The sequence below is a fragment of the Silene latifolia genome, chromosome X, assembly GCF_048544455.1.
Source record: "Silene latifolia isolate original U9 population chromosome X, ASM4854445v1, whole genome shotgun sequence".
Classification (NCBI taxonomy): Eukaryota; Viridiplantae; Streptophyta; class Magnoliopsida; order Caryophyllales; family Caryophyllaceae; genus Silene; species Silene latifolia.
This window is the reverse complement of record NC_133537.1, coordinates 263,646,850-263,718,938: the sequence shown is the minus strand read 5'-3', so window position 1 is coordinate 263,718,938 and position 72,089 is coordinate 263,646,850. Positions and strand designations below refer to the sequence as shown.

Sequence of the window (72,089 nt, the reverse complement as noted above, 5' to 3'; positions counted from 1 at the left end):
TGAAGAGACACGGTGATTGTGGCTTGAACTTCTTCGTGGCCTTGCTGATTGACAGAACTTCCTGGATTCCTACTCGACAGAAATGACGCGCATTACAACTCGATTCGACATGGGATCACGCATACTAAGGCAACCAACAAAGAAATGGATAAGATGACCAATCTAGACTTGACTTGTGAATTCATGAAATGTCGTGAGCGACTTCTCGTGTTTGGATTCACGGTGTTTGACCTTGACCTTTAGACTCGAGTGTTGACTTTGACGAAGTGACCCTTATGTGGTTGACTTTATTGACGGGATTGATGACACGTGTTGATTCTGGACTCGAGGTTTGCTTATAGGTGTTAAGAAGACTGTTGTAGTTTAGACTCAAATATGAGGCCCATTGAGACTCGTGTGTTGAGCCTCGGAACGTGTGACTCGAGTGTTTTAGATCCTAACTGAATTGGGGTAGGGAGTCCAAAATGACGGCGCGACGCCTTAGGACTCGACTTGAATATTGAAAAGACCCAAAATGTAAAGGAAGACGAGTTTATGACCCGACAGAGTTCCGACTAGGACATAGTCCGTTTGAACTTTGACTCTAACTTAGCCCAATTGAATTTACATATTTACATTTACATGTTGGAAAATATTTTGAATAAAACGTTTTTTTTCTTTTTTTTCTTTCTTTTTTTTTTTTAAAAAAACGTTTTTGTTTTTTTTGGTTTTTTATTTTACACGGATTTTGAAATGGGTTTGAGGCCCGAAGTTTGACTCGAGAGTTCCGACTCGGTTTTGCGCTAATCAAAGGCCTATTTTTTCGAAATTCTTGTTTGAAAATGAGGATTTTGATTTTTTTGAAAATTCGTCATGGTTTTGTTTAGAAATGGTGATCACATAAGGTTTACACATTTATACAAGCATTATAACGGGATGCTGAGTGCATTTAAAAGGGTTTTGGTTTAAAGGGTAGGTTGCCATACCGAACCATCAAACCCGAAGTCTGTGGAGAGGCTCGTGCCAAACAAGAGTAAGGCCGATTCCTAGTCCATTTCCTCAAGTAGTGAAGGCCCTTGATACAAACAAGAGTAAGCATCATGGTATGGATGACGTCAATCGCTATCCATCCTTAGGCCCAAATAAGAATTAGGACCGTTTAGACGGGACGATTGGTCGAATGGGTTGGGTTGGGCCTAGGAAGGCCGATTTAAACGGTCTAGGAAGACCGAGTTATGAAAACCGACGATTGTCTTGTACAAACTTATTCCCTAACCTTGTTCAAGTTTCACCCTTAGCTACACGTAAGTGTATTATCCCCAGCGGAGTCGCCAAACCGTGACAGCGGGCCGCCCACGGGCGCTTGGTGAAGGGGCTCGAAACAAGCGTTTGCATTTGTGGAGTCGCCACCAATTTTTATGGGAAATTGGAACCGTTCAATACCTCGTGTCATGTCAAGACACAAAGTAGTGACATGAACACTAAGCAATCGTTACCCTTAGCATTCTATGTCTAGAATGACTCTCGTGGATGCCAATGAACACGGGTGCTCACGAGATCCGGAGTAAGGGGTGAGGGCACGTATTAGGAAGCTCTTTTGATCGAACACCTAATCCCGCCCACCTCGATAGCGGCCTCTACTAATGATTAGGGAAGTTATTCGTACTCGATATATCGTCGGCTATATGCATGCAATGCAACATCCATTGTTTTAATCCTAACATGTGAGAATTAATACTAAGTCGGTTGACACGTAATTAGCAAACAATTGGGTCGAAGTAGGATTTAATGTTGATTTACATGTGAAAACATACAAACAATAAAAGAAATACAATAACTATGAATTACAAGAATGAAAATTACATTAATTACAATGGAAAAGGCGATTTATGTCGAAAATACCTTTAAAACGGATAATTTGAGAAAAAGAAATAAAAGGATGAAAACAAATAAATTAACGAACACAACAGAAAGTGATATTACGGATAATAGTTAATTAATACGTAGACTAATTATGCTATGTCAAGGCAGAAGCGGAGTTCGTGACGAAATCATCCGAACAGCGCAGAGATCGCCCTTCGGAAGAGGCGCAGCGATTCTGCTGCGTCTGTTCCAAGGGTGAGTTCTGGTTGTGAAGCCGGAACTGCAAATCGTTAATGTTAATTGTTAATTTTAGGGATTGATTTGATAATTGACTCGGATGAAAGTGATTTAATGTATTAATTACATATGAATGATGGTCATAAAAACAGTAAAACATGAATGAGGCGGAATTAAACGGATTAATTATGTGAAGGGACGATGTTAATGAATGATTAATTAGTGACATCGGTGAATGGAACAAACTAAACATGATGAATTGACGATGAATTAATGACTAAACAGATGAAAATATATCAACAATGAATCCCAGAAACTCAATATGAACGAATTGAATTCCTAAAACTCGAATTGAATTTAATGACAAAAACCCGCAAATATTGATTATTAGGGATTTGAGTCGGATTTATGACGATTTAAACATGTTAATGACGATGGTTAATACACATATGAATTATTAAACTATCATGTGAACGAATTAACAGACTAACAAAACAAAAGAAATTAATTCGACACAAATTACAGAGGACGGAGGAAGAAGAAAAGAAGCAGGAACTGCGGCAGCCTCACGAAGAGGCGCAGCAAAAGTCGCGCTCCTTCAAGAGGCGCAGATTGCTTGCGTCTTTTCTCGACGTCTGTCTACTGGAAATCCACAAAAAAGGTTTTAAAGACGGTTTTAGAAATCGGTTTTAATGAGGTACTTTCGACATAAACCTTACAAGTGTGATACAATAATTAAAATACAATAAATAAACAAGGATTATACACCCTCAGACTTACATGTTGACGGAACGAGAAGAACTAAGAAGATCGATTAGTGATGCTCGACGCGAATGCAAGGAAAGAGTGCCCTCGTAAGAGGAAAACGATTAAAACAGATTGATTAATTAGATTGATTGAGTGTAGTGGTCAAATTGGTCGGTCATGCAACGGAGAGGCTGGTACCCGGAAGGATCCGAGCTTACGTGGTCGGAAGTCCAAGCACGTAGGCGCCAATTAGTAAGAACGAAGTCTAGAATGCAAAGGGAGAAGAGAAGGGCGGACACTCGCGTGAGAAATATGAGGAGCGAAGGCTCCTATTTATACTAATCACACGACGGAATTATGGTAAGACTAGGATACGGAAGGAAAGATCCGGAAACAACCGACTTAGGTTAAACACGGAAACTTGGACAAAAAGAAAACCCCTGGAAAAGGCGCAAAGGTGCTGCGTCCCTTGGAAGAGGCGCAAAGACTTGCGCGTCCTTTCCCGGTAGGTTCCTCTCGCGTAGAAAACGCGTTTGACAACATGTCGTATTTTAGGCATAACTTTCTCTACAAGACTCGGATTAAGGTGATTTCGGTGGCGTTGGAAAGCTAAGAAAGAGATCTAGAACTTTATGTGAAATAGGCCTGACCCATAAAACTCGTTATGACCTCGTAAAACGGGCCTAAAGATCGGGTTGTCATTTAACTAAATGAAATGCACATTTTGTAATGTAAACTTTTAGTTTAGCCCAAAGAAGTAACATGGGACTCAAAATGAGACATAATCTCAACATTTTATGACATCCTAACCTTAGGTAGACAAGCACATTGCTTTGACTCGGGATTTGACGGTTTTAGGAAATGAAGACGGTTTTTGACCCGGACTCCAAATGTACTCTAATTACTGCCAAAACGACCGTATCGGGACGTAGATGACAACTAAGAGGTAGAAATTAATATTTGAGCAATCACTTGACGATAAACTTACGAACTGTCACAAATCGTTCCGCGTACCAAACATGCGGCCCAATCATCACCGGGTGGTTTGCGGGAGGTGCAGAAACGAGGTGTCTACAAACGTGGCAAGGTGCTGCAACTTAGACTCGATAAAATATGCAACTTCAAATTAGAACGCGTTGAGGAACTTGACTTGAAAGGGATATTGTGGTTACTAGTTGTAAAACTAGGGCAAGGTTTGTTGGCTATCAGGGTTCAAGGGTAGTATTTCTTTAGTTGGTCTAGGTTGGTCGGGTTTGTGAAATCCTCCCCGTCTAGGTCACTCAGTCTCACTACTCCCCCCGAAAGTATATTCTAGACCAGGTATGGCCTGACCCAATTAGGTTTGAATTTCCCCCTCGGATCGACTGGTAATGGTGCTCGAACCGACTTGAGGACCAAGTCGCTTTCTTTGATGTTCCTGGGTTTAACCTTTTTGTTGAATGCCCATTTTATACGTCGTTGGTATAGCTGGATGTTGTGCAAGGCGTTGAGTCACCGTTCGTCTAGAAGCGTGAGTTGCTCGAACCTTCGACGGGTCCATTCCGCTTCGAGAGCTTGACTTTCCAGTAGGATGCGTAGAGATGGGACCTCCAACTCTACTGGTTGAACCGCCTGTATACCATATTCTAGGTAGAAGGGTGTGGCTCCTGTTGGTGTTCGAATGGAGGTTCGGTATCCCCAGAGTGCGAATGGGAGTTTGCTCGGCCAATTGCGGTAATTGTCTTGCATCTTCTTGATAACGATGACAAGAGTTTTGTTTGCTGCCTCTACCGCTCCGTTGGTTTGGGGACGATAGGGGGATGATCGATGTCACTTGATTTTGTATTTGTCTAGCAAGGCTTGTGTTTCCGCCCGGAAATGAGAGCCTTGGTCGCTGATGATTTCATGGGGTACCCCATATCTGCAGATGATGTTGTCCTGGATGAACTTGGCCACTTGTTTGGCGGTCAAGACTGCATAGGACTGCGCTTCCACCTATTTGGTGAAGTAGTCGATGGCGACGAGGACGAAGCAATGCCCTTTGGTGCCCACTGGGTTGACTTTCCCAATGATGTCGATGCCCCAGGTCGAGAAAGGCCGGGGTGATGTCATGGTGTATAAAAGGGATGGTGGTATGTGTTGTATGTTGGCGAATATTTGGCAATTGTGGCAACGTTTGACGTAGTTTCTGCAATCGGCTTCCACGGCGATCCACTAGTAGCCTAACCGCATGATTTTTCGGATCAGCATCATTGCGCTCATGTGAGGGCCGCATTCTCTGTCGTGAACCTCTCCCGTGATTTTTTTGGCTTTGTGGTGGTCAATGCAAAGGAGAAGAATCCCTTGGGGAGTTCTTTTGTATAGTTGTTCTTGGTTTATCACGAATTGTGATACAAGTAAATGGATGGCTCTTTGTCCTCTTGTATCAGAGTTGGGAGGGAATTCGTTTTGGGATTTTTAGTTAAGGATGGCTTGGTACCAAGGTTCGACATGGTTTTCCTCGTCGTTGTCGATGGCGCAGATGTGAGCTGGCTCGCTCCTTCTCTCAACACATAGGGGCATTGATGTCATGTCATCAGGTATGTTGACGAGTGCGGCAAGCTTTGCCAAGGCATCAGCAAATTGATTTTCTTCTCGTGGTAAGTGGAAGTAGTCGACTTGGTCGAAGAACTCGGCCTCTTAATTGATTTTTGCTCGGTAGGGTGCTAAGTTGTCGCTTCGGATTTTCCATGATCCGGACACCTGATTGATGATGAGTGAGGAATCGTCGTGGACCCTCAGTCTCTTGATGCCAAGCATTATGGCTGCTTGTAGGCCAATGAGGCATGCTTCATATTCGGTGGCTTTGTTGGTGATGGCAAAGTCTAGTTTGACTGAGATCGGAACGTGTTCTCCCTCCAGTGATATCAGAAGGATTCCTACCCCGAAGCCTCTCAGATTTGATGCACCGTCGAAGTATAGGTCCCATGTGTCGGAGTCGGCACAAAGGATGTCTTCGTCAAGAAGTGACCATGTGTGGGTCGTTGGGTCCTCGTTGACGGGGTTTTCTGCTAGGAAATCGGCGACTGCCCTTCCCTTTATAACCTTGAGGGGTACGAATTTGAGATCAAATTCAGATAGCATGAGTGTCCATCTAGACAGCCTTCCGTTTAGTACGGTTTTTTCGAAGATGTATTTGATCGGGTCCATCTTGGAGTAGATGTGAACCGTATAGCTGAGCATGTAGTGCCACAGCTTCTTTGTTGACCATACTAGGGCAAGGCATGTTTTTTCCCGTTAGGTGTACCTTGTCTCATACTCGATGAAGTTTTTGCTGATGTAGCAGATGGCTCGTTCTTCGTCGTCGACTGTTTGTGCTAGCATGGCTCCTATGGCTGTGTCGGTGACAGTCAGGCATAGGGATAAGGGAATTCCTTGTTGAGGTGGCATGAGGACAGGAGGTTTGGATAGGATTTCCTTTATCCTGTCGAAGGACTTTTGACAGCCGTCGTCCCAATCGGTGTGATCGGAGGCGCGAAGCTTCTCGAAGATTGGTTCACAAATCATAGTGAGCTTGGCTATGAAGCGGCTGATGTATTGGACTTGACCGAGAAATCCCTGAATCTCCTTATCGTTCTTAGGCCGAGGCATTTGTTGAAGAGCCTTGATTTTGGTAGGATCAATCTCGATGCCTCTTTTGCTGACGACGTGTCCCAAGAGTTTTCCGGAGGTGACCCCGAATGCACACTTCTGAGGATTCAGTCTCATGTTATATTTTCGCAGACGAGTGAAGAATTTCCAGAGGGCATTGATGTGGCCGTCCCGCTCTTTTGATTTGACGATCATGTCTTCGACATATACCTCCACCTCCTTGTGCATCATGTCATGTAGGAGTGTGGTAGTGGTTCTTTGGTAGGTTGCTCCGGCGTTAATTAGACTGAAGGGCATGACAGTGTAGCAGTATGTACCCCACTGTGTAGTGAATGCAGTCTTGTGCATGTCTTCCTCAGCCATTTTGATCTGGTTGTACCCAGCATACCCATACATGAATGATAATAGGGCGTGCTCGGCGGTGTTGTCCACCAAGATGTCAAAATGTGGTAGAGGGAAGTCGTCTTTTGGACTTGCTTTGTTCAGATCTCTGAAGTCAACGCAAACCCGAATTATACCATCTTTCTTGGGTACAGGAACTATGTTGGCCACCCAGTCAGAGTATTCGGACACTTTGATGAACCCGGCTTTGAACTGCTTGTCTACCTCTTCCTTGATTATCAAGGCCCATTCAGGGCGCATTCGCGCAACTTTTGTTTCACGGGTTTAGCTCCGAATTTAATGGGTATCATGTGCTCTGCAATCTCCCTGTCGATCCCAGGCATATCTTTGTAGGACCAAACGAATACGTCCTTGGATTCGTGTAGGAGGTCGATGAACTGCTGTCTTTCCGAGGGGTCAAGGGTGGTCCCTATCCTAAGTTCTTGAGGTGTATTATCGGTCCCTACGTTAATAGGTTAAGTCTCCTCAATGATGGGGGTCATATCCTCTCGTTTGTCAAGTTCTTTGGCTAGGTGAGGTGGGTAGTCGCTCAAGTCAAATTCCTCATGTTCGTTCAGAATTGCATTGAAGTTAAAATGAGACGAGTCATAAGCAAACTCAGCGTTCCTGAAGTCGACTTTAGCGAAAAACTCGGATAGGACAGACATCGCATGAGCAGTTAGAGGCGACACAGCAGAGGAGGTTACCCCTGGAACAAGCTTCAGGTTGCTACCTTTCATGGGAGTGGGGATAACCTTAGTTGACACGGCCTCTAACGCAGCCACAAGTTTGTGATAAAACAGTGGAAAAGGGACTTTGACTAGGACCTCAGGAGTACTAAGAGCTAGGACAGACTCTGACTCTGACTCCGACTCAGACTCTTCTTCACTTTCCTCTTTGAATATAGGGCCTTCTCCAGTTGTGACCTTTAGGATACGGCCTTGGCGATCGGTCCACTTGACAGTTTTCCTCCAGCCTTGTGTAGCTTTCTCCGGGTCAGTATCAGAGATTAAGGTGGTGCGGTCAAACTGGTTACCCTTTAGAGCAATGTTGATGATGTCCTCATAGACGAGGTGCTTAATGTTGTCCTCTCCGAAGAGGAGACTGACGGCTTGTTCGTCGAGGCATGGGGTCGACTCAGATTTGGTCGACGCAGCTTTGGTGTTGTCGGGGATGAAGTAGCAGTCTTGAAAGACTTATACTCCCGGGTGTTTGACCTTGGTTATGAGGTCATAGATCGGCTCAGGAATGCCATTGTAGAGCTCGGAGTCTCCCTCGGGAACGAAGTATCCATTGAGAGTCAAATGCTTGGGACGGAGGATGACGCCGTGCTTTTTGCGCTTCCGTATTAGGAGGTTCATTTCCCGAATGTCTTCATCGGTAGGCTCATAACCTAGACCGAAGGGCATGTTGGAGACCTTGGCCTGTTTTATAGGAGGCAAGGTGTTCTTCAGTGGATTGAGGGGTAAGCCTGGGTCACAATCAAAGGATGCTGAGTCATCGGTTATGGCATTCACAGCTTGGAATCCCCACATTTCGCTGTCGTCCTCCTCAATGACTTGAGAGGCTACTCCCTTCTTCAAGATAGCCTTGATCGGGGAAGCGGGAATTGTGATTGTCTTCCCGTTAAACGGGACTCTGATATTATGATGGAGGGTTGAGGTGACGGCCTTGACAGCGTGAATCCAGGGGCATCCCAAAAGCATGTTGAAAGAGGCGTCGATGTCGACCACCTGAAAACTGGCTTGTCTTTCCAAGGGTCCAGTTGCAATAGTCAAGGTGATAAGCCCCGCAACCTTGCAACGAGTACCGTCATAGGCGCGTACTCCTTGGTTAGTTGGGACCAAATCAGCTTCTTTGATACCCGGTTTGTGAGCCGTCTTGAGTGGAATGACATTAACTGCAGATCCGTCATCCACTAGAACCATAGGCACATTCTTTTTAAGGCATTGTACGGTGATGTATAGGGCCAGGTTATGGTTGGCTCCAAATGGAGGGATATCTTCGTCAGAGAAGATGACCAGGTTGCTCAGGTCGGGGACATCCCTTGTCATATGTGTCACTGATCGGTCCGTTTCGTGTTCACAATTAAATAGATGTGGTCGTTGGGTCACGTCCGAATCAAAACACAATTTATAGCTTCACAAACAACTCTACAATTAGTAAAGAGGCAAGTAAAGGTCGGATCCCAAGGGACGGGAATTGAGATGAGATTTCTATTGAAACTAGTGGTGTCTTAGGGGTGTCACAATTTGGGTTGATGTAGAAGGTCACTAAACTAAAATAGCAATGGAAATAAACAAGCAAGATGAATTAAAAGGGTTGTAAACAATTGATAAAAAGCACTAGGGTGTCATGGGGTCATAGGGGATTCATGGGAATTGATCATACAAACATGTTCTCAAATTATAAGCAAGCAATTATTGTTGTGATGGATTGAGTTGGGTTATATCTTACAATCCTAGGAAAGTTTGGGTCCCGGAGCCGAATTGATTAGATTGTACAACACCTACAAGTCGACTTAATCTTCCCTACTCAACAACATGCATGGTCTAATGAGACTCGAGTTGGTTTATGTCTTACAAGTCTCATTGAAAAGATAGGTGATGGGTAAAAAATGCAAGGATTCATAGGCTCGCATTTCATCAAACATAACATGTGCATGAGTTGAGATCAAAACAAGCAAGCAAATAAACCATGAAAGCATATTAATTTAAGCATGAATCATTCCCCATATTGGTTTCCCCTAATTACCAATTAACCCTAGCTAGGAGACTACTCACTCATTATCATGTTGATCATGCTAGCAAGGTTGTCAATCATACCAACAAAATGAAACATGATGAACAAATGAAAGTAATTAACAATAATTAAAAAGGGATTAAGAGGATTATACCTACTAATGATTCCAATAATAAAGCAAAGATAAAAGAAGTACTTGATGCTTGATTGAGAGGTTGTCAATCTCCCAATAATAACCCAAATAATCTTCAATTACCCAAAATAAAGGATGAACAAAAGAGAGATTAAGGAAATAAAACTCGTATTAAAAATTGATTAATTGTTGATTACAAAACTAAAGAGAGATTTGATTGATATTAACTACTCTAAGAATTGATAAGAAGAACATTGCTCTTCTAATTAGACTAATGGGGTATTTATAGTGGAAATTAGGTGGATGCATTAGGGTTAACTAAGGGCTAAACTAGTAATTACACTTTTTAGATTTAGCAAGGAGGAGCCGGTATTTTTCGAAGGAAGGGCTTCTTTCTTTGTAGCTTGGAGAAGACGAAATTGTGCTGTACGGGAATCCGTGCGTTTTGGAGTCGGGACGGGCGGATTCTGGCGGTGGAACACGGGCGTCTTTAGGTGAATCCGGGCGGATTCTGGTGGCTGCAAACCCGGGCGTCTTAAGGAGAAAACGCACGGATTGTGCTTGAGGAGGACGGACGGATTGTGGACAATCCGCTCGGATTGTGCCTCAGCAACATTTCTTCTTCTTTTCTTCCCTTTTCTTCATAAATTCCTTGGGGATTTCCTTAGGGACTCAAGGATCCTTTCTCAACATTGCTCATCTACTATAATATGTATAAAGGCCTTCTAATCTTGTCTCTCCTTGATGCTTGGTCATTGGATTCGATCAATTTAGTCTCGTTTTGCCATGAAAATGCAAGATTCTTACTCCTTTCCTACCAAGGGATCAAAATCTCAAAGAATATGCAAAAAAAAGAACTAAAGATAATAAACGACCCAAATATGCACTAAAAAGCATGGGAACGAGGCTAATTCGGGGGCTAAATATGCGCTAATTATGGTCACATCAAATATCCCCAAACCGAACCTTTGCTCGTCCCGAGTAAAGAGGTGACAAAGACTAGGACCATTATTTAAACTAACCTAATAACATAGCCGATATGAGACAATTAGCGGGTCTCACTCCGCCCCTTCAACTCACAACAAGACAACCATGAGGTAGGATGCCTTCTTGCAAGGCAAGGTGGGTCTTGCCAAAATGGCGACACATCCAAACATTAAGCACACAAAATCACATAATGGATGCATCTACAAAAGGAATAGCCACTTCCTCATCAAGTGGCGGAGGCACTAAAGAGGAACAAATTTAAGAGCATGTAATCCTTCACAAATACTAGTTCAACAAATTACTAAGGCTAAGAGGATGGCACTAAATCACCTCTAAATGGTGTTAAACTAGACTACTTTCGTCCTCAATTTCCAAATGCTTTCGTCAAGAGCGATCGGATGGTGGTGGAATGATGATCCATATGATGCTAGTAGCATATGACATGATAAGTCTCGAATTCTTTACAAAAGTAAAGGTCATGGATCGTCCCAAGCTCGACAAAGTGGCTTGACAAAAAGGCTTTTTGGGAATGAAATGCTCAAATCTTTATAAACAAGGGTGGATATGACTAGTATTCAAAATTTGACCTCATTCAACTTTCACATTTCAAAAATTTAAGATGGGGTTTGTCCCTTCCGGGCTAGTGTCCTTTGCTTTCGCCAATCGCTTATTAGGCAACCGGTTAACCTCTAGACAATAGCTTTTCGGGGTGATAGTCACTCTGTCTCTGGGCGGTCGAATTCACAACCGTGTGGGGGCCCAATTCAATGGATCCCGCTCCAAAGCACATCGAAGTGGTACGCCTCCATCAAAACAATTAAATTTCTCATTATTCAACAATTCATAACATTTGAGGGTTCCTTAGCATTAAATTACTTCCACATGACAAAATTCTTGAAATGAGCACTTCAAACTTATTGATAGAAAGTATTTTTGGGTTGCCTTACCACAAGGTCAATCAAGGTCACCTAGACAAGTTAACCAAGTCCACATCGGATCACGGGGTTGGATAGGTGACTCACATGAAAACCCTTGACTAGGCTTTGGGTCATGGGTCAAAAGACACTAGTATGACACTACCTAGGGTGTTTTACAACCATTCTAGTAGGCAAAGTCTTAAGTTGAAAAATTATTTGTAATGGCTTAGTTGCTCTTGTCAAAGTTCCTAATTAGGCATTTTTCAAAAAAAATTTCTAAATGCAACTACATGCTATGATGCAACTATTATAAACATCCTAATGCAAGTGATTCTATCAACTAATATGACATATAAACTAAATGTAAGTCCTAAGTTCACATTGTTATACCGCATCAATCAAAATAAAGCCACATAGTCATTAACATAAAGAGGAAAAAGGAGATTGGAAAGATCATACCATGCGGTCTTCATGATCCTCATGTTTCGGATGTGGCGTAGTCAATCAATGTGAACAAGGATAGAACAAACACAATATATACAATATATACAATATAACTACACTACAAAAGGAATAAACATGTTTTTGGGTTTTTCAATTTTTCAAATTTTTATGTATTTTCGAAATTTTTCAATTTTTTTGGATTTTTGAATAAGAGTTAAGTTAGAATTCCCCATCCCCACACTAATATGGGCATTGTCCTCGATGGCCAAAATGATGGGAAATTATGCAAACATGATGCATGATTTCTACACTAAATGCAAGCTACACTAGTCTACACTACATGATGCATGGTTTATGTTTATGACGGAGAGGATAATTTAGATTACCTCCCGTTGTGTATGCATTAACTTCCCCAAACCGAGTTAGACACTATTGCTAATGTCCTAAGGATGGGTGTAGTTCATGCACACACTATGCAATGCATGAAACTTATTTGTCATTTTGGATTTTGAAAGTGGGAACAATAAAATGAGAACACCTCCATGGTACCGAGGTGTGAGTCCTCAATGGTGCTAGGACTACTCCAACAATGATCAAGAAAATAATTAAAAACAAAGAGAGAAATAGACAAACCTTGAGAGGGTAGGAGCCTCCAAAGCTTGCTAATCTTCCATCATATCATCACTACCATCACTTTCCTCATTAGAAGTGGTCTCGTTGCCACTTCCTTCTTCACTTGCTTCTTCACTTTCTTCTTCACCTTGCTCATCATCTTGCTCATTATCCTCTTCTCCTTCTTCACTAGCTTCTTCATCAATGTTATCATCAACTTCTTTATTACCAACAACCTCATTATCACCTGGAACAACCCTAGATGCACTCGTAAATAGGACTTCCTTATCCGCCCAACTAGGCAAAGGACATGATGGGTCAAGTAGTCCTTGCCTAGCTAAGTGTAAGAGGGGTGGATATTGAGCTAAGTAAGCATTTTTCCGATCCTCAAAGGCTTGCTTGTGCATTGCTTTCATGAGAAGAGTCAAATAATCATTTCTTGCTTCAACACCTTCCGGCTTGAACTCTTGGTACTCAAAAGGGTAAGGCGGTGTGACAATGGAAGAGGAGGGTATTTCAAGTTCACCCTTTTGTTGTTAAATAATATACTCGACCTCTTTTGAAAGGGGAAGTAGATAATTGGTCCGGTGGACACTCAATCGACAAATCTTTTAAGGCAAAGTGAAAGAACTAGCCTCACTAGTGAGCCATCCATACTTGGTGTCAAGAGGGTTATGGGAAACCCACTTGTACTTGTGTATCATAGTATGCAAATCAACGAGATGACCACCTTCTTTCGCCTCATACTTGTTATCTTTGTTGAAGTTAGGATCAAAGTATTTAGCTAGGATAGTGACTAGGCCTCCATTCACAATAACGGTAGTGCCTTTCTTCCCACAATCAATGTTGAGCCATCTATCTACCAAAAGCCTTAGAGAGTTGAAAGGCTTGGTGTGTACTCTTCCAATGTTCAAAGCCGACTCAAGAAGAACAAAATCAAGTTTGGTGAAATGGTTGGTATCTTTCCTTGCAGTGATGGTGTTTCCTATGACCTTGTGCCATACTCTTATGCCCGGATGGTGGACTAAAAGAGCATGACTCGCATGAAAGTCCTCAAATTTCCTTCCGGAAATCGCCTCCCAAAGAGGGTCGGGGTCATATTTGCCAACATTCTTAAAATAACTCGGTTCATCACTAAGACCCAAAGCTTCACCCAATTCCTTAAAGGAGATGCGCCTACTAACATTAGCTAGACGAAACTCGAGGTTCTCCATAGTCTCAACCTTGTTAACTTTCAAAGAACTCAAAAATTCCAAGGTAAGGGAGGGGTATGTCAATTCTTTTGATTCAAACAATTTCTCCAACCCCATGGCTTTGAAAAAGGCTCTAGTTTGCTCAAGGACACCCAACTTATTTAAGGTATCTTCACAAATAAACTTGTTGGATTGAAATGATTTTCTAGCAAACTTAGCAAAAGTGTCCCTATGGGTTTTGGAAATAAAAGTTACCTCCGGATAGTTTGCAAGTTGATCAATTTCCGGAGTAGTAGATGTTGTTGCACCCATGGGAGGTTGTTGTTGTTGTTGCACTTCCAAGTTTGGGTTTGCTACCACCATAGCCAATGCTTTTTTTGCTTGAAGAGCCTTTTGCCTTAATGAAAGTGTCTTTGCCTTTGGTGCCTTTGCCTTTGTTGCCTTTGTTGCTCCCTTAGTCCTTGCCATTGATGAATTAACCAAGAAAGAGTGAAAAATCTTCAATTTGTAGTGTACCCAAATCGATTTAAAGATGAAAGGCTTTGCCTTTATGAATTCAAAAATCGACTCAAAGGTTGAAGATTTTGTGCTTGGTTTTGATTTTTATTGAAAAAGGAGTGATTGATTTGTTATTAAAAGGATGTTTTGATTTGATTTTGGTGAATGTAGTTGAGGAATTTTGTGGATGAGGGTTTTGAGGGTTTTGAGTAGTGTTATGAATGAAGGAATGAAGAAATGAATGTGGGAGGGGTTTTATAAAGCCCAAAAAATTCGAACTGCAGGGGCAATCCGTGCGGTTTCAGCTCGGAACGGGCGGATTCTGCCTTTTCTGGGTTGGGAAAAACTCGCCTAAAGACGGGCGTCTTTCAGTGAAGACGCTCGGATTCGCAGACACGGGACGGGCGGATTATACAGAAGACGGGCGGATTTCAGTCCAGGAATTTTTCTTGTTTTCCTCAGCCAAGAAGACGGGCGTCTTCCTTTCAGGACGGGCGGTTTTTTGAAGACGGGCGGATTTGAATTCAGGACGCCCGGATTCGCCTACAGTCAAAAATATTTCAAAAGTTTAGCTCAGAGGGACGTGCGTCTTCTACCCAACACGGCCGGATTGTCTGAAGACGGGCGGATTCTCCTGAATCCGCTCGGATTCGACCCCTTTGTACCCGGATTCAGTTCCATCCGTGTACAATGCATATCCCTTGTCATTCTTCCATTCTTCATATCTTGTGTTCTTCATTGTGGGGGCACTACTATGGCATGGATAGTGTAACACCCCGGCCCAAACCGGGTCGGGAGCGGTTACTTATGATAGCTCACCAGGCTGTGTACATGGCCCACAGATCAACACGGGTCCTTTACAGCGCATTTTGTCCTCACTCATGCGCATCCCGGAAACCTTCCCAGGAGGTCACCCATCCTAAGACTACTCCCAGTCAAGCACGCTTAACTTTGGAGTTCTTTCACATGGATGACCATAAAAGAAAGTGCACTTTGTTGATATGAGTAGTACTTCCAATCCCTTTAAGCACTAGTCATTTAAGCCTATCACTGGACCTCTTCAATTACCGTGGGGTGTTACAGATAGCCTAGGCAATTGCCATCCCCACACTAAGCTAAAGCACTACACATTAATTGAAATTATTAATCCCTCCCTCACTTCTCTCAAACATGATAATTATCTTGATCAAAGTATAAAAAATCCAAAGATGACAAAAATTGCAATACAAGAATTGAAATGCGAGTTAGGGAGTTAGAAATATTTACAAATGGTGGTTTAGGGAGGACTCCACCAAACTCTCATTCTTGATGAGATGTCAAGGGGGCATGTTCAAGGTGTTGTTGATGTTGCTCAACATCTTGAAGAAATAATCAAAAGCTTGTTCATTATCATGGTAGAGGTCTTCAATAGACCTTGGCCCTTGTTGTCGGTCTTGATCGATGGCATTACCAATGTAGGGATTAAAAATCCCTTCAAATTCGCCGTCCCAAAGACCACAAACTTCATTAAGTTGATCATTGAAAATCTCTTGATTTGATGGAGACAACTCTTCCAATTTCTTCTCTTGGCCAATGAGGCCATCCTCTTCATTGCTTGATTTTGGTGAGCTTTACAAGCTCTCCTTATCACAATTCACTTGCACTTTGAATGGAGCATCTTCAATTTTCTTCTTCCATTGGAGTTCCGACTTCTTCCTTTCATCCTTCCGGCTATAATGATCAATCATGAAACACGGTTCATGCAAACGAGGAGCTCTCATGGTCTTGTCAAGATTAAAAGTAATACTCTCATCTCCCACTTCTAGAGTGAGCTCACCATGTTTCACATCAATCACCGCACCCGCGGTGTGTAGGAAAGATCTTCCTAGAATAATTGGAATGTTGGAATCTTCCTCCATATCAACAATGACAAAGTCCACCGGGATGAAAAACTTCCCAATTCTTACGGGGACATCTTCCCATATCCCTAATGGTGTCTTCGTCGATCTATCGGCCATTTGGAGTGTGATATTGGTGCGTTTAAGCTCTCCCATCCCCAACCTTTTACTTACCGAGTACGGCATAACACTCACACTAGCCCCTAGATCACATAAGGCTTTGTTGATCGTGGTGTCGCCAATGGTACACGGTATTGAGAAGCTTCCCGGATCCTTTAGTTTTGGAGGTGAACTCCCTTGAAGTATTGCACTACTCACCTTAGTGAAGGCGATAGTCTCAAGTTTCCGGATCGACTTCTTCTTTGTGAGGATGTCTTTCATGTATTTCGCATAGGCCGACACGTGATTGATTAATTCCGTGAAAGGAATCGAGACTTCCAAATTCTTCACAATTTCCATAAACTTTCCAAGTTGGTCATCAAATTTGGGCTTGGCTTGACGACTTGGAAAATGAAGTCTAATCACAATGGGCTCCTTCTCCTTGACCTTGTCTTCATTTTTCTTTGAAATTTCTTCTTTTGATGATTCTCCATCTTTGGAGTTTTGCACAATTTCTTCTTTATCACTAGCTTCCACAACTTCATTCTCAACTTGCTTCTTCGGTGCTTCATACCTTGTACCACTTCTCAAGTGAATGGCACTAACCGTTTCATGTCTTGGGGGATTACTTTGAGGTGATAATTTCCCCTTTTGTCTTTGTGCGCTTGAAGATGCTAGTTGAGTCAATTGTGTTTCCAACATCTTGGTGTGAGCTAGGATGTTGTTGATGGTGGTTTCCTTTGCTTGACTATCTTTTTGCATTTGAGTGAAAAATTCTTGTTGATTCTTTTGCATTTGGAGGACCACTTTTTGAACATCAAAACCTTGGTCATTTTGGTGATTGTATGGATTTTGATTTTGGTAACCTTGGTTTTGATTGTAAAAGGGTCTTTGATTTTGGTTTCTCATGGGAGGTGGGGTGTATGTTGTTTGAGGGTTTTGAACATTTTGGCTTTTATATGAGAGATTTGGATGAAACTTGGTGTTTTCATTGTAATAATTGGAATAAGGGGTACCACTCTTGTATACTTGGAAAGCATTTACTTGTTCATTTGTTCCCCTACATTCACTTTGATCATGTCCCAAAGTTCCACAATTCTCACATATCCCACTTGGGATTGATGAGGATGCCGTCATGGCATTAACATGATGCTTTGGTGATTTTGAGACTTCTTCAAGTCTAGCCATAGCTTTTCCAAACTTCAAATTGATTGTGTCAATGTGAGCACTAAGTTGAGCACCCAATTGAGTAACGGAGTCCACTTCATGCTTTCCTCCTCTAGTAGCCTTGCGAGGTCGACTATATTGTGAGTTATGGACCGCCATTTCCTCAATCTTGTTCCATGTTTGATTGTCATCAACTTTGGTGAACATTCCATTTGATCCCATGTTGAGAATGTTCCTTGAATCTTCATATAGACCGTTCCAAAAATGTTGTACCAAGAACCATTCGCTAAGTCCATGGTGAGGACATGAGCGACAAATTCCCTTGAACCGCTCCTAAGCTTCATACAAAGATTCTTTATCCCTTTCCTTAAAACCCGTAATTTGAGCTCTTAGCATGTTAGTCTTTTCCGGCAGGTAGAATTTTTTGTAGAAAGCTAGAGCCAACTTCTTCCAAGAATCAATTCCGAGAGTGGCCTTATCAAGGCCCTTCAACCATTGTTTCGCGGTGCCGATTAGAGAAAAAGGAAATAAGACCCATCGAATTTGGTCTTGAGTCACACCGGTTTGAGAAATCGCATCACAATAGTCACAAAAGGTTTCCATATGAGAATGAGGGTCCTCACTAGGCATCCCCCCAAATTGGCTCCTTTCGACTAATTGGATAAAGGCGGATTTGGCAATAAAATTTCCGGTTAGATGTTGTGGTGTGGGAGTACCATTGGGTAGGTTCTCCTCGGTGGGTACGGAATGTGACGAAAACTTAGGCATTGTAGGTTGATTTTGTGGGGTATTTTGTAATGGGCTCTCCTCACCTTCTCTTGCAAAAGGGTTGATGAACTCAATAGTTGGTTGAACAACCTCACTAATACCTCTCAAATTCCTCCTAGCAAATGTCCTATTGTTTGTCAAAGTTCTTTCAATTTCTCGATCAAAAGGTAACAAATCACCTTGTGACCTTCTAGACATGCAAAATATCAAACAACTTGAAAACAATTAGAACAAACCTTGAGGATTCTTACTTCCCCAAGGCAAAGAAAGACACAACTAATAACAATGTAAGAAAATCTAAATCAAGTTAACACCGTCCCCGGCAACGGCGCCATTTTTTTGATCGGTCCGTTTCGTGTTCACAATTAAATAGATGTGGTCGTTGGGTCACGTCCGAATCAAAACACAATTTATAGCTTCACAAACAACTCTACAATTAGTAAAGAGGCAAGTAAAGGTCGGATCCCAAGGGACGGGAATTGAGATGAGATTTCTATTGAAACTAGTGGTGTCTTAGGGGTGTCACAATTTGGGTTGATGTAGAAGGTCACTAAACTAAAATAGCAATGGAAATAAACAAGCAAGATGAATTAAAAGGGTTGTAAACAATTGATAAAAAGCACTAGGGTGTCATGGGGTCATAGGGGATTCATGGGAATTGATCATACAAACATGTTCTCAAATTATAAGCAAGCAATTATTGTTGTGATGGATTGAGTTGGGTTATATCTTACAATCCTAGGAAAGTTTGGGTCCTGGAGCCGAATCGATTAGATTGTACAACACCTACAAGTCGACTTAATCTTCCCTACTCAACAACATGCATGGTCTAATGAGACTCGAGTTGGTTTATGTCTTACAAGTCTCATTGAAAAGATAGGTGATGGGTAAAAAATGCAAGGATTCATAGGCTCGCATTTCATCAAACATAACATGTGCATGAGTTGAGATCAAAACAAGCAAGCAAATAAACCATGAAAGCATATTAATTTAAGCATGAATCATTCCCCATGTTGGTTTCCCCTAATTACCCATTAACCCTAGCTAGGAGACTACTCACTCATTATCATGTTGATCATGCTAGCAAGGTTGTCAATCATACCAATAAAATGAAACATGATGAACAAATGAAAGTAATTAACAATAATTAAAAAGGGATTAAGAGGATTATACCTACTAATGATTCCAATAATAAAGCAAAGATAAAAGAAGTACTTGATGCTTGATTGAGAGGTTGTCAATCTCCCAATAATAACCCAAATAATCTCCAATTACCCAAAATAAAGGATGAACAAAAGAGAGATTAAGGAAATAAAACTTGTATTAAAACTTTACTAATTGTTGATTACAAAACTAAAGAGAGATTTGATTGATATTAACTACTCTAAGAATTGATAAGAAGAACATTGCTCTTCTAATTAGACTAATGGGGTATTTATAGTGGAAATTAGGTGGATGCATTAGGGTTAACTAAGGGCTAAACTAGTAATTACACTTTTTAGATTTAGCAAGGAGGAGCCGGTATTTTTCGAAGGAAGGGCTTCTTTCTTTGTAGCTTGGAGAAGACGAAATTGTGCTGTACAGGAATCCGTGCGTTTTGGAGTCGGGACGGGCGGATTCTGGCGGTGGAACACGGGCGTCTTCAGGTGAATCCGGGCGGATTCTGGTGGCTGTAAGCCCGGGCGTCTTAAGGAGAAAACGCACGGATTGTGCTTGAGGAGGACGGACGGATTGTGGACAATCCGCTCGGATTGTGCCTCAGCAACATTTCTTCTTCTTTTCTTCCCTTTTCTTCATAAATTCCTTGGGGATTTCCTTGGGGACTCAAAGATCCTTTCTCAACATTGCTCATCTACTATAATATGTACAAAGGCCTTCTAATCTTGTCTCTCCTTGATGCTTGGTCATTGGATTCGATCAATTTAGTCTCGTTTTGCCATGAAAATGCAAGATTCTTACTCCTTTCCTACCAAGGGATCAAAATCTCAAAGAATATGCAAAACAAAGAACTAAAGATAATAAATGACCCAAATATGCACTAAAAAGTATGGGAACGAGGCTAATTCGGGGGCTAAATATGCGCTAATTATGGTCACATCAGTCACTACTTCTTCAGGAGAGGAGGTAAAGGGAACTGTCAGCTTTCCCAAGGCTTGTAGTAAAGCTTGCCGATGTTCGAAGGATGTAGCAATCAGTTGTGAAATTGAAACCTCGGCCTTTGCTTTTTGCAGTTGTTTAAGGATCGAGTTTTCGGGAACCTTAGGTTAAGTTTCCACGTCCGGGACAACTTGGTCATTCGTTGGAACGACTGTTGAATTGTTCGGGTTTTGGTAGGGGCGTCCGGACCGGGTAAAATGTCTGATCTCTTTCGCTTGTATGCCCTTTTCTGGGACCATGTAGACATCCTTCGCGTCGTCTCTCCCGATACCGTTGATTTCGGGATCTCGAGGGTGCCTTGGAGGGACATTCCTCGGTGGATGGTTTTTGTGATGGAAGTTTTTGTGGGGGTAATTTTTGTGAGGGTAATTTTTATGGGGTTGATTATTGTGGGGTTGATTATTATGGGGTGCATGCCAGAATGGTCGCGGGAGCAATCCTTCCTAGTGAGGGTAGTCTTGGGTGTTTGGAGGACCCTCCCTCGGGCGCGGTGTTGGTGTTGGTGGGTTTAAAGTTGGTGGGTTGAAAATCAATCGTTGGTAAGTGTCCTCAAGTCAAGTAATCCTTTCGGAGAGACTGGCTATGGCTTCCTCAACCTGTTGGAACATGGTGAGCATGGTTGCAGCGCTGAATACGAATATCCCGTCCGGGGTATCCTTCTCCAAGGCATTCACCTCGTTATCGGTTGGCAGGATAAGGTGCCAGCAATCCAAGGTTGGCTCGTCCTCAGAGATAGCATGGATTCCCAAGGGGTTTGTTTTCTTGTTTGGTTTTGTTGGTGGAGGTAGAGGTAGCTCTCCTTTCTCGATCATATCTTGGATGATGTGTTTTAGTTTAAAGCAGGCTTCTGTGTCATGACCCTTTCCCTGATGATACTGGCAGTAGGCATTGGGATTCCAGAAGCGGGTTTTCTTAGCCTCGGAGGGGTCCGGAGTTGGCCCAATCGGTTGTAGTTTCCCTTGGTCCATGAGTCTTCTTAGGGCACTGGCATAGGTTGATCCCAAGTTGGTGAATACCCTGTGAGGACGCTCAGTTTTCTTTGTGGTTGGTTCAAGGAGATTAACCTCGTCAATTTTGTTTGTTTTTCTAAAAGGGCGAAATCCGGTTGATGTAGAGCCTTGATAACCTCGACCAGTGGTTTTGGCTAGGACACTCTTGCGGTGGACATCTTCAATGCGGGTCCCGAGGATTTGTAGGTCCTGGAACATTTAGATGTTTTGATATCTTAGCAGGTTGGCATAAACCGGGCGGAGGTTGTTAACTTTCTCCACCAGAGTTGATTCACTCGGCTTACTGCCCAATTGAGTGCTTACCCTCTTCCAACGGGTTAGAAATTCCGTGAACCCTTCCTTATCATTCTGAGTCAGGACCTCAAGAGTGCGGGTGTTGGCTTGGATTTCGACATTGTCGGCATACTATTTTGCAAATTCAACGGCGATTTCGTCCCTAGTAGTGAGGTTCTTGGGGTCAAGGGAATAGTACCATTGGCGGGGAATCGGTTCAAGGAATAATGGAAAGATCCGAGTGAAAAGTTCTTGTTTGACCCCCTTGATGGCCATGTAGTCTTTGAAGGCCCGAATGTGGTTGAGTGGGTCCTCCACTCCCTTGAACTTGGGTACATCAGTTAAGGTAAAGTTGTCAGGTAATTGATCCCCAACGGGTTCGAATCTCCGATTGTTCTCAAGGTGGATGTTGTTACCACGGGCTAGGAGTTGTTCCTCCAAAAGTTTGAGCCTTTTCTCAGTTTCAGTCAAAGGTGGAGTGTTGTGCTCTCCGGTTTCCTTGTTTTCCAGGGTGTCGATACGGGTCTCGACACGGTCCAGGGTGACCTTAAGAGTGGTGAGCAGGCTGGCTAGGTGAGCAGTTGTAACATCTCTGTTGTCATTGTTGTTGTTTGATGAAGCCGAAGACGGGCTCATGGCTCTGAGGCAGAAAAACGGCTCACATTACATCTCAATCCGACACGGTTTAATGACTAAACCAGACAACACAAAGAACGGGAAGATAGATCAGACTCAACAAGACAAGGACGACCGTGTCTGGTGCCTCGGTGCTAACTCGATTTATAAAGTGACGGCGTTGACCGGACTTTGACTCACGTCCAACGTAATGGCGTGACGCCGCTGAACGAGTCGCGGGGTGAGTCGACCCATAAGTAAAGACCCATAAGTACGCTTACTTCGACTCGATAGACACGAGGCGGAATTGGAATGGTGGACTGATGTTTTCGAAAATAGAGATTTTCAAAAAGATTCGTTTGTCGCTTTATGGACTGCTCCCGAAGAATAGGGATCTTCAGAAGTCGGTCAGTTGAAGAGTTGTCTTAAGTTTGTTTTCAAAAGACGGTTTGAGTTTGAGTCGGCTCTGAAAATAATGTACTGTTTCAAAAGACAGTTTTTGAAAGTCAAAATTGTATGTCTTGAAAATCGAGTTTTGAAAGGTTTGAAAAGGTCTCGAGGACGGTGTATGGTCCTCGGGATTTGAAAATGCTTTGAAAAAGGGGTGTGTGCCTTTCTCGGGTTTTGAAAGAGACATTGTGTCGGCGCGAGACAGGTTAAAATCAGTGTCTTGACGCGGAGATTATAACGGCGTAAAAAGGTGTTTTTTTGAAATGGTTGTAGAAAACCAGGTTTGAAAATCGTCATTACGACGGCCTAGAAAGGCGTGCTTTTTGAAATGGTTGTAGAAAACCGGGTTTGAAAATCGTCATTACGACGGCCTAAAAAGGCGTGTTGAAATCGTTGTAGAAAACCGGTTTTGGAAATCGTCATTACGACGGCCTAGAAAGGCGTGTTTTTGAAATGCAACGGTCGGCGAAAGACCGAGGTTTGAAACGGCCATTATAACGGCGCAAACAGGTGTTTTTGAGATTTTGAAAAAATACGAAAGGACTATGATCACATAACACATAAGCACTCGCAGTTTCATTATATTATGGATAATGCTGACACGGGTTTTGGCTTAAAAGGGTGAGTTACACACCAAGCAATCAAACACCGGTTTTCGAGAGGGATACCAATCCAAACAAAATGTGTAAGGAGGGTGCCCTAGTCTCCTGCTCGAAGGTGATGAAAGCTCTTTGACGAAACAGAAATGTGTAACGTCAACGATATGCTTGACTCAATCGGGATTCAAAATGCGGGGATGAGAAAACTCACGCCGACAAGACGAGCCAATTGGTCAAAAAAGGTTAGGTTGTGGGCCTGGACAAGGAACCCGACTATGACCGTAATATCAATTAATGCATTTCAACCAAGACCTCGTTCGAGTCTCACCATCTAGGGATCACAAAGACACAAGTGTCCTAGTTATCCCCAGCGGAGTCGCCAATCTGTGGACATAGCCACCTGCAACGCCCATCCGATCTGTGGACATGCAGCGGTATTTTGAAAGCCACGCTCGGCGGCGTAAGAAAATGCTTTCGACTAGATCGTTTTAGATCGGTCGGTTTCGTCTCGGCAAGGGTCTCGAAAGGATGCAAGAGATGTTCGACGTCGTCACCAAGAATTTGTGGGATGCTTGGAACCCGTTCGAATCCACTTTATACCTAGGTCAACCAAGGCAAAAAGCGGTGTTTTACATAGGTACTAAAGATAAGGAGTCGTCCCTCTTTAGCATCCTATCTCTAGAATGACTCTCGTACGCCCTGGATAAGGTCGTCCTCTATCCAAAGTTTCTGAGTAAGAGGTAAAGGTACGTATTGGGAAGCCCTTTAATTGGACACCCAATCTCGCCCGCGGTAGCGGCCTCTACTGATAGATCTTTGTTGGTTAAATGCAAAAGTTAATAAAACGGGTAAATGCATGAATGCGCATCCACAAGTTTGAACCTAACATGTGATCTTTCTATGTCAGTTGTTTAATCCAAGTATCAAGTATTTGATGTCGAGTTGGATTTAAAGTTGATTTGCATGCAAGACGGAAATTAAACATCCATTTACCGAATTAGGTTTATGGTGCATAACGTGATCTATTTGTCTTAGTAAGGCGTTTTGCAAATACAATGTAAAATAGGCAGATTCGTCATCTGATCTGTCCAGTATTCGGGTTGACCAAAGTCGGGATTGTCCTAGACAAATGCTGGAAGGAAACAGGGTCTGCATCAGGCAGCCTATATAGGCGCGAGCCGTCAGGCGATGCAAACAGGCCTGTCCTGATTTGAAAATTGGAAAATGCGTGGCCTGTTTAGGCGTGGGTCAGGAGACGACTGGAAGGATGTCTTGTGACCATTAAAAGGGTTTGTAAAATGGTTTGAAAAAAGGGTGTTTGAACCCGTCTTGATTTGAAAAGGTCGTTTAGACTGCTTTTGTGTTGATATGAAGAACGAGACTTGAATAATTATCATTATTTTGACAATATTCGATGTCGGGTTCGGTTTTGCAAGGTTGACATGAATAGTTTTGAAAATGATTATGAACTAATTGTTTTTAGTTCATTTGTTTGTAATTAGTCAATGTTTATCATCGTACTCGGGTTAAAATCCGATATGGTATGTAGAACCAAGGATGATGTTGTATTTATGACTAATGTCTTTGTTTTGAAAATAAAGAAATGAAATAAAAAGTTTTAAAATACCTTTTAAAATGTATTTAACCAAATATTATCACTGGAACATGGATTAACCGTCATGGTATTAGGAACCAAGGGTGAAAATGTTTTATGGTTAAAAGTTTATCATAAAAATGATTTGAAATATTTGAAATGGTAAAAACCGATTACAAATAAGAAATGAATTAAAAGGGAAGATGAAACCAAACACGGCTGGATTCAGGCCTGAGAGGGGCTTTAGGCGCGAGCCATGCTGCTATACAAGCAGCCCCTGTCTTCGGCCAAAATTCGGTTTTGGCTCATTTAACCCATATTTGGATCATGTTATGCATGTTTTACCATGTTATAGTCATAAAACAAATGAAAAACATGATAGAAGAGGATTTTTACACCCTCATACTTACATGCTAGGCTTGAGACGAGAAATCGATGAAAGTGTATTAACTTGTTTGGTCGGAAAACTCGGTTTGAAAACCGTTTTAGCAATGTAATAGAGTGTTTTAAGTTTAGTGATGGTGTAGTTGGTAGAGATGGTCAGTCAAGTGACTTAATGCACGATGACGGTACCAAACAATGTGTAAGGCTTGTGTTTTCGATCGGTAGGTCGAAAACACGTGTCGGTTTGTGACTTGAGAAGTAGAGTCTAGAATTTTAAGGTAGAAATGATGGGGTGGACACTCGCGTAAGGTGTTATGGTGTGTGAAGGTGGGTATTTATAGAGAAGTGGGTGGTTGTGTGCGTTTTGAGCGACATGGCCGCATAGGCTGCTCGAAGAGGCGCGAGCCAATTCGCGGGTCTTCGAGGTGTCTTGTCACTATCACGCAATTGAAGTCAAGATTTGTTTTATCCTATGTTTTGGATGACATGATTTTTACTTGACCATGAAGCATTCCGGGAAATACTTAACATGGAAGTCTTGAAAAGTTTTGTTTTTTGTGTTTGACTCGGTTTGACTCGTTGTTGGAGTCGGGATTTGAATTTGAGTGGGTTTTTGGTCCGGTGTCGGGTTTGACTCTAGTTAGTGTCATTGCGACCCCGTCGTCATGCATTAAACACTCCAGGTACTTTTGAAATGTTTTGTTTTCGAAATCGTTTCATGTTTTCCGATGTATAGTTGTACAAAACTGTCGATTAAACGCTGCGATTCCTAAGCATGTTGTAGTCCGATAATCATCGGTTGTTTGTTGGAGACTCGACAGATACTCAGTATCTACAGGTACCCGTCTTAATTCACAAAACAAATTTCCCGGTAGACCTTTTTGAATTTTCTTTGGAGGGGTTTGAGATAATTCTAGGAATGGATTGGTTAAGTAAACACAAAGCCAACATAGATTGCTACCAAAATAAGATCGCTTTGAAAGGACCTAAGAGTACTAGGGTGTCATACAAAAGGTTACCTAGTCAAGCCTAAGGTGAAACTAGTTTCGGTGATGACCCTAAAGACTTGCCTAAAGAAGAAGTGCCCAATGATATTATGACACGTGTGGGATACTAGTGTGGAGAGGCCTCAAGCTAGGGATATACCGGTGGTGGGGGAATTTGAGGATGTATTTCCAGAGGAATTGCCCGGATTACCTCCACCGAAAGAAGTGGAGTTTGGAGTTGTCTTGAGACCAGGTGCGGGACCGATTTCTAAGGCCCCGTACTGGATGGGTCCAAAGGAGCTAGAGGAATTAAAGAAACAACTCTGGGAATTGGCGGAAAAGGGTTACATTAGACCGAGTGTTTCACCTTGGGGAGCACCGGTTCTATTTGTAAAGAAGACGGATGGAACGTTGAGATTGTGCATTGTTTATAGGGAGTTGAACAATGTTACCGTCAAAAACAAATACCCTCTACCAAAGATTGATGACTTGTTTGACCAACTTAGTGGAGACGGAGTGTTTTCAAAGATTGACCTACGTTCGGGCTATCACCAATTGAAGATCAAAGATGAGGACATCCCAAAGACCGCTTTTAGATCAAGATATGGACATTATGAGTTTGTAGTAATGTCGTTTGGACTAACAAATGCACCGGTCGCTTTCATGGATCATATGAATAGGGTGTTTAGTCCGTACTTGGATAAGTTCGTAGTGGTATTCATAGATGATATCTTGGTCTACTCCAAGACCGAAGAGGAACATGAGGAGCACCTAAGGATAGTATTGCAAACTTTGAGGGAGCACCAACTTTATGCAAAGCTTAGTAAGTGTGAATTTTGGCTAGAGAAGGTGGCTTTCTTGGGCCATATCATATCAAAAGAAGGCGTTTCTGTGAATCCCACCAAGATTGAGGCCGTGTCTAGGTGGGTAGCACCCAAGAATGTAGCGGAGGTTAGAAGCTTCTTCGGTCTAGCCGGGTACTATTGTCGGTTTGTGAAAGACTTCTCTAAGATTGCAAGACCTATGACCTCGCTAATGAAGAAGGAGAGCCGTTTCAAGTAGGACGGGAGTTGTGAGACGACCTTCTTAACTCTAAAGGAGCGCCTAACCATGGCCCCGATTTTAGCCTTGCCGGAAGGAAGTGAGAATTTTGAGGTTTAGACCGATGCATCAAAGAATGGCTTGGGGTGTGTGCTTATGCAAAATGGTAGGGTCATAACCTATGCATCAAGATAATTGAAGACTCATGAGGAGAATTACCCAACTCATGACTTAGAATTGGGAGCCATTGTCTTTGCATTGAAAATTTGGAGGCATTACTTATATGGAACAACCTTTAAGGTGTTTTCCGACCACAAAAGTTTGAAGTACATCTACACCCAAAAGGAGTGGAATATGAGGAAAAGGAGATGGATTGAGCTAATTGGGGATTATGACATGGAAATACTCTACCATGAAGAGAAAGCTAACGTGGTCGTCGATGCCTTGAGTAGGAAGTCGGTGAACTCCTTGTGTACCGCCTTGTCAATGCAAAGGTTGAAAGAAGAAGTGAGCAAGATGGGTATCCATGTGATACGGAAAGGGGAAAAAATGGGTGATTTAACCTTAGAGCCCGAGTTATATGATGAAATCCAGAGAAGGCAAGCTAATGATACGAAGATTCAAGAATGGAAGGGAGCACTAGAAAAGGGAGAGCCCTCCCGATTCGAGTTGCACATGGATGGAAGTCTAAGGTTCAAAGGGAGGTGGTGTGTACCGAATGAGCATGAACTTAAGAACAAGATTATGAATGAAGCCCACAACACACCCTATTCGGTGCACCCGGGTGGTGACAAGTTATACAAGGACCTCAAGAAAACGTTTTGGTGGCCGAAAATAAAAAGGGAGGTAGCGGAGATTTTGGCAAGGTGTTTGACTTGCCAAAGAGTAAAGGGGGAGCACAAGAGACCGCAAGGGAAGGTGCAATCTTTGGATGCGCCGGAATGGAAATGGGAGTCAATCTCCATGGACTTTATAGTGGGCTTATCGCAGACTCAAAAATGGAACAATATGATTTGGGTTATTGTGGATAGACTAACCAAGTAGGCTCACTTCATTCCAATGAAGGATACTTGGAGGAAGGTAGAATTAGCTAATGCATATTGAAAGTATGTGGCCAAGCTTCATGGATTCCTAAAAGACATTGTTTCGGATCGAGATTCGCGGTTCATCTCTAGGTTTTGGCAAGAGCTTCAAAGCTCCTTGGGTACTCAATTGAAAATGAGTACTGCCTTCCACCCGCGACGGATGGACAAACAGAAAGGATAATTGAAACGTTGGAAGACATGTTGAGGGCTTGTGTTCTAGAATTCGGAGGTTCATGGGAAGAAAGGCTACATTTGATTGAGTTCTCCTACAACAATAGCTACCACGCTAGCATTGGCATGGCACCATTTGAAGCTTTATAGGGAAGGAAATACCAAAGCCTGATATGTTGCGATGATAGCACCGAAGCCGTGCTATTGGGACCTCAAATGATCCAAGACGTGGTTGATCAAGTCCGTGTAATCCGTGAGAAGATGAGAGCCGCACAAGATAGGGTAAAGAGCTACTCCGACTTGAGGAGAAGTGACATAGAGTTTGCGGTAGGAGATAAGGTACTACTCAAGGTTTCACCCATGAGAGGAGTCATGAGATTTGGAAAAAGGGGCAAGTTAAGCTAAAAGTTCATTGGCCCCTATGAAATCTTGGATAGAGTCGGGGAAGTGGCTTATCGCTTAGCACTTCCACCGGCCTTGGACCGAGTTCACAATGTATTCCACGTGTCTCAATTGCGCAAGTACATAAGTGAGCCCTCTCACGTGCTCGAAGCGGAGATGATCGAATTCGGTGATGCCCTAACATATGTAGAAACACCCAAAGAAATCCTAGACCGAAAGGTTAGGAAGACAAGACATGGTGAGACAATCTTAGTGAAAGTGTTGTGGTCCAATCACCTTGTGGAGGAGGTCACTTGGGAGGCCGAGGAGAACATGAAAGAACAATACCCTCACCTTTTCGAGCAGTTATGAATCGGTTACGAGGTCGTAACCATGTTTCTAGAGGGGTAGGGCGTACTACGTAAGTACCTTTAATAAAGTTTTCTCTATTTTCTCTTTTCATATATGTAGTTACCCGCTACCTAACGTCACCTGTGAGTCAACACTAGTCTTATATTTACCCCGACTCGCCATCTTGCACCTTGGTGGCTATATAACATACCTAGTGTCGAGAGTGAACTTCGGGGACGAAGTTCTTTTGAGGGGGGGAGATTATAATATCTCGTATTTATTTAAGTTATAGCTAGACCAAATAAAGAACCCACTCGGCCGAGTGAAGCTCCACTCGGTCGAGTGGAAGACCGAGTACTCCAATACAGTAGGCTGGAAGGCCTGGAAAGTCGGTCACTCGACTAAGTGACCACCCACTCGACCGAGTGGAGTCTCCACTCGATCGAGTGGGCTTCCACTCGATCGAGTGGGCTTCCACTCGATCGAGTGGGCTTCCACTCGATCGAGTGGGCTTCCACTCGATCGAGTGGGCTTCCACTCGACCGAGTGCCGGTCGAGTGAGTTTTATACGGGAAAATATTTGGTGATATGTCGCTTTTATAACCCTATCACTTCAGATTTCCTACACCAAAACCCCTCTCAAACACTATTCACCACTCTCTAAATTTCCCCAACTTCTCTCTAAACTCTCCACCATCAAATCCTCTCAAGAACCCTAATTTTTATAAAGAAGATTCTTACCTCCTTAGCCTTTCCTCCTTGTTGTAAGTAGATCTACGCTTCCTCTTCTCTTCTATTTTGTCTTAACAACCTTATTTAGTTAGTAGATTACTGCTTGCTTAATTATGTTGTAAGAATTCAAGGGGTTAAGTTAGTATGTTGTTATAATAGATTGTAGTATTGATTATAATAATTAATATGTGTAGGAAGCTTCATTGAGGAGCATTTCTAGGGAGTAACTTGTGGAATTGTGGAGATAAGCTCAAGGTAGGGTTTTCCTACTTAGCTATGGTGTTATGAGTGTTTAATTGTCCATTTAATATCATTAATTACATTTATTTCATAGTAGTTGCATTATAACATGTTTTGGATAATTAGGGTTTGGTACAGATTGTGGTCTCATGATGATTTTGGGAAGAATAAGTATGGTGAATGACTCTAGTGTTGATTATCTTGCACTATAACATGTTAATAAGCAATTAAAAGAAGAGAAAATGAATTAATGAAGTTATGAGCATGAATTGGATGTTGTATGAATTTAATGACATACTTGTTTGGTTATTGTTCTTGTTGTTGGTGAATTGTTGACATTGGAGATTGTTGGGGGATGTTGATGATGGTTTTGGAGATGGAAGGCGGTTGGGAAACCATCTTCCGCTCAAGTCTCCCTTGGAGCTTCCCACTCCAAGGGAATGTACACATTGAGTACTTGGGTTATGGAAGGACTCATGCGGTGAGGCATGTTGTCTAGCAGGGGACTCGAGTCGCACTCGGACCCGGTACCACGGACATGTTCCGAGTACCTTAGTGGTATTGGTGAAGTCGTGGGCGTGTCCCGGTCACGGTTGGAGGAGATCAGTTTGGTGGATACTTGTCATGTTTTTACACCTCATTAAATTAGTAAGTTAGTTGCAACTCTCATTTATTATTGAACATTTATATCATTGGCTAACACTTGGGTTTGATTGTCTGTGATGAGCCATATGGTAATTTCCGCCCATATGGGGAGCAGTGTCGACAGGTGCGCATATTTGAGTAGTGGGCTGGGAGCGGTCTACCTTCACTAGTAGAAAAACCCCCTATAGTGGCGGTCATAAATGACCTTTTTATGGCGGTTTTAACAGATTTTGGGTGCGCCGTATATCACGGGGTTGTTTAGACTTTGTGGCGGTTGTACAACCGCCACTAAAGCTTACCTATAATGGCGGTTTTGAGACAAAACCGCCATTATAGGCTTATATAAAGCGACGGTTGTTGTTAAAGAACCGCCACTAAAAGTAATTATCACGTCGGTTCTTAATAAAGAACCGCCGCTAAAGATGAACTAATAGTGGCGTTTCATACTTAAGAACCGCCACTATAGATAGATATTTTAAAAAAAAAAAAAAATTGCTACCAAAATTTTCGGCAGCAATATCTATATCTATAGATTTGACAAGCTAAATAGCAAAATAAACAAATAATGCATACAAATAATGGCAACCAATGAACTTGCATATCATCCGACATAACAATAATGCATATGTTCCAAAATTATACATCCAAGAGTATAAATAATCACATACGTGTCTTAGTTAATAAACTAATCAACATTTCATGTTCTCAAAACATTTAATAGCCCACGCGTCTTCAACATCTTTCATCTCGTTAATTAACATTGTTGAATCTGCAATAATACATTTAGCAAACCAATAGTTAGAAAAACAGGCTGTGGCAAAACAAGTAGTATATAGCTTATTATCCCCATTTAGTATACTAGTGTATTAAGACTTAATAGAGTTACTTCCTTAATTAATACTAGTACAAGTATACTAGTGTGTTGCTTAGCTTCGAGTAGTGTAGCTTATTATCCCCATTTAGTAAATATTCAAGTTAGATACATTATTTTATATCAAGACAACAATACTTGACATCATCTTACACTATATCAGCAGCAATTTACACAAGTTAGAGAGTGAAAGAATTTACATACGAATGAACTACATCCTTGCTTGATAATTATCGCAGAAGGGACATAAGGAGGATCGCTTTTTCGCAACACATGGAAGTAGTAGTCAACCTACACACAAAATGCAAAGGAATGTAAGATTAACTGGTCAGTATGTATAATGTAATTTTAAACATGATTTAATATGAGACTCTTAATTAAAGATTAAAAAGAAAAAAAACTACATCCTGCTTCACACATCGACCCGATCTGGAGTCAATATTGAACACAAGTTGAAGGAGATCAGGTTTCTGTTATACACAAACTAGCTAATGAAAACAGAAGTAAAATACAATAAAATCATATGTTGAGCTTACCTAGTGACATGCTAATACTAGTCTGAGATGTTCATTACTCACCAAATTATCCTCAAAAGAGCCATATGCTGAAGGGTGAGAACCACCAACATCAGCGGCTAATTTAACCCCCATCCTGAATAATTATAACACACAAATTTCGGAAAACATCATCTAAAACTTAAAAATAGAAAATAAAGCCATATAAAAGATATCTCAAAGTAAATTCAAACTGAAAATGTGGTGAAAGAAGACAGTCAAGCCCACGAGCACTAGTTGGAGCACTAGTTTTAACTGAACTAAGACAATCCGACAAATAGATCAAACTACACAAGCTTCTCTCAAAAAATGCCTAGTGCATGTACTATGTGTTGGAACAACATAAGTTAAAGAATGAAGGATTATACATACGAATGAACTATGTCCTTGCTTGATAATTATCGCATAAAAAACAAAAGGAGGATCACTTTTTCTTAACACATGGAAGTAGTCAACCTACATAAAAAATGCAAAGGAATGTAATGCTGAATAAATGCCCCAAACAAACATTTATAAATCCGTAGAGAATTTGCTGGATTATCAGCCCTCCTTCTAAAAGCGACAAGAATTTTATAGCCTAAATCATTTCAAGAAGCTAATCATCTTTCCGTCCCAACATCAATCAAAGAGGTACTATCAGATGAACGAATCACAAAAGAAAAGAACTTACATCACAACTGAAGCAAGTACCAATATAGATATACTAACTCTCATGCTTGTTCCTCACGAAAAGTATCTGAAACTCAACCAGAATTAACAACAGTATCTGAAATCAACCTCTCTGAAACTTTACTAGAATTTGTTCAGTTAAGTAAAGGATGTTGATAATTCAATCAAAATACAGATGGCTAAACTCACCCGAGTTATGCATTAGCTATGATTCGGTTTATGAAGAAATGATTAAACATCAGATGAAAAAGTTTCTCTATCTCAGAAGGTCACCTGCATCCAAATTTGTTTACATAAGTGATTAGTGACTAGACAAGTTTAGAACAATGTTAAGACATAATTCAAAAGTAGTATCATGCTTTAAAACTCATTATGCAAAAGAATTCTCATAAAAAAATTAGTGCATCAGTTGATAGTTTATCAACATTCACCCAGTCTATCAGCCTTCACCCAAATAAGTGAGATTACATTAGACGTTTAGTTATTATAGCAATTGAGTTGGTGAGTAAAACCAGAACCCAAGCTTGAACTATAAAGACGAGGAGATTTGTAGGGATTATGAATAAAAGTAAAGAATATACAAGTTTGAACTATAAAGATGAACAAAGTAAAATAATTGATACTCCCTCAGTCCCAATCATTTGTTTACCTATGAGATACTATAAATTACTCCGTACCATATAGAATTAGAAATCTCGTAATGGAAAAGTTAGGGCTCAACTACTAGGAATATCATCAAATCCACTTGCCTATGAGATATCAGGATAAGGGATTAAACCTTATTGTATCAATACAATGACAGTTTTAAAAGCAATTATAGATGAAAAGTGTAAAACAAGTTTGAACAATAAAGATGAACAGAGTATACTATGTTCTAGACTCCCTCGCCTCAAGGGATTAATCCTTATTGTATCAATACAATGACAGTTTGAAAATATGAAATCCTAAAATATGATACCAAAGTTGCTAGTTTTGATTTATGTCACACTCAACCCAGGAAAAACCTCTGAAAAGACCACAGAAACTCTAGTTGACTCACACCCTACACCTTCGTCACTGCAAGACAAAATAATTGGAAGTTTGGAACCAATACAGTCCATCTCATATTACAGATATCAATGGCAGAGTTTTCTCACTACATTGTATTCACATAAGCAATTAAAGACTTTCAACTATCATCATTCAGCTTCCTCCACTACTACACGTCATGATGTCAATACGAAAAGTAAATAAGAAAGTGAGAAACAAATACATTTGAACACAGAATCCCCAATTCAGTCTAACAATAGTTATAGCATTGTGCCGAGACACTCACAAAAAATCCCCAAATATATGTTTCTTCGATACAAAATAATCAATCCCCCACTCCCATACTGCCATTCACCCATCTCCGCTATCAAAGAAACATATATCTATAGCTTTAAATATAAGAAAAAGCAAAGCAACAATTAATGACACGATCGAGGGCAGTGGTGGAGCGAAAATTGTAAAACAAGTAGAGAAGCCACACAATATAAAGAGGCCATGAAAGCAATTACACAGATTTGGTACCGATTAATCTTTGACAATGTTCAAAAATAATAATTCAAAGTTTAAAAGAGAATACCTGGAGATCGAAGTTACGCATGATTGAAAAACTCAAAAGAGTACCGAGTTTGGTAGATCGATGATTAAACCGCTTAAAAACAACAATATAGTTGATTTTGTGGATCATTGGTCGGCTCTTGTATCTAAACGACCACGGAGCGAGATTGACCATCGTCAAGGTCGCATCAGCGTGAGAGGAAATCGATGGTTGTCGAGGGCGGCGTGAGAAAATGGAGTTGATGATGATTGAATTGAGGGGGTGGTTGTTTAATTTGGGGTATGGGGAAATGAAGAAGAAGACGAAAGAATTATAAATGGGTTTTGGGGTTTTTTTATATTTTTTATATTATTGTCGGTTTTAATTAAAAACCGACACAAAAACATACAGTGGCGGTTTTTTAGCCCAAAAAATTGTAATTTATATTAACTTTTAGCGTCATTCTTAACGTCGGTTGTTAATATAACCGCCATAATTGACTTATGGTGGCGTTTTCTGTTTGGAACCGCCATAAAAAGTATCAGTTATTACGTCGGTTCTAACATAAACCGCCACAATAGACCTCCTACATACATAAAATTTGGGTTCCCGCCAATTTATTGGGCTTTTCACGTCGTTTCTATTAGAACCGCCACGATAAACGCGTCGTGATAGGGGTTTTTTCTACTAGTGCTTGTTGTCGCCACTTGTTCTTATTTAGTTTTGACATTTAAAACTCCATTAGATTTGGTTGTACTATTGGGATGATTTTCATATCCCTTAACTTGTAGTCACTTAACATTACAACTTAATTATCTATGTATTCTAAAGTACTTCTTTACTTGTTGTTCGCTCTACACTCTTGGGAAACCAAGGCGTGTGATACCTCCATGTGATGGGAATTGCTTAGAGGAAGGGTCCCGACCTATGGGGTTATTACAATTCTTTGCTTATTATTTGGATCATCCTTAAGTTGGTATAATCTCTTTTATCCTTTGATTAATTAATTATTGATTTGCTCATTCACTATGTTTAACCTTGTTAGTATGATTGACACCCTTATTAACATGTTTACCATGACCATGAATGAGTAGTCTTTATCTAGGGTTAATAGGGGGGATTAGGGGAATTAAAACATGGGGGTAGATCAATACTTAATCTAATATGCTTTCATAAGATTGCTTGTTTGTTGTAGTTTCAATTTATGCACATGTTATGCTTGATGAATTCTTGATTGACAACCTTGCATGAATCTCTTATCCAATATGCACATGTTGGAGTCGATGATACCTTTGAGTAGTTGTGGTTATTGTCGTTGAGCAGTAAGTGTTGTGGTGGGTGTTTCATTTTAGGTATGGTATGAACTTCGGGGACGATGTTCGTTTTAAGGAGGGAAGATTGTAATACCACAGTTTTCTGAGTCCTGTTACTCAGCCGAATAGGGCTAACTCGGTTGAGTAATGTGTCGTGTGTTTTCTGGTCAGGCTACTCTCCAGGAACACTCGATCGAGTAGTGTAATACTCGGCCGAGTAAAGGGTACTCGGTCAGTACTCGACTGAGTATCCGGTCTGATGGGAATTATTTTCGCGGTTTGGTTAAGGATGATTAAAGTTATAAATCTTGTTTTAACAGTTTTACTTTTCATTTTACCAAAAACCTAATTAATTTCTACATTCTCTAATCATCTTTAACCACTCCCAAGGCTTTGATCGTTCATGAGTCTTTGTTCATATCTCTCTCTCTCTCTCTCTCTCTCTCTCTCTCTCTCTCTCTCTCTCTCTCTCTCTCTCTCTCTCGTCAGTTGCATCGGTAAGTCACTAGTTCCATATATATCTTTTGTTTAGAGTTGTCTTTTAGGGTTTTACCCTAGTGTTGGAATTGGGGAAAAGGGGTGATTGCATGTTTGTGATTGGATTGTTGTGGTTATTGTTAGGTGAAGGATTTGTAGAAGAGTGTTTCTAGCTTCCGCTGTAGACTCGTATTCGGATCAGTGCTAAGGTAGGGTTTCTCTACTCAGTTGTCTGTTTAATTGATTTAAGATGATTATGATTGTATTGGCATGATTAGTATCGTTGTTGGCTTGTCTTTCTTGATTGTTGGAATTGTGGTGGATTTGCTATATTGGTGAGGTGCGTCCTCGGCTAAGTAGAGTCATTTTCGAGAATGGCTTCACGCCCTTGATTCGCCCCTTATGGTTCCCGTCATGAAGGGGTATGTGCACATTAATGGACATGGATTGTTGCTCGTTGCGATGAGCGGGGCTTATGTAGGCAAGGCTACGGCCCCCACTGGCGATATGGATTATCTATTGCGGCAGGTAATCTTGCAGGACTACACACTTAAGTGTGTAGTCGGATATGAGGCATGATTGGAATTGGAGGATGGTTGTATTGTTGTTGTCGTGGTTGTTTCTTGTATATTGCTTATCTTGATTATTCAGTGAACTGACCCCGTTGTTGTTTTGTAAAACTGTGGTGATCCATTCGGGGATGGTGTACAGTTTGTGACAGGTGATGGTTATCTTTAGCTGCGTGGACGAGGATGGGATGTCATCACTTTGAGTCTAGCTTTCGCTGTTACGAGTTCAGATGTTTTGGATTTTATTGTATTAAGATTTGTACACTTTCGTTTTGGTATTCTTTGAGACGTTGTAATCGCTAAACGTTGTACTTTAATAAATGTTTCTGAATGGTTACTTTTGATATACTAACCTCGGGCAACCGAGATGGTAGCAGCTTCACATGCTAGGGTGGTCCTTGATAAGGCACCTTGGTATGTGGGGGTGTTACACTATTACCTTGAGAAGTGGTACCTTGAGAAGAGGTGCTTGTTGAGATGGAGGTTTCTCCTAATGCAAAGAAAGGTGAAGCTATTCCCAAGAAAGTGGATGAACCTATTGTTGTTGAGAAAGTGAAAGATGTGGAGGATGCTCCTCCAAATAAAGAGGTTGAAGTAAGAGTGCCGGAAAAAGTCAAAGTACCTTTCCCTCATCAATTGGCCAAGCATCAAAAGGAAACTCAATTTGGTAAGTTCATGGAAGTGGTGAAGAATCTGCAAATAACCGTTCCTTTTACCGAATTAATTACTCAAATTCCATATTACACTAAGTTTATGAAAGACATTTTAACTGAGGACTTTTGATGATGTTGAAACTATAGCATTCACCGCCGAGTATAGCTCTCTTTTGCAAAATAAGTCCCCTCCTAAGTTAAAAGATCTCGGTAGCTTTTCTATTCCATGCACCATTTGGCACCTATACAATTGATATAGCTTTATGTGATTTAGGTGCTAGTGTGAGTGGAATGCCATATTCTATTTGTGATAATCTAAACATGGGAGTCATGAAATATACTAGTGTCACTTTGCAAATGGCGGATCATTCAATAAAACACCCTTTGGGAGTTTTGGAGAATGTTCCCGTAAAAGTTGGTAAGTTTTTTATTCTGGTTGATTATATTGTTCTTGACATGGCCGAAGATGCCCAAATCCCAGTAATTTTGGGAAGACCCTTTCTACATAACGCGGGTGCGGTAATTGATGTCAAGAATGGTAAGTTGACATTGGAAGTTGGTGACGATAAGATCACACACAATTTGAATAGTGCCATGAATAGTCCAATGTTACAAGAGTCTTGTTATTCTATGGACGGTTTGGATATTGTTGATGTTGTCATAGAAGACTATATACCTCTATCTTTAGCTAAAGATCCCTTGGAGGCACTCTTGTTGTTGGAATCATTTGCAGGTGATGATGAGATTGGAAGTGAAGAAGTTGATGCTTTGGAGATGGAATTGGATAGAGAAGAGCTATCATTGGAGGAAACCTCACAATTTGTAGGTTTGGTTTCTACTCCTCAAGACCTTCAGGTACAAAAACCCGAACTTAAACCCCTCCCCTCTAATTTGAAATATGCTTTTCTAGATGATGAGGAAATGTGTCCGGTCATTGTTAGTGCTCATTTGAGTGAGAGTCAATTAACTTCATTGCTTCGAGTTTTGAAAACTCACAAGAAAGCCATTCGATATAAACTTGATGATGTGAAGGGCATAAGCCCGGAATTTTGCATGCATAGAATCTATCTTGAAGAAGATCATAAACCATGTGTCCAAGGTCAAAGACGACTAAATCCTAACATGCAAGAAGTAGTTAAAAAAGAGGTAATTAAATTGTTGGATGCGAGAATTATTTATGCTATTTCCGACTAGAAATGGGTTAGTCCGGTCCAAGTGGTCTTAAGAAAGGAGGCACAACCGCAGTAAAAAATGATAAAAATAAACTCATTCCCACTAGAATTGTGACGGGCTGGCGCATGTGTATTGACTATAGGAGGTTAAATTTGGCCACTAATAAAGACCATTACCCATTACCCTTTATTGACAAATGTTGAAGAGGTTGGCATGTCATAAGTACTTTTGCTACTTATATGGTTATTCCGGGTTCTTTCAAATACCCATTCACCCGGATGACCAAGAGAAGACCATGTTTAAATGTCCCTATGGTACCTTTGCCTACCATAGAATGCCCTTTGGTCTTTGTAATGCCCCCGCTACCTTCCAACATTGCATGATAAGCATCTTTTCTGATTTTCATTCAATCTTTTATGGAAGATTTTAGCGTTTATGGTTCTTCATTTGATGCATGCTTGACTAACTTGACTAAATTTTTGAAGCGTTGTGAAGAAGTTGATTTGGTATTAAATTGGGAAAAGTGATACTTCATGGTGAATGAAGGAGTGGTGCTTGGGCACATTGTGTCCGAAAGAGGTATTGAAGTGGACCGTGCTAAGATCCAAGTTATTGAACAACTACCCCCACCGGTAAATATCAAAAGTGTAAGGAGTTTCTTAGGCCATGCGGGATTCTACCGCCATTTCATCAAAGACTTTTCTAAGATTGCCCTGTAGGGAAATATCCGTAAAATTCCCTTAAATTTTAGTACTATAACGTAACTTTAACATGTGAATATTGTCATAAACGAAAATTACAAGAGAAACGATAAAGGTATAAGAATCAACCTCGGGTCCTTTGTGAATACGGCCTAAGAACAGAAATCAATATAGATTTCCTCCTAATCGTTGCACCCAAGATCGTCTGAGACTATGCCCCTTGTGCTAGAAATTACTCTCTAATTGCCTTGCAATATTGAGAGAGTTTTTTTGAGGTTTTCGATGAGAGATCTAGAATTTCAGAGAAAATTGCCCCGAAACCCTAATTTTTGTGCAAATGACAAAAGATTAGGTCAAAAGGAGAGAAGCCCTCTCCTTTTGTTCATATGGTTCGGCCGTGGGTTTTACAAGGGAGGGAGTGGGCTTTCACTTTCTCCTTATTTTTAACTCGTGGTCCGACTCAAAATGCTAAAATGTATATGACGGGATTTTATTATAAATCGTCATCGGTTATCGGTTATTAAAATATCAACTAGTAACATGACTCAGTCGATATATTGATACTTGTCCGACAATGACAATATTGTATAATTAATTCAATATACATTAATTAAATATAATTGTTTATATTCAATTTACGAATTAACCGCTTAATTCACCTTAGCCATTATTATTTAATCCGTATTAAATAATTATCTCAACATCGCGTTTGACTATTTATTAGTCAATAACTCCGACTAACTGCTTAGTCAAATTAGGCATCAACATGACTGTATTTTCATACCGTCACATCTCTCAAACGTATCCTATAGGTGTGACTTTTAGGGACCAGTTGATCACCGCCATCAGTATGATAATAACGTCAAACTTATCTAGCAAGCCAACCGTTATTGATAAACGTGGACCAACTGATAATAATACAAAAGTATATCCTTTGATCCTTTTAGAGATTTATATGTCATTGCACTAACTGGAGGACACAACCCCAACAAACTCCCACTTGTCCGTACAAGTGTACGTGCAATAACGTTATCCGCACTAACTGGAGGACACCGGCTCCAACAAACTCCCACTTGTCCGTACAAGTGTATGTGCGATAACCGATTCTCATATCCATTTAAAATTTCTCCCACTCAATGTAAAACAATTTGCAGATCCGGATCCGCAAAGGTCGTATTTTACAATCGATCTGTATCAAGAGTGGTTTCCCCGACTAGAGAGTAACTTAACTGATAAAACGAATTCGTATTCGAGCATGGCCATGCATTTCGATTCTGACTCCTCGAGTGGCCCCGAGAAATATCGAGTACACGATAAAGGTTGAATATTTCCTTCAACTCGATCCTGCGATCTAAGCACAAAGATGAAATGACCTGAAACAATCTACTTGGCCCCCTGTTACGGATGACCGCGAGAAAGAAACCAAAGTCACCCAAAATCGCTTTAGTCTCAAGAGACAATCGATAGTCAAAAGAATCGACTCTTAGGATCACCATGGAGGTCCTATCCACGACCTGGCACCGAATGTTATAAAACATTTAGGACTCCACGTCGTTGTCACAATTGTGTCCCACGAGATATCCGTATAACTCGCCTCTGTGATTGGTCAGTCAACCGTTTGACTTATGGCTCGTTGAACCCACCATCAACCAACTTCACAAAATAATTGCCAGAGTTATCAGCTCACGTGGGCAATTAAGGACCAAAATATAATGTTTGTTCAGTTCACTTTGTGGTGTTCAAAAATTGTCGTACAAATCCACATGAAAAACAAAATATATAAATATCAAAACGATGATGTCGTATAGAGTACAAAAGAGAATGAATCTAATCCATAAAAGAGTACTACAACTCAGGAACACGTTTAATTCCCATGGAATGAACATGCCCTTCATGCTTATCTTGTCGTAATGGTTTAGTGAGAGGATCTGCTATATTATCATCTGTAGCAATCTTTTCTATCACTACCTCCTTTTGCTCCACGTAATCTCGGATTAGATGAGCTTTCCGTTGTACATGTCTAGAATTGTTGCTAGACTTAGGCTCCTTAGCTTGGAAGATGGCACCTCTATTGTCGCAATAGATGGTGATCGGGTCATTCGAACTAGGCACTACAGATAGTCCTTGTAAGAACTGACGCATCCATATCGCTTCCTTTGCGGCTTCGACGCGGCATAGTACTCGGACTCGGTCGTAGAATCTGTTTGTAACACTTTGTTTGGAACTCTTCCACCGATCTGCGCGTCATTAAGAGTAAAAACGAATCCAGACTGAGATTTCGAGTCATCTCGATCCGTTTGGAAGCTAGCATCTGCGTAACCGGTTGCGCATAGCTTTTGATCGCCTCCATAAGTCAATGCCCAATCTTTAGTCCTCCGTAGGTACTTAAGAATGTTTTTGACAGCCATCCAATGTGATTCACCTGGATGCTGTTGGAATCGACTTGTCATACTCAATGCATATGCCACGTCCGGACGTGTGCATATCATGGCATACATGATTGATCCTATAGCCGAAGCATAAGGAATCCGGGTCATGCGCTCTTTCTCTTCCGTGTCTCGGTGCCCGAGACTTGCTCATATGCACCCCGGAGCCATAGGAAGAAACCCCTTTTTGGAGTTAGTCATGCTGAATCTCTCTAGGATCTTGTCTATGTAAGACTCCTGACTGAGAGATAATATCCGACGTGATTTATCTCGATATATACGGATGCCCAAAATTCTTTGTGCCTCACCCAGATCTTTCATCTGGAAATGGTTCTTCAACCATAATTTTACCGAAGTTAAGAGAGGTATGTCATTCCCAATCAGGAGTATGTCATCAACATACAATATTAGGAAGACAATCTTGCTCCCACTCAACTTGATATATAGACATGGTTCCTCGACCGATCGAGTAAATCCATTTTCTTTTATCACTTGGTCGAAACGATGATTCCAACTCCGAGAAGCTTGCTTAAGTCCATAAATGGAACGCTTAAGCTTGCACACTTTCTTAGGATGTTCAGGATCGATGAAACCTTCGGGTTGTACCATGTAAAACTCTTCCTCCAAATAACCGTTTAAGAAGGCGGTTTTCACATCCATCTGCCAAATTTCATAGTCATGAAAAGCGGCAATCGCTAAGATAATCCGAATGGAACGCAGCATGACTACGGGTGCAAAAATTTCATCGTAGTGCAAACCTGGCACTTGGGTGAAACCTTTAGCAACTAGTCGTGCTTTATAGATATCTTGTTGACCTTCCACAGAATGCTTTATCTTGTAAAGCCATTTGCATTGAAGGGGACTAACCTTATCAGGCAAGTCAACAAGATCCCATACGTTGTTCTCATACATGGAGTCCATCTCGGATTGCATGGCCTCAAGCCATAGCTTTGAGTCGGAACTAGTCATGGCACCTTTATAGGTTGCGGGTTCACTACTCGTTAAGAGCAGAATGTCATCTATGTCATGTTCCTCGACCATACCTATGTATCTGTCCGGAGGAATAGAGACTCTACCCGACCTCCTAGGTTCCTCAGGAATATTAACCGCAGCCGGGATTGAAGGAACTGGTTCCTCCAATGGTTGCTCGGTATTTGGTTCTGGAATCTCCGACAGCTCGAAGGTTCTATTACTCTTCGCATTCTCGAGAATTTCCTTCTCTAAGAATGTCGCACTAGCCGCAACAAATACACGTTGTTCGGTTGGCGAATAAAAGTAATGACCAAGTGTTCCTTTAGGATAACCTATAAAGTATGTCTTGACCGATCGCGGGCCGAACTTATCCTCGTGTCTCCACTTGACATAAGCCTCGCAGCCCCAAACCCGTATAAAGGACAAGTTAGGGACCGTTCCCTTCCATAGTTCATATGGAGTCTTGTCAACAGCTTTAGACGGACTTCGGTTAAGTATTAGAGCAGCTGACAGAAGAGCATAACCCCACAATGAATCAGGCAACACGGTGTGACTCATCATGGATCGAACCATATCAAGTAGTGTTCGATTTATCCGTTCGGACACACCATTCAACTGAGGTGTTCCAGGTGAAGTTAACTGTAAGGCAATCCCACAATCCTTAAGGTGTTGATCAAACTCGTGAGAAAGATACTCGCCACCACGGTCTGATCGTAGTGTTTTAATCTTTCTACCCAGTTGGTTCTGTACCCGATTCTGGTATTCTTTGAATTTCTCAAAGGACTCACTTTTATGCTTCATTAAGTAGACATAGCCATATCTACTCAAATCATCCGTGAAAGTGATGAAATACCTATAGCCTTCTCGTGCGGTGATTGACATAGGTCCACACACATCCGTATGTATGAGTCCTAATAGGTCAGCAGCGCGCATTCCAACACCTTTGAAGGAAATTCGAGTCATCTTACCAATGAGACATGATTCACACGTGCCAAATGATTGAAAATGAAAGGCCGAGATAGCTCCATTCTGTATGAGCTGTTTAACGCGTTTCTCATTAATGTGTCCCATACGGCAGTGCCATAGATAAGTTTGATCTTTGTCACCAACCTTTAACTTCTTATTCATTACGTGCAATATTTCGGTGGTCTGATCTAAAACATAAATTCCGTTCATGGAGACTGCCTTGCCATAAATCATATCGTGTAATGAGAAAATGCAGCTATTATTCTCTATTACAAATGAAAAACCAAGTTTGTCAAGTGCAAACCGAAATAATGTTTTTGGATAGATTGGGTACATAATAGCAGTTATATAAAAATAACTCAAATCCGCTAGGAAGCTGGATCACATATGTTCCCCTCGAGACGGCAGCCACTCGTGCTCCATTCCCGACACGCAGTCCACCTCACCCTTTACGAGGGGTTCGATGTTTCGAGGCCCCGCACATGATTACACAGATGAGAACCACAACCAGGATCTAGTACCCAAGTTCCGTAACTTGCGTGGTTAATCTCAATCATATGAATAAAAGAAGAAGAAGAAGAAGAAGAAGACATACCAACGGGATTAACGCGACCGCTGCTTTTATGTCCTCATGCTATACAGACATGTACGCCTCCAATGCCCAGTCTTGTGGCAATGATGGCATTCCATGTTACCGGTCTTGCTCTTTGTCGCGCCTGATGAGGTGCTCGACTCACCAGGCCCACTCTTACCTGATCCCGACTTCTTAAACTTCGGTTTACCTACTGCTAGGTCTGCCTGAGCTTTGCCCTTACCCTTGCCCTTGTTTGACACAACGAGAACATCCTGTTTCATGCTCCCACTAAACTTCATGTCCTTCTCGGTCTGTACGAGAAGGGAGTGTAGTGCATGAGGATTTTTCTTCAAATCATTCATATAGTAATTGGCTCTAAAGAGCGCAAAACCATCGTGGAGTGAATGAAGCATGCGGTCAATCACAATGTTCTCGCTGATTTTACAATCAAGCGCCTCCAATTTCTCGACATTCTCAATCATGCTGAGAATGTGTGGGCTAACCGGTTGGCCCTTTTGGAGTTTCGCCTCAAAGAAGCGACAGGTATGCTCATAGGTCACGATTCTCGGTGCTTTCGAGAATTCCTTAGTGAGCGTGGTGAAAATCTTGTTCGCACCTTGGTCTATGAAGCGTTTCTGCAAATTGGATTCCATTGCAAAAATGAGTACGTTTTTAATAGCACCCGCTTCCATGACGAAATCGCTATACGTGGCGATCTCGTTAGCTCCAGCCGTGGGGCCTGGGTTTGACGGGATGGGCTCAACCAGATATTTGAGCTTCCCGTCAGCAATGGCAGCATTCCGTAATGCCGCCTCCCATTCCGCGAAGTTTGATCCATCATTCTTCAGTCGAGTAGACTGATTCATCTGATTCATGAAGATCCGAAGCCAGGACTCACGGTCCAATGTGGCACTTGGCATTGGGTCGTCAGCACGGCCAGCCATTTTGTTATTAGCAGTTTAAGTGATCGTGATCTACACTGAAAAAGAAAGGAAAAACAAAACGAAATAAGCAACTCATCGAGGTGATTTAAGTCTATTTAAAATTCATTTTAACGTGTAGACTCATTGCACTTGCATAATTGATCTCCCTCAAGAATAATACAAGTGATCCCAAGACTCAATTTCCGTAAATTGATAAGCCAATTGTTTAGCTAGTTCTACCGTTAGAACTCTTGGTCGATAGATTTCCGTAAATCCTATCTATAGTCCACCATAATCACAGGATCGTACGAGTGACCATAGTGTTGAGATAAAATAGGTCAATCAGTTCCAACTTACCCGACGTAGAAGGGGTCATATTATGCCTACCGACGAAGAAGGGATTCATTGGAGTTTGACTTATAAAGACTATTCTCAATTTTTGGTTATACGAGGAAGATCCCATCAACTTAGTTTTAATTCATTTTAAGTGAACGAAAAACTAGCATTACGTGAATGAATTAACTTAGGTGATGGCTTAAGTAAAAACGTGTGATATCTGTATATCAAAGAAAACTAACGCGTGACCTCTATATGAGTCAGTTTTCATGCAATTATTAGGTGGTTTGGTTTTAGGCGGAATATGATGCAAACTATCGTTACGATGAAAACATAAATAAAAATGCAATACGTAAATAAAAGTCCTAGTGTGGCCTATCCTAGTAAAAAGAACATAATACAACTTTGGAATCCACCGTTGGACCCGAGAAGCTTGTCTTGATGTTCCATCTTTGTCCATGCAGCGGGAGTGAGCTTCCGATCTCCATCTTTGGTCTTCTCAAAATTACAATTTAAAATTTACAAAATATAAACCTATTTACATTCTAAATTAAAACTGTAATTACAAGGAAAAATCAAAACGGAGATGCGAGATCTCAAAATACAACCAAGACCGTGTTCCATCATTACGGTAACACGATCTACTAAGGCCACACTAAGTTACAACCGATTGTAAAAATAAATACGTAATAAAACATTCAAGGCATTCAAAAATAACGATAAATAAAAATGCATCAACTAAAACAAAATTTATTCGTGACATAATTCCGTAATTATGTTAAATTTACCCAAACCACCTTTTAATGATTAAAATTATGTGACAAAACCGCTTTAATCAGCTTACTTTTAATCCATTACAATCCGTTACTTTAAATCGCTTTAAAATAACTAAATGGTACGTGAGTGAACCGTTTCACTATCAAGCGAATGCATAAAATCCGTATTATGCATATGTTATGGCCGGAAAAAATTAGAACAACAAAAAAAAACAGCACGGCTGAAAAAAAAAACGAGAAATTTTTTTTTTTTTTTATGCTGCTCCAGCCGAGAGCAAAAAGGAGCAAAAAAAAAAATTTAGCGGCTTAAAAATTTCAGCGCGGCCAAAACCTCCGTGAATATGATTTGACAAAATAAAACCAAATACAAATTTAAACCTAATCTGTATAGAATCAAATCTACAATTGTCAAAACCAAAACATATTGCTAAAAAGACGGATTATGATAACAATATGCAAGAACAAATCGTAAACAAAACATCGTCTGATCAGACATAAACCGTATGGCACGGTATTCAAGGCTGATGTCACGGTTTTCCAAAAAAAAACAAACAGCCGTGACACAAAAAAACAGAAAACAGGCCGTGTAAAAAATTGGCCGCACGGTTTTCTAGACAAAACAACATCGTTTCAAATCGTTTTATGAAAATCACAATGAAAAATTTACGTGGCCTCGCTCTGATACCACTTGTAGGGAAATATCCGTAAAATTCCCTTAAATTTTAGGACTATAACGTAACTTTAACATGTGAATATTGTCATAAACGAAAATTACAAGAGAAACGATAAAGGTATAAGAATCAACCTCGGGTCCTTTGTGAATACGGCCTAAGAACAGAAATCAATATAGATTTCCTCCTAATCGTTGCACCCAAGATCGTCTGAGACTATGCCCCTTGTGCTAGAAATTACTCTCTAATTGCCTTGCAATATTGAGAGAGTTTTTGTGAGGTTTTCGATGAGAGATCTAGAATTTCAGAGAAAATTGCCCCGAAACCCTAATTTTTGTGCAAATGACAAAAGATTAGGTCAAAAGGAGAGAAGCCCTCTCCTTTTGTTCATATGGTTCGGCCGTGGGTTTTACAAGGGAGGGAGTGGGCTTTCACTTTCTCCTTATTTTTAACTCGTGGTCCGACTCAAAATGCTAAAATGTATATGACGGGATTTTATTATAAATCGTCATCGGTTATCGGTTATTAAAATATCAACTAGTAACATGACTCAGTCGATATATTGATTCTTGTCCGACAATGACAATATTGTATAATTAATTCAATATACATTAATTAAATATAATTGTTTATATTCAATTTACGAATTAACCGCTTAATTCACCTTAGCCATTATTATTTAATCCGTATTAAATAATTATCTCAACATCGCGTTTGACTATTTATTAGTCAATAACTCCGACTAACTGCTTAGTCAAATTAGGCATCAACATGACTGTATTTTCATACCGTCACATCTCTCAAACGTATCCTATAGGTGTGACTTTTAGGGACCAGTTGATCACCGCCATCAGTATGATAATAACGTCAAACTTATCTAGCAAGCCAACCGTTATTGATAAACGTGGACCAACTGATAATAATACAAAAGTATACCCTTTGATCCTTTTAGAGATTTATATGTCATTGCACTAACTGTGGAGGACACCAGCCCCAACATGCCCAACCCCTTACGGAGCTTCTTTTAGAAGATGATCCATTTATGTTTACTAATGATTGTCTTGAGTCTTTTAATAGGATCAAGAAGGCTTTGATCTCCGCACCTATCATCCAATTACCGGATTAGAATTTGCCATTCGATCTCATGTGTGATGCAAGTGACTATGCGGTAGCTGTCGTGCTAGCACAAAGGAAGGACAAGGTGCTCTATGCTATTTACTATGCTAGCAAAACCTTGGATGCGGCTCAATTTAATTATGCCACCACGGAGAAAGAGCTACTTGCCAATGTCTATGACTTAGACAAATTTCGCTCTTACTTGATCGGTTCTAAAGTCATTGTTCCTACCGATCATGCCGCTCTAAAGCATCTCCTAGCCAAACAAGTGGCCAAGCTAAGGTTGATAAGATGGATCTTGTTCTTGCAATAATTTGATCTCGAGATTTGAGACAAGAAGGGGGCCGAAAATATTGTTGCCAATCACCTATCCCAATTAAAGTATGATGATGGAGGTAATTATATACCTATTTATGATTCTTTCGCCGATAATGCTTTGATGATGTTGGAAGCCAATACACCTTGGTAGACCGACATAGCCAACTATCTATTTAGAAAGGAGTTGCCACCCGATCTATCATATTTACAAAGGAAGAAGTTCTTCAATGATGTCACGTTCTTCCTTTGGGACGATCCTTATATATTGAAACATTGCTCCGATGGGCTATTCCGGAGATGTGTCCCACAATGGGATGTAAAAGGTATGCTAGAAGGATATCATTCTTCTCCATATGGTAGTCATCATGGACCATCCAAGACCATTTCAAAGCTGTTGCAATCCGACTTCTATTGGCCAACCATGTTCTAAGATGCCAAGAATTTTGTGAATTTTGTGATGGTATGTGATGCTTGCCAAAGGACGGGCTCAATTTAAAGAAGACACGAGATGCATTTGAATGGTACTTTAGAAGTAAAGGTGTTTGATGTGTGGGGTATCGATTACCAAGGGCCATTTCCTTCTTCAAGAGGCAATCGTTACATATTAGTTGTCGTTGATTATGTATCTAAATGGGTAGAGGCAATTGCTACTCCCACTAATTATGCCCGAGCCGTGATCAATTTGTTTGAGAAGATCATATTTCCAAGATCTGGTGTGCCTAGAGCGGTCATTAGTGATTGTGGTACTCACTTTGGTGAGAAACAACTTAATGTGTTACTTGAAAAGTATGGGGTTTCCCATAGAAGAGGCTTGTCTTATCATCCACAAACGAGTGACCAAGTAGAGGTATCTAATTGTGAGCTCAAGTCCATTCTCGAGAAAGTTGTTGCCAAGTCAAGGAAAGACTGGAGCATGAAGCTAAATGACACCTTGTGGGCCTACCAAACCGCATTTAAAACTCCTATTGGTACCTCACCATATAGGTTGGTATATGGAAAAGATGCCATCTACCAGTTGAGATGGAGCACAAGGCATATTGGGCGGTCAAGGAGCTAAATATGGATGCAAAGCTAAGTGGAGAGAAACGTCTATTGCAACTCAATGAGCTTGATGAATTCCGCTTGCAAGTTTATGATATCTCCCGTCTTTATAAGGAGAAGATGAAAAGGTGGCATGACAAGAAAATCCTAAAGAAAGAATTCAAAATCGGTGATAAAGTGTTGCTATTCAATTCCCGCTTTAAGCTATTTACGGGAAAATTATGATCAAGGTGGTCCAGTCCTTTTACCATCACAAATGTCAACAAATTCGGTTCCGTTGAAGTGATGACCACCAATGGAGAAAAATTTAAAGCAATTGGCCATCGTTTGAAGGTCTATCATGAGAATGTGATCGTTGCATTTGTAAAGGAAGTCACCGTGAATCCTCTACCTATGGAAGCTTAACTCATTCAATCTTCTTACGTCGTACAGGACGTAAAATCAGCGCTTCTCGGGAGGCAACCCTTGTTTTTATTTGTTTTTGTTTTTAATTTCTGAACAATTTAATGTTTTCGTAGAATTAGAAATAATTGCTAGACTAGACGGTATTTTGAAATGTGATTTGTAGGTGATTGAAGATGAGAAGAAGGATTTATGGAGATTGGCAAGCTTCCCCATGCAAAAAAACCCCGTTCGAGGTCGTAACTTTCAAAAACGGGATGTGAATATGCCAAACCAAGGAGCAGAGTCAAAATACGAAATAGTGGTCAATCCCGATCGGGGTGGGGTGTCCCTAATCGGGGACGTGGTTCTCGAAATTTGTGGCTATTCTCTAAAATACGGGATATGCTAATGTTCCTCCTCATTCCATCAAACACCCCGACGGTAATATCACTCTCCCTTCTCTCTATTTTTTTCATTCTTCACCTAAAATCACACCAAAACACCATTTCTATCATCAAGATTCAAGGTTTGTTCATCATTCATCATCAACAAGTAATTTTTCATCTCATTTCTCTTTTATTTCATCCATTTTAATCAATTAAAACCCAATTTCTCAAACCCCAACTCAATTTGGGGGTTTTTGATTTGCCACTTACTTATGGTAGAAATTGGTTTTATTGAGTTCTATTATTGTTTGTGGGATGAATTAGTTCACTAGTTTGTTCTATTATGCTTGATTGGATGAATTTTTGCTTGTCTTAAGACGTAATTTTTGTCTTAAATTTCATAAATTTTATGGCTCCAAAAAAGTCTAGCAAGCAAGGTCCTTCTACAAGGAGAAGGGGTGAAGCGGAGGCATCCAATGCTACGGAGGATATCGAAATGCGAGATGTACCGGAGTGGCGTGATGATCCGAAAATAACGAGCTCAAATGAAGGAGATGACGGAGTAGAAACAAAGCAACAGCGCACGCCAATCAAGGAGCTGATGTTTCATACTTGGGTTCGGAAATTAGCAAAGCTCGAGGAGTTCTAGTTCAATTCGGATTAGAATAATATATCATCATTAGTATTTCTATTATTATTTGAAGTAGGAAAAAGGTTTCCTAAAACCGTTAGCATTAGTTTTCCTAATTGTAATAGAATTTCCTATCTCCTAGTTTAGTTAGGAGCCTAGTTTATTTCTTAATTCTAGTCGGGCTAAAATAAGGCAAAGATGCCAGGTCTAGGTCAGTTTAGGCATGTTTTCTAGTTGCTTTAGGTTGGTTTATTAACTCTTATATAAGGAGGTCTTTGTGTTGTTATTTTAAACGTTGTTGAATTGAAATAAGAAAACCCTAGTATTTTGTTGTGTGTAATTGCTGAATCGGATTGACACGTTTGATCCAAAATCGTTCTTGCTTCACGCGTTCGGCCATGAACACGATTGTCTAGCAATAGGTCTTGCGAAAACAATCACCATTGAATGATCTATAGGTCTAGATCGGTCAAATATCCCTTTTATTTTTCGTTGTTCACAAAAATCAAAAACACCAAAAAAATTACTGTTCACAGTCACTATTCAAGACACTATTCATCGTTACTGTTCATCCGTCACTGTTCATCGTCATTACTGTTCATTACCGTGTTCTTGTCATTCTTGCTTCCGCTACCACGAAAGTTCGAGTAATTTTCGTATCATTTGGTATCAGAGCCAGGTTTGAGATCCTTGTTTGATATGGATTGGTTTGACCATCCAATTTTTCTGAATAGCCTCCGCGAGGCTTTGCGAATTCTTTATGAAAAATCCAGACCGTCGAAGAAGAAGGAGAATACAAAAATTTCTGAGAGTTTATTCACATTAGGAGATCTTAAGAAGGACAATAATTATTCTCTAAATCTCGATTTACCTCCTATTTTTGACGATTATGGTGATGAGGATTTTGAATCTGAATTAGATGAGACGGCGGGATACAACAACATTGATTCTTCAACTGAAGTAGGGCGTGAATAGGTGCTAGATAGGGTGAAGTTACAGGACAGCAGCTTTGGTTCGCAGGTTGGATTCAATCAACCACCTATCTTCGACAGTTGTGAAGATGATGTTGTGTGTGCTGCTAATGCTAAGGGACCATATGATTCGCTCAGATTTGGCCATAAGTTCGAATTGCAAGGCCTGCTAAGCACGAATGCATTCACTTCTATTGAGTTTCAAGATCAAACAGGTGGTCTTTTATTTGAGTTTCAAACAACAAGTTGTGCAGCTGCTATGTGCAATTCTCTTGGTGGTGTTTATAAACTCGGTCTGATTTCTGAGATAAGTAGAAGTGTAGCTGATTCAATGGAGTTGACAGAGCAAGTAAATTGTTCTTTGATCGTGTAATACTCCGTATTTATAAGTCTTTGGGTACTCTATCGAGTAGGCCTTACTCTGTTGGGTACTCGATCGAGTAACTATGATACTCGATCGAGTAAGGGGGCACTCGATCGAGTACCTTAGCTACTCGATCGAGTAGCCGGTTTACGGGGAGTTATTTCTCGGGTTTTGTTAATTATGCGATTAAGGTATATAATCTTTTCCGTCATCATTCTAAACACTTTTCTAAAACCTAATTTACTGTCAAAGAGAGAAAGCAAGTACGTTCATCACCCTAATCGCATTGTTAGCAAATCCCGGAGTTTGGAAGGTCGGTTTTCATCGTTTGTTATACCGTTGGAATCCTTGCGTCGAGGGTAAGATCTATGTACCTTTTTTATTGTCTTTCCTTGAAGTTGGTTAAACCCTAATCTAGGGATTTGGGGGTTTTTGAGTAGTTTGTGATTTGGTAGCATTTGTATGTTGTATGATAGGAGGAGGTTTCGTAGAAGAGCCTTTTTGATACAGCTGTAGAGACCGTCTGATTGTTGTGCTTTCCAGGTAGGATTTCCTACTCAGTATTAGTCCCATAATGTGATGTTGATGTGTTGTGGTTGATTGAATAATATAGTAATTGTATTGTGACGGTTGTGATTGTAATTGTTTGTCTCTGGTTCTCGAGACGCGTTCTCGACTGAGTGGAGTCACTTGCGGGAGTGGCTTCACGCCCTAGTTTCGCCCTTCGTGGAACCCGCCACGGAAGGGGATGTGCACATTAATGGATAGGGTTATCGCTCAATATGATGAGCGGGGATTTGGTGGGTACGGCTGCGGTCCCCCATCGGCGTGGTCGGTCCAAAGGACGATCGATGATTGAGATTGATGGGATTGGAGTAATTGTGTGTATGTGTGATGGTTAAGCTGTCTGTTTATCTTGCTGTTGATATATATAAGTTGTGTGATTAGTACTGACCCCGGTTGTTATTTTGTAAAACCTGCGGTGATCCATTCGGGGATGGTGAACAGTAATTGAGCGGGTTTGAGTTGAGTCGGATAGTCGGGATGTGCCACCGTCTGACGATAGAAGTCTTCCGCTGTAGTCTTTTAGTTTTATGACATTCCAGTATTTCAGTAGACAGTTGGTTTTAAGAACTTGTACCCGTATTTTGGGATTTGGTATCAGATGTAGTTTTCACTAAAGTTATATTATTTAAAGTTGTTTCTTTATTGTCTTATGAATATCATGCCTCGGGCAACCGAGATGGTGGCATCCTTATACCTGAGTGGTCCTGGTAAGGCACTTGGAGTATGGGGGTGTTACAAATGGTATCAGAGCGACGATCCTGAAACTTGTAACCAATGAATCCAATGAATATAGGGAGTCAATTAAAATGAACCCGGGGTAAAGGTTGTAGGAGCTAATGCAAAGACTTGGGAGACGTCCTAAAGTCGCGAACTCGCCCTACAATTTTGAACCGGTCACCATGGGATATGAGTCGGGATCGCTTTGTGTTTATCTTGTGAATTGTGTACCTATATGGTGATGTGTGGCATGAATCAGTGGATGTATGTATGTGGAGAATGGGGAATGTGTAGAAAAGATGGTGATAATGTGATTTCGTAAGTTATTGATTGAAAGCATGATAGTTGGTTTGCAATGTTGTTTTGAATTGTGGGAAAAGTATATGAGAATGATGAATGATATGGTAGGAAAAGGAAGTACTTCATATGTGATAATATGTGATGAATGATGATGTTGCAGGATGGATGATTCGTAATGTGGCATAATAATAAGATGTGCATAGGAATGTTGAGTCGTATGCGTATATTTTGTTTGCATAAAGTTGTATGATAAGTTTATGTACTTGTCCACTATTGTTCATGTGTATATGTGGTAAGAAGTGTGTAGCTGTAATGGATGAATTGGTTGGAAGAGATTAAGTAAGTAATTGCAGAAGAATATGAAATTCATGTGTGGAACATGTATATGTGGGTAGTGGATTTTATAATGTTGCAATGTTAGTAACATGTGAATAGGGGATTTTATGTCGTATATTATGTTATTGAGTACGTAAAGTTATAAAATAAAAGCATGTGGGTAAATCATGATTGACAAGTTAAATAATCTATGTACATGATGAATGTTATCGCTTGGCTTTTGAAAATAGTAACATATGATTAGGAATACTGTTTTATGAGTTTTGGATTGGTTTTATTTGCTTGGTTGTTGTTTAAGTTGTTTGGAAGTAAAAATCAAATAGTTATGTCGTCTGATTACAGCAAAGTTGTCTTTAAACTGTTATAACTTGAGATGCATAAATGATTTTGGTGTAATTCCAATTGGAGGTGATAGCTTGTTCTTTTACGATTCTAACGATAGGTCACACGCCCAAAACGACCAAGAAATGAGTGAGTTATGGCTGTTTTACGAACACTGGACAGTGCTGAGAAATGCGTAGGTACTCGATCGAGTAGCCTTGGTACTCGATGGAGTAGGGGGGAACTCGATCGAGTACGACAATTACTCGATCGAGTGGCCCTGGCAATTTGTTTTACGTGCTTCTGATCTTCACCTACTCGATCGAGTAAGTCACTTACTCGATCGAGTGGCCTGTACTCGATCTAGTGACCCCTGTTTTGGGTCATATGCTTATCTTTTGACATTCGTTGCATATTATGTTTAATTCAAAGGTGTTATCTTGCTTCTTTATGCGTTGTTTTATATGTATGTTGATCCTGACGCATAAGTTACCCAATCTTGTGGTGAAGTGAGTGGCACCTGTGGTGAGTAGGAGTTCGGTGGGGGGACATGAGTTATATGTGTTGTGATAGATAGTGGAAAAAGAAAAGACAGATTGGTATGGTTTATTGAGACATAGAGCATGTTTTGTGAGATGAGATGAGCGATATGTTTGTATGTTGAGTAATGCAAAAGTAATTGAATGTGGGCAAGGGATGATGTGAGTTTATGGAACGTGAGAATGAAAAGATTGAAATGAGGGACGCAAATGGTGGCAGCTTGAGATGTGTAAAGAATTATGGAGGGAGATGGATAGGAGTCGTGTGGGTCAAGAATATATGTAGTGAAAGTTCGTTTTAAAGGGGTTGAGAAGAGTGGTATATAGTGAACTTAATGGAGACATGTCGCGAGGTGGATTTGTAGACAGTGAGTGAGTTTGGAAGATTTGGTTTATTAAGAGGTAAAACTACGTGTGATTTCTTTGGGCATTTAACGGTATGAAATAAATTTTGATTTCTAGAGATGTACGAAGGAGATGCAATTGTTTGAACGGTGAACGTCGATTTTATGGATAGATTAGTGGCAAGTGTGAGTGATAGCATAATAAGAGAAGATCCATGGTAAGAAAGAGTGAGATGATATCGATATGAAATAATGAGATTTGAGTTTTGGAGCGATGAGAAGGTAATTGGAGCACTAAAGGGTTTGGAAGAAGTAATAAGGAGTTGAGATATTAAATGGAATTGTTGAGTATAAAGAGAAAAGAAGGATAAAAGTAAGCTGAGAAAAATGTTAACCGGAGTTAAGTGATATAAAAGTAAGGAATCATCGGGATGTATGATACTACCAAGAGTAATTGAGTTAATGGTTATACATAAGTTTCAGGACAACATGATTAATAATGAGTTTCGAGGAATTAAGGGATTAAGAATTTGGTGGAGTATTTGCACGATACGAGATATTTGGTGGAGAGTTGGATGACAATACAATTAAGATAGTATTGGGATTAATGTTGAGGTAATTTTGTTGATGGGTTTGATGTTCGTTATTTGGGATGTTAACCAAAGATAGGAGAAAAACCGTGTCATTTTGATATGAGTGTAAGAGGTTTGATATATGAGCAGTGGTGGTATGGTGGTGTTGTCACTAGTGGTTAAGGGTGATGATAGATAAGAAAGACAGCAGTCCTAGAGAGGTTGATTTTGTAAAGGCCGGATTGATATGTATGGTTGTAAGGAGGTACAAGATGTGGTTATATGAGGCGAGCGCTAGTGGTTGAATATTAATGGTATGGTTATACTTGGCATGAGGTGATGGTTATGCGAATGGGAAAATATGTTATGAGGGGCATATGAGTTTAGCGTGGGCGACAGGTAACCTTTATCGAGTGGTAACTTACGTGATCAGGATTGACTGGTTGGATGTGATTATGGGTCTAGGTCATATATAAATGTTTGTGTGAGGTTCTGACCTCACAAGAAATGGTATGGTGTGATAATTATAAAGTTGTTATCTGATTTTTCTGTAATACATGTTGGATACGAGAACGTAATGGAATGATGTTTAAAAAGGTAATAATTTGACTGATTTGGCATGACTAGTTATGCTTGTCTGTATTCATGATACATGTCAATCTGTGATATGGTAAGGGGATGATATCCACGAGGTTATTATCTGTTTAATTCATAAAATATGTTGTGTTATGATTTAGTAAAGTGGATTTGAGTAAGTTTTTCTTGTCGAAAAGTTATTAAGTCGGTGTTTATGGGAGTTGTATGCAGTTGTGATGTCTATCGATGTGGTTGTTGTGCCTCGGGTGGTGATCCCGGCACGATATTTAGTGTTGTGATGCGGGTATTTTCGCACTACGGTGTGGCTCTTGGTGGCGGTGTTGTGATGCCGTCACCGGTTGTGGTGGAGTAGGCGGGATGATTATGATACGAGTTTTCGAAAGTACATATCAGTTATACATAAATTGTTGTTTTATTTGTTGTTGTTTCCTATGAGTTTCGGTTTGGACAGATATAGACTGTTGTTTTGTTTCTTTGATGTTTCTTACAAGTTTCCGTTTGAGAAGGAGGGTAGAGTTTAATATAAAGAGAGTTGTATATGTTTTCGTTGTTGTCATGGTATAGAAATGTTCTTGATGGGACACGGTTGTCGAAGTTGTTCTGATTTTTGATCTTGTTCTAGATAAGGCTTTAGTGGTCATGGTAATGGCAAGTGATTCGTAAAGCATGTGTGGTAATGACCGAAAGATGCGGGTGGTTTATAATCCTTTGTTGAGACAAAGGAGTGTAGGGTGTTGGGGGAATTAGTGTCATATTAAGTTATGTATGAGTTTTGCGGTAATGAAGGAAAGAACTTGAGGATCTAGTGTGAGTGTACGTAACGAGTGTGGATCGTGAGTTATGCCTTTGGGTGATAGGTGCTTTACATAGAGAGGTATGTTCTTTTGCAGTAATAATGGAGAGTTAGTATGGTGATTTTGCTACGAGCCTTATGGTATAGGTTAGGGGTGTGTAGAGTGATTTGAAGTATGAGAATTGTTGAAGTAAGAGAGCCTTGAGAAATAGGAGTGGTTATGGAAATGAGGTTATAGGCGGTTATCTTTGACATGTGGTGGTGATGAGGATAATGAGGTAATATAGCTAAGGATTTTGTATTAGTGAGTTACGAGGACGTAACATTTGTCTTAAGAGGAGTAGGATGCAATAAAAGAGAGTTTCATGGTGGTGCATGCGGTAATATAATTGGAAGTAGAGTGTTAGCGTAGCGTAAAGGAGGGATTTGTTTTGTGGATGATACTTATAAAAGGCCATGGCCGTGCTTGTAGTAGTGTGATGCTTCGGAGTATGAGAATATTTTATATAGTGTTGACAGTTGGAGGATGATGTTAGGAGTCTGAGTAAACTTCGAGGACGAAGTTCCTTTTAAGGGTGATAGAATGTAACATTCCGTTTGATGTTATGGGTATTTTGATATTGGATTTGCTCTGGATAATATATTATGGAGCTAGTTGGTAGTGTATGGAGTTAGTGTTGAGAGAGATATAATGGAGTTGATACGATATCGTGAGCCATGTTGTGGAGGTAGGAATAGTTAGTGGAGTTGGTGTTACGAGTTCATGTTTGGGTTGGAGTTTCGTTTTGAGTTCTTAGTCACGTTGTTGTGTCTTGATCGAGTTAGTATGTTTGTTTTTAGAGTATGGGTTGAACTTCGGGGACGAAGTTCTTTTAAAGGAGGGAAGACTGTAATACTCCGTATTTATAAGTCTCTGGGTACTCTATCGAGTAGGCCTTACTCTGTCGAGTAAGGGTGAGTTGCGTTTTAAAATAGTTTCGACTGTTGGGTACTCGATCGAGTAACTATGATACTCGATCGAGTAAGGGGGCACTCGATCGAGTACCTTAGCTACTCGATCGAGTAGCCGGTTTACGGGGAGTTATTTCTCGGGTTTTGTTAATTATGCGATTAAGGTATATAATCTTTTCCGTCATCATTCTAAACACTTTTCTAAAACCTAATTTACTGTCAAAGAGAGAAAGCAAGTACGTTCATCACCCTAAACGCATTGTTAGCAAATCCCGGAGTTTGGAAGGTCGGTTTTCATCGTTTGTTATACCGTTGGAATCCTTGCGTCGAGGGTAAGATCTATGTATCCTTTTTATTGTCTTTCCTTGAAGTTGGTTAAACCCTAATCTAGGGATTTGGGGGTTTTTGAGTAGTTTGTGATTTGGTAGCATTTGTATGTTGTATGATAGGAGGAGGTTTCGTAGAAGAGCCTTTTTGATACAGCTGTAGAGACCGTCTGATTGTTGTGCTTTCCGGGTAGGATTTCTACTCGGTATTAGTCCCATAATGTGATGTTGATGTGTTGTGGTTGATTGAATAATATAGTAATTGTATTGTGACGGTTGTGATTGTGATTGTTTGTCTCTGGTTCTCGAGACGCGTTCTCGGCTGAGTGGAGTCACTTGCGGGAGTGGCTTCACGCCCTAGTTTCGCCCTTCGTGGAACCCGCCACGGAAGGGGATGTGCACATTAATGGATAGGGTTATCGCTCAATATGATGAGCGGGGATTTGGTGGGTACGGTGCGGTCCCCCATCTGGCGAATGGCCGTCCAAAGGTGGACGTCGGTGATTGAGATTGATGGGATTGGAGTAATTGTGTGTATGTGTGACGGTTAAGCTATCTGTTTATCTTGCTGTTGATATATATAAGTTGTGTGATTAGTACTGACCCTGGTTGTTGTTTTGTAAAACCTGCAGTGATCCATTCGGGGATGGTGAGCGAAATTGAAAGCGAGTTTGAGTTGAGTCTTGGGATAGTTTGGGATGTGCCACCGTCCGACGATAGAAGTCTTCCGCTGTAGTCTTTTAGTTTTATGACATTCCAGTATTTCAGTAGACAGTTGGTTTTAAGAACTTGTACCCGTATTTTGGGATTTGGTATCAGATGTACTTTTCACTAAAGTTAGATTATTTAAAGTTGTTTCTTTATTGTCTTATGAATATCATGCCTCGGGCAACCGAGATGGTGGCATCCTTATACCTGAGTGGTCCTGGTAAGGCACTTGGAGTATGGGGGTGTTACAGATCGAGTTTCAAATGAAGAAATTGTGGGATTTATCTGTATGCATCCCCTTAATTTTAAGGATTATAACGAAATTTATAATGATGAAACTAGTCATAAAATAAATTGCATAAACAAAATCGTAAAGGATTAAGAAATAACCTTCGGTCCTAGCAAAAACGGCCTAAGAACAATATCAAAGTTGATATTCGCCTATCAGTTGCACCCAAGACGATATGAGATATGCCCTTAACTTATTGCTAGAATCGATCCCCAAATTTCAGTAAATTAATTAGGGTTTTCGTTTTTTTTTTTTTCGTGTTTTCTTTGATGAGAGGAGGCTAGGTCAAATTAGGTTAAAGAGAGAGAGAGAGAGAGAGAGAGAGAACAAATGATCTCCCTATCTACCCTAATATAACCGAAAACAAGAGGAGGAAAAATGAGAAGGGTTTTTTTTTCTTTTTTTTCTTCCATTCGGTTTTGGGCCGAAAAAAACAAAAATAGGACTAAAATCTTCTTATTTTTAGATGTTTCCTTAATGTATAAAAATGTGTTATTTATAAATTGTCATCTAGTAAGGATCGAACTCATAACCTCTTGGTTTGAGTACCCTTACTATTACCACTATGACACATTCATCTTGTTGATTAAATATAACCGATTACATTTAATTACGAATTAACATATTAATTCGTCCAAGCTTAACATTATATACATTAATTGAATATAACATATTATATTCAATTTACGAATTGACAGTTAATTCGTCTCAGCTAATATTATTTAATCGGCATTAAATAATCGTCTCATCAACACATTAACTAACTGTTTAGTCATATAAGGTATCAATGTGATTACATTTCCATAACCACATCTCTCAAACACATCCTTTAGGTGTGACTTTTAGGGACCAGTTGATCACCGCCATCTGTATGATAATAACGTCAAACTTTCTAGCAAGCCAACCGTTATTAGGTAATCGTTAATCAACTGATAAAATACGAAGTATACCCTTGTGAACCTATAAGAGATTTATAAATGTTATCACACTAATTTGTGGAGGACACAAGCTCCAACAAACTCCCACTTGTCCTCACAAGTGTATGTGTGATAACCGATTCTCATATCCTAAAATTTCTCCCACTCAATGTAAAACAATTTGCAAATCCGTATTCACAAAGGTCGTATTTTACAAGCGATCATTATCAAGAGTGGTTTCCCCGCGTAAAGAGTAACTTAACTGATAAATGAATCATCATTCGAGCATGGCCATGCATTTCAGTTACAACTCCTCGAGTGGCCCTGAGAAATAACTATACGTGATAAAGGTTGGATATTTTCCTCAACTCGAATCCCGCCGATGTAAGCACAAATGAAAATGACCCAGAAAAAATCTACTCGGCCTCCGATTCGGCGGACCGTGAGAAAGAAACCAAAATCACCCAAAAACTGCCTTAATCTCAAGAGACAGTCGATAGTCAAAAGAATCGACTCTAGGAACACAATGGATGTCCTATCCACGACCTGGCACCGAATGTTTTTAAACATTTAGGACTCCATTACGTTGTCACAAAAATTTGTCCTACGAGGTATCGTTATAATCTCGCATTTATGATCGATCAGTCAACAGTTGAACTTATGGCTCGTTGAACCCACCATCAATCGACTGCACAATATAATAGCCAGAGTTATATGCTCTTGTAGGCGATTACGGACCAAAACAAAATATAATGTAATTTAGTTCACTTTGTGGCGTTCAAAGTTGTCAGTACAATCCACATGAAAAACAAAATATTATAATAAAACGATGAAGTTATAAATAGTATATGAAAAAGATAATGTATCAAATTCATAATCAACTACTACAACTCAGGAACACGTTTGATTCCCATGGAAATAACGTGCCCTTCATGCTTATCAAAATTCAACGGTTTAGTGAGAGGGTCCGCGATGTTATCATCCGTCGCAATCTTGTCAATCACTATCTCTTCTTGCTCCACGTAATCACGGATCAGGTGAGCTTTCCGATGTACATGTCTAGATTTGTTGCTAGACTTTGGCTCCTTAGCCTGGAAGATGGCACCTCTATTGTCACAATAGATGGTGATCGGGTCATTCGAACTAGGAACTATCGTAAGTCCTTGTAAGAATTGACGCATCCATATCGCTTCCTTAGCTGCTTCCGAAGCGGCATAGTACTCGGATTCAGTGGTAGAATCTGCTACAACACTCTGTTTGGAACTCTTCCAGCTGACCGCAGCACCATTAAGAGTGAAGACGAACCCGGACTGAGATTTTGAATCATCTCGATCCGTTTGGAACCTAGCATCTGCGTAACCGATTGCGCCTAGCTTAGTATCGCCTCCATAAGTCAATACCCTATCCTTAGTCCTCCGTAGGTACTTGAGGATATTTTTAATGACTATCCAAAGGTGTTTCACCTGGATTCTTTTGGTATCGACTCGTCATACTCAATGCATATGCTACGTCTGGACGTGTGCATATCATGGCATACATGATTGATCCTATTGCAGATACATAAGGAACACGACTCATGCGCTCAATCCCTTCAGGCGTCGTGGGTGACTGAGACTTGCTCAACTGCATCCCAGACGTCATTGGAAGGTTCCCCTTCTTGGAGTTGGTCATGCTGAACTTGTCAAGAATCTTATCCAAATAAGACTCATGACTAAGTGATAACGTCCGTCGCGATCTATCTCGGTAGATACGGATTCCCAAAATGCGTTGTGCCTCACCCAGATCTTTCATCTGGAAATGGTTCTTCAACCATTCTTTAACCGAAGATAGGAGAGGAATGTCATTCCCAATCAGGAGTATGTCATCGACATACAATATCAAGAATACAATCTTGCTCCCACTCGACTTGATATATAAGCATGGTTCTTCAACCGATCGAGTGAAACCATACTCTTTTATCACCTGGTCGAAACGATGATTCCAACTTCGAGAAGCTTGCTTAAGTCCATAAATGGAACGCTTAAGCTTGCATACTTTCTTAGGATGTTCAGGATCTATTAAACCTTCGGGTTGCACCATGTACAACTCTTCCTCCAAATAACCGTTTAAGAAGGCGGTTTTCACATCCATTTGCCAAATTTCATAATCATGAAAAGCGGCAATCGCTAAGATTATCCGAATGGAATGTAGCATGACTACAGGTGCAAAAATATCATCATAATGCAATCCGTGCACTTGAGTGAAACCTGTAGGGTAATATCCGTATAAGACCCTTTAAATTTAGGACTATAACGTAAATTTAACATGTGAAATATGGTCATAAACGAAAAACAATGAAAAACGATAAAGCACAAGAATTAACCTTCGGTCCTAGTGCAATTCGGCAATGAGAGATCAAAGTAGACCTCCTCCTAATTGTTGCACCCAAGAACGTCTGAGAATATGCCCTTGTGCTAGAAATGTGTTCTCTAATTGCCTTGCAATATTAAGAGAACTTGATGTGAGTTTTATCAGATGTGAGATCTAGGTTTCAGAGAGAAATGATCTCCAAAACCCTAATTTTTGTTGTCAAAATGAATTAGGTTTCAAAAGGAGAGAAGGCTCTCCTTTTGTTGCCTCGGTCCGCGGGTCACTAGAGGAGGGAGTGGGCTTTCCACTTTCTCCTCATTTAACTCGTGATCCGACTCGTCTCGCTAAAATGTATATGACGCGGTTTTTATTATAAATCGTCATCGGTTATCGGCTATTAAAATATCAACTAATAACACGGGTTAGTTGAAGTATTAATACATGTCCGACAAAGACGATATTGTATAATTAATTTATTCAATATACATTAATCGAATATAAATTGTTTACATTCAATTTACGAATTAACTGCTTAATTCGCCTTAGCCCATTTTATTTAATCCGTATTAAATAAAATATCTCAACATCACGTTTGACTAATTACTAGTCAATAACTCGGACTAACTGGTTAGTCAAAATTGGCATCAACATGACTGTATTTTCATATCACACATCTCTCAAACGTATCCTATAGGTGTGACTTTTAGGGACCAGTTGATCACCGCCATCTGTATGACAATAACGTTAAACTTATCTAGCAAGCCAACCGTTATTGATAAACGTGGATCAACTGATAATAATACCAAAAGTATGCCCTTTGATCCTTTTAGAGATTTATAAGTCCTTGCACTAATCAATCAAGTAAGGACACCAAATTTAACAAGCTCCCACTTGTCCGTACAAGTGTATGTGCAATGACGTTATCCGCACTAACGGAGGACACAGCTCAACAAACTCCCACTTGTCCGTACAAGTGTATGTGCGATAACCGATTCTCATATTCATTTAAAATTTATCCCACTCAATGTAAAACAATTTGCAGATCCGGATCCGCAAAGGTCGTATTCTACAATCGATCTGTATCAAGAGTGGTTTCCCCGACTAGAGAGTAACTTAACCGATAAAACGAATCCGTATCCGAGCATGGCCATGCATTTCGATTCTGACTCCTCGAGTGGCCCTGAGAAATATCGAGTACCCGATAAAGGCTGAATATTTCCTTCAACTCGACTCCTTCCGATCTAAGCACGATGAAATGACCCGAAAAAAATCTACTTGGCCCCCTGTTACGGATGACCGTGAGAAAGAAACCAAAATCACCCAAAATATGCCTTAGTCTCAAGAGACAGTCGATAGTCAAAAGAATCGACTCTTAGGATCACCATGGAAGTCCTATCCACGACCGGGCACCGAATGTTATAAAACATTTAGGACTCCACGTCGATGTCACAATTGTGTCCTACGAAATATCCGTATAAATCGCTCCGTGATTGGTCACCAACCTTTTGACTTATGGCTCGTTGAACCCACCATCAACCAACGTCACAAAATAATTACCTTGAGTTATCAACTCACGTGGGCAATTAAGGACCAAAAATATAATGTTTGTTCAGTTCACTTTGTGGTGTTCAAAATTTGTCGTACAAATCCACATGAAAAACAAAATATATAAATATCAAAACGATGATGTTGTATAGAGTACAAAAGAGAATGAATCTAATCCATAAAAAAGTACTACAACTTAGGAACACGTTTGATTCCCATGGAATTAACGTGCCCTTCATGCTTATCTTGTCGTAATGGTTTAGTGAGAGGATCTGCTATGTTATCATCTGTAGCAATCTTTTCTATCACTACTTCCTTTTGCTCCACGTAATCTCGGATTAGATGAGCTTTCCGTTGTACATGTCTAGACTTGTTGCTAGACTTTGGCTCCTTAGCTTGGAAGATGGCACCACTATTGTCGCAATAGATGGTGATCGGGTCATTCGAACTAGGCACTACAGATAGTCCATGTAAGAATTGACGCATCCATATCGCTTCCTTTGTAGCTTCGCACGCGGCATAGTACTCGGACTCGATCGTAGAATCTGCTTTGTAACAATTTGTTTGGAACTCTTCCAGTGACTGCGGCGCCATTAAGAGTAAAAACGAATCCGACCGAGATTTCGAGTCATCTCGATCCGTTTGGAAGCCGGCATCTGCAGAATCGGTTGCGCATAGCTTTTGAGGGCCTCCATAAGTCAATGCCCAATCTTTAGTCCTCCGTAGGTACTTAAGAATGTTCTTGACAAATGCCACCAATGTGATTCACCTGGATCTTTGTTGGAATCGACTTGTCATACTCAATGCATATGCCACGTCCGGACGTGTGCATATCATGGCATACATGATTGATCCTATAGCCGAGGCATAAGGAATCCGTGTCATGCGCTCTTTCTCTTCCGGTGTCTCTGGTGCCTGAGACTTGCTCAAATGCACCCCTGGAGCCATAGGAAGAAACCCTTTTTTGGAGTTAGTCATCTTTGAATCTCTCTAGGACTTTGTCTATGTAAGACTCTGGTGAGAGATAACATCCGACGTGATCTATCTCGATAGATACGGATGCCCAAAATTCTTTGTGCCTCACCCAGATCTTTCATCTGGAAATGGTTTTTCAACCATACTTTCACCGAAGTTAAGAGAGGTATGTCATTCCCAATCAGGAGTATGTCGTCAACATACAATATTAGAAAGACAATCTTGCTCCCACTCGACTTGATATACAGACATGGTTCCTCGACCGATCGAATGAATCCATTTTCTTTTATCACTTGGTCGAAGCGATGATTCCAACTCCGAGATGCTTGCTTAAGTCCATAAATGGAACGCTTAAGCTTGCACACTTTCTTAGGATTTTCTGGATCAATGAAACCTTCGGGTTGTACCATGTACAACTCTTCCTCCAAAAAGCCGTTTAAGAAGGCGGTTTTCACATTCATTTGCCAAATTTCATAGTCATGAAAAGCGGCGATCGCTAAGATAATTCGAATGGAACGCAGCATGACTACGGGTGCAAAGATCTCATCATAGTGCAAACCTGGCACTTGGGTGAAACCTTTAGCAACTAGTCGTGCTTTATAGATATCTTGTTGACCTTCCACAGAATGCTTTATCTTGTAAAGCCATTTGCATTGAAGGGGACGAACCTGGCGGTAAGTCAACAAGATCCCACACGTTGTTCTCATACATGGAGTCCATTTCGGATTGCATGGCCTCAAGCCATAGCTTTGAGTCAGAACTAGTCATGGCACCTTTATAGGTTGCGGGTTCACTACTCGTTAAGAGTAGAATGTCATCTATGTCATGTTCCTCGACCATACCAATGTATCTGTCCGGAGGAATAGAGACTCTTCCCGACCTCCTAGGTTCCTCAGGAATATTAACCGCAGCCGGGATTGAAGGAATTGTTTCCTCCAATGGTTGCTCGGTATTTGGTTCTGGAACCTCCAATAGCTCGAAGGTTCTATCACTCTTTGCATTCTCGAGAAATTCCTTCTATAAGAATGTCGCACTAGCCGCAACAAAAACATGTTGTTCGGTTGGCGAATAGAAGTAATGACCAAGTGTTCCTTTAGGATAACCTATAAAGTATGTCTTGACCGATCGCGGGCCGAGCTTATCCTCGTGTCTCCACTTGACATAAGCCTCGCAGCCCCAAACCCGTATAAAGGACAAGTTAGGGACCGTTCCCTTCCATAGTTCATATGGAGTCTTGTCAACAGCTTTAGACGGACTTCGGTTAAGTATTAGAGCAAATGACAAGAGCATAACCCCATAATGAATCAAGTAATACCGTGTGACTCATCATGGATCGAACCATATCAAGTAGAGTTCGATTTCTCCGTTCGGACACACCATTCAACCGAGGTGTTCCGGTGGAGTTAACTGTAAGGCAATCCCACAGTCCTTAAGGTGTTGATCAAACTCGTGAGAAAGATACTCGCCACCACGATCTGAACGTAGTGTTTTAATCTTTCTACCCAGTAGGTTCTGTACCCGATTCTGGTATTCCTTGAATTTCTCAAAGGATTCACTTTTGTGCTTCATTAAGTAGACATAGCCATATCTACTTAAATCGTCCGTGAAAGTGATGAAATACTTATAGCCTTCTCGTGCGGTGATTGACATAGGCCCACACACATCCGTATGTATGAGTCCTAATAGGTCGCCAGCCGCGCATTCCAACACCTTTGAAGGAAATACGAGTCATCTTACCGATGAGACATGATTCACACGTGCCAAATGATTGAAAATCAAAGGCCGAGATAGCTCCATTTTTGATGAGCTGTTTTACGCGTTTCTCATTAATGTGTCCCATACGGCAGTGCCATAGATACGTTTGATCTTTGTCACCAACCTTTAACTTTTTATTCATTACGTGTAATATTTCGGTGGTCTGATCTAAAACATAAATTCCATTCATGGAGACTGCCTTGCCGTAAATCATATCGTGTAATGAGAAAATGCAAGTATTATTCTCTATTACAAATGAAAATCCAAGTTTATCAAGTGCAGAAACTGAAATAATGTTTTTAGAAAGACTGGGTACATAATAGCAGTTATATAAAAATAACTCAAATCCGCTAGGAAGCTGGATCACATATGTTCCCCTCGAGACGGCAGCCACTCGTGCTCCATTCCCGACACGCAGGTCCACCTCACCCTTTACGAGGGGTTCGATGTTTCGGAGCCCCTGCACATGATTACACAAATGAGAACCACAACCAGTATCTAGTACCCACGTTCCGTAACTTGCGTGGTTAATCTCAATCATATGAATAAAAGTAGAAGAGGAAGAAAACATACCAACAGGTTTAACGCGACCTGCCTTTATGTCCTCATGGTATACGGGACATGTACGCCTCCAATGCCCAGTCTTGTGGCAATGGTGACACTCCATGTTACCATCCTTGCTCTTTGTCGCGCCTGATGAGTTGCTCGACTCACCAGGACCACTCTTACCTGAACCCGACTTCTTGAACTTCGGTTTACCTACGATAGGTCCGCTTTAGCTTTGCCCTTACCCTTGCCCTTGTTTTGACACAACGAGAACATCCTGTTTCATGCTCCCACTGAACTTCATGTCCTTCTCGGTCTGTACGAGAAGTGAGTGCGATTCATGGGGACTTTTCTTCAAATCATTCATATAGTAATTCGCTCTAAAGAGCGCAAAACCATCGTGGAGTGAATGAAGCATGCGGTCAATAACAATGTTCTCGCCGATCTTACAATCAAGCGTCTCCAGCTTCTCGACATTCTCAATCATGCGAGAATGTGTGGGCTAACTTGTTGGCCCTTTTCTCGAGTCTCGCATCAAAGAAGCGAGTGGTATGCTCATAGGTCACGATTCTCGGTGCTTTCGAGAATTCCTTAGTGAGCGTGGTGAAAATCTTGTTTGCACCATGGGCTATGAAGCGTTTCTGCAAATTGGGTTCCATTGCAAAAATGAGTACGTTTTTAATCGCACCCGCTTCCATACAGAAATCGTTAAACTTGGCGATCTCATTAGCTCTAGCCGTGGGACCTGGGATTGGCGGGATGGGCTCTATTAGATATTTGAGCTTCCCGTCGCCAGCGGCGGCATTCCGTAATGCCGCCTCCCGATCCGCGAAGTTTGATCCATCATTCTTCAGTCGAGTAGACTGATTCATCTGATTCATGAAGATCCGAAGCCAGGACTCACGGTCCAATGTGGCACTTGGCATTGGGTCGTTAGTTGGACCAGCCATTTCGTTATAGCAGTTTAAAAATTCGTGTTCTACACTTTGAAAAAGAAAGAAAAACAAAAACGAAATAAGCAACTCATCGAGGTGATTTAAGTCTATTTAAAATGTATTTTAACGTGTAGACTCAAGCACTTGCATAATTGATCTTCCTCAAGAATGATACAAGTGATCCCAAGACTCAATTTCCGTAAATTGATAAGCCAACTGTTTAGCTAATTCTTCCGTAAGAACTCTTGGTCGATAGATTTCTGTAAATCCTATCTATAGTCCACCATGATCACAGGATCGTACGAGTGACCATAGTGTTGAGATAAAATAGGTCAATCGGTTCCAACTTACCCGATGTAGAAGGGGTCATATTATGCCTACCGACGAAGAAGGGACTCATTGGAGTTTGACCTATAAAGACCGTTCTCAATTTTGTTTATACGAGGAAGATCCCATCAACTTAATTTTAATTCATTTTAAGTGAACAAATAACTAGCGTCTGCGTGAATGAATTAATTTAGGTGATGGCTTAGCATAGATCGTGTGACATGAGAATGTCAAAGAAAACTAACTCGTGACCTCTATATGTGTCAGTTTTCATGCAATAATTAGGTGGTTTGGTTTTAGGCGGAATATGATGCAAATTATCGTTACGAAAAATAAATAAAAGAATGCAATACGTAAATAAAATTCCTAGTGTGGCTTATCCTAGTAAAAAGGACATGATACAACTTTGGAATCCACCGTTGGACCCGAAAAGCTTGTCTTGATGTTCCATCTTTGACCTTGCAAATGGGAGTGAGCATCCGATCTCCATCTTTGGTCTTCTCAAAATTACAATTTAAAATTTACAAATATAAACCTATTTACATTCTAAATACAAAAAAAACTGTAATTACAAGTGAAAAATCCAAAACGGAGATACGAGATCTCAAAATACAACCAAGACCGTGTTCCATCATTACGGTAACACGTTCTACTAAGGCCACACTAAGTTACAACCGATTGTAAAATAAATAAATACGTAACAAAAGCATTCAAGACATTCAACAATAACGATAAATAAAATGCATCAACTAAAACAAATTTATTCGTGACATAATTCCGTAATTATGTTAAATTTATCCAAACCACCTATTAACGATTAAAATTATGTGATAAAACCGCTTCTATCTGTTTAATTTTAATCTATTACAATCTGTTACTTTAAATACGCTTTAAAATAACTCAATGGTACGTGTGTGAACCGTTTCACAATCATAGCGAGTGTACAATATCCGTATAAAGTACATATTAAGGCCAAAAGAAAATTTAAAACAAAAAGAATAAATTTTCAAAGTCGCTGAACTAAAATCCCTCGATCCAGGGACAAAAGTGCTCGATCGAGGAACAAAAGGGCTCGATCGATCAATCGCTAGTCGATCGAGAGGTATGCTAATCGAAAGTACTCGATCGACGATCGGAGGTCGATCGAGGGCTTTTATCAGCAAATCTGCTCGATTGAGTACGAGGACTTCTCGATCGAGCAGTGGGGTTTTAAATAGAGGTCGATCGAGTGCTGCAATTACTCGATCGAGCAAAACAACAAGGAAGGGCTCTCGATCGAGTAGAAACATGCTCGATCGAGGGCAAAAACATTCTGAAAACATGAAACCCTCGTGAAAACAGTTTTGACGAAACAAAAACATCTCAATTTTGATCAAAACCGCATCAAAACAATTTTACAATCTGACAAAATTTGACATATTGCTATAATCTCCGTATAAAATAACAATATGTAAAAGAACAAATCGAAAATAAGATAAATCAACCGTGTAAAAACATGTCACGGTTTCAACAAAAACGAAACAGCCGTGTATACATGGCGCGGTTTTCGAGACAAAACAATCGTTTCAAAATCGTTTTATGAAAATCACATAGAAAAATTTACGTGGCCTTGCTCTGATACCACTTGTAGGGTAATATCCGTATAAGACCCTTTAAATTTAGGACTATAACGTAAATTTAACATGTGAAATATGGTCATAAACGAAAAACAATGAAAAACGATAAAGCACAAGAATTAACCTTCGGTCCTAGTGCAATTCGGCAATGAGAGATCAAAGTAGACCTCCTCCTAATTGTTGCACCCAAGAACGTCTGAGAATATGCCCTTGTGCTAGAAATGTGTTCTCTAATTGCCTTGCAATATTGAGAGAACTTGATGTGAGTTTTATCAGATGTGAGATCTAGGTTTCAGAGAGAAATGATCTCCAAAACCCTAATTTTTGTTGTCAAAATGAATTAGGTTTCAAAAGGAGAGAAGGCTCTCCTTTTGTTGCCTCGGTCCGCGGGTCACTAGAGGAGGGAGTGGGCTTTCCACTTTCTCCTCATTTAACTCGTGATCCGACTCGTCTCGCTAAAATGTATATGACGCGGTTTTTATTATAAATCGTCATCGGTTATCGGCTATTAAAATATCAACTAATAACACGGGTTAGTTGAAGTATTAATACATGTTCGACAAAGACGATATTGTATAATTAATTTATTCAATATACATTAATCGAATATAAATCGTTTACATTCAATTTACGAATTAATCGCTTAATTCGCTTAGCCCATTTTATTTAATCCGTATTAAATAAAATATCTCAACATCACGTTTGACTAATTACTAGTCAATAACTCGGACTAACTGGTTAGTCAAAATTGGCATCAACATGATCAGTATTTTCATCTTGTCACATCTCTCAAACGTATCCTATAGGTGTGACTTTTAGGGACCAGTTGATCACCGCCATCTGTATGACAATAACGTCAAACTTATCTAGCAAGCCAACCGTTATTGATAAACGTGGATCAACTGATAATAATACCAAAAGTATGCCCTTTGATCCTTTTAGAGATTTATAAGTCCTTGCACTAACTGTTAAGGACACCAGCCCCCACCAAACCTTTTGCCACTAGTCGTGCCTTATAGGTATCTGGTTGCGCGTCTACAGAACGCTTTATTTTGTAAAGCCATTTGCACTGTAGAGGTTTTACCTTATTAGGTAAATCAACTAGATCCCATATGTCATTCTCATACATGGAGTCCATCTCGGATTGCATGGCTCCGAGCCATAGCTTTGAGTCGGAACAGGCCATAGCACCTTTATAGGTAGCGGGTTCATTACTCTCTAGGAGTAAAACGTCATTCTCGTCGACCAATGTATCTGTCCGGAGGATGAGAGACTCTACCCGACCTCCTAGGTTCCTCAGGAATGTTAACCATATCATCAGTTGGAGGAACAACTTCCTCCATCTGTTCCTCGGTTGTTGGTTCTGGAATCTCCGACAGCTCAAAGGTTCTATTACTC

The 72,089-nt window shown here is 40.6% G+C and overlaps 2 protein-coding genes and 1 non-coding gene across 15 annotated transcripts; 2 read left to right on the top strand and 1 right to left on the bottom strand.

Annotated features, from left to right (window-relative positions):
- The first annotated feature begins 17,774 nt into the window (after positions 1-17,774).
- Positions 17,775-17,881, top strand: LOC141624721 (small nucleolar RNA R71). Its single transcript, XR_012534527.1, has one exon. It is a non-coding gene; the product is annotated as a small nucleolar RNA R71 (small nucleolar RNA).
- Positions 17,882-26,254: 8,373 nt separating this feature from the next.
- On the top strand, positions 26,255-29,371 carry LOC141620041 (uncharacterized). The gene is made up of 4 exons (XM_074437015.1): positions 26,255-26,349; positions 26,453-27,035; positions 27,663-28,054; positions 29,056-29,371. Exons 1-4 carry the CDS (start codon positions 26,255-26,257, stop codon positions 29,369-29,371), a joined length of 1,386 nt encoding a protein of 461 aa, XP_074293116.1.
- A 2,175-nt stretch (positions 29,372-31,546) lies between these two features.
- Positions 31,547-34,961, bottom strand: LOC141623958 (E3 ubiquitin-protein ligase RKP-like). 13 transcript variants are annotated; one of them, XR_012533752.1, is made up of 6 exons: positions 34,668-34,959; positions 33,251-33,334; positions 33,063-33,128; positions 32,417-32,489; positions 32,043-32,129; positions 31,547-31,736 (listed from the first exon to the last, which is right to left on the bottom strand). XR_012533752.1 is itself a non-coding variant. In XM_074440120.1 (6 exons), the coding sequence occupies exons 4-6, from the start codon at positions 32,486-32,488 to the stop codon at positions 31,657-31,659; spliced, it is 243 nt and encodes an 80-aa protein (XP_074296221.1). In that variant the 5' UTR covers position 32,489; positions 32,765-33,128; positions 33,251-33,334; positions 34,668-34,961; the 3' UTR covers positions 31,547-31,656. The 13 variants fall into 13 exon arrangements, 4 of the variants coding, with proteins under 4 accessions (XP_074296221.1, XP_074296222.1, XP_074296220.1 ...); XM_074440120.1 differs by having other exon boundaries at positions 32,039-32,129; positions 32,765-33,128; positions 34,668-34,961; XM_074440121.1 differs by having other exon boundaries at positions 32,039-32,129; positions 32,417-32,848; positions 34,668-34,961.
- Between the last annotated feature and the right edge of the window lie 37,128 nt (positions 34,962-72,089).

Excerpts from the sequence above, each read along its gene's own strand:
- LOC141620041 (XM_074437015.1), top strand. The coding sequence starts at position 26,255 with ATGGATTGGTTAAGTAAACACAAAGCCAACATAGATTGCTACCAAAAT. Across the intron at positions 26,350-26,452 it reads ACTAGGGTGTCATACAAAAG|TGTGGAGAGGCCTCAAGCTA; the intron begins GTTACCTAGTCA and ends GTGGGATACTAG. Across the intron at positions 28,055-29,055 it reads CACATGGATGGAAGTCTAAG|AGTCGGGGAAGTGGCTTATC; the intron begins GTTCAAAGGGAG and ends AATCTTGGATAG.
- LOC141623958 (XM_074440119.1), bottom strand. The coding sequence starts at position 33,106 with ATGAGAGTTAGTATATCTATATTGGTACTTGCTTCAGTTGTGAT. Across the intron at positions 32,490-33,062 it reads GTACTTGCTTCAGTTGTGAT|GATGGGGGTTAAATTAGCCG; the intron begins GTAAGTTCTTTT and ends ATAATTATTCAG. Across the intron at positions 32,130-32,416 it reads GCTCTTTTGAGGATAATTTG|GTTGACTACTACTTCCATGT; the intron begins GTGAGTAATGAA and ends TTTTGTGTGTAG.